This window comes from Brassica napus, chromosome C4, assembly GCF_020379485.1.
Source record: "Brassica napus cultivar Da-Ae chromosome C4, Da-Ae, whole genome shotgun sequence".
In the NCBI taxonomy this organism is placed as follows: Eukaryota; Viridiplantae; Streptophyta; class Magnoliopsida; order Brassicales; family Brassicaceae; genus Brassica; species Brassica napus.
Genome location: NC_063447.1, coordinates 35348787 through 35420875, shown reverse-complemented (window position 1 = coordinate 35420875; position 72089 = coordinate 35348787). Strand labels below are relative to the sequence as shown.

The window sequence follows — 72089 nt, the reverse complement described above, 5'->3', positions numbered from 1 at the left end:
CATCTGTGCGACTATAGAACCTTCCACCCTACTTAAATTTTTCACCATCTTCTTCAAATGGAACATATACCGCTCATACAGATACATCCATCTATGCTGCACAGGACCACCAAGTTCCAATTCTCTTGCCAGGTGAATAACAAGATGCTCCATAACATCAAAAAATGAGGGAGGAAATATCTTCTCAAGGTTGCACTGAATCACGGCTATGTTAGTCTTCAAATTTTCAATACCTTCAAGAGTCACTGATCTCGTGCATAAATCGCGGAAGAAACCACTTATCCCTGCAATTGCTTCATGAACATTTCGTGGTAATAGTTCCTTGAAGGCAAACGGAAGGAGGCGCTGCATCATTGGAAATGCTTCCACGCTTTTGCATCTGAAAGATGTCTGATCTCACCATCTGTTGAGTGCTCCGCATGCCATCTCATTGGTTGCGCTGTGCGTTCAGACAGATACAACCTCTGCAACCTTTCCGTCAAAGACAAATACCACATCCTTTTATATGGCACTGGAACTCTTCCACTCGTATCTTTATAACGAGGCTTTCCACAAAATTTGCATGTAACCCGCTGTTCATCCGCCCTCCAATAAATCATGCAGTTGTCGCTGCATACATCTATTACCTGATACGATAAACCAAGACCAGCTACAAGTTTCTGAACCTCGTAGTATGAACTAGGATCTACATTATCCTCGGGTAGAATACCTTTTACAAAATCAGCAATCGCATCCACACAGTCTTCAGCCAAATTATAATCTGTTTTAATGCCCATCAATCTTGTAGCAGATGATAAAGCTGAATGACCATCTCTGCAACCTTCGTACAATGGTTGCTTTCCAGCATCCAACATATCATAAAATCTCCTAGCTTGTGCATTGGGTAAATCTTCCCCTCTAAAATGATCATTTACCATCTGCTCAGTACCTACACCATAATCTACATCCGTTCTAATTGGTTCTTCTAATCTAACCGCTGGTTGAGGTTCGCTAGTACTACCATGTTCATAATCAGTTTCCCCATGATGATACCAAATTTTGTAACTTCGTATAAACCCACTCAAATATAGATGAGTCCAAACATCCCACTCTTTAATAACCTTTCTATTTTTACAAATAGAGCAAGGACATCTTAACATACCTGTTTTTGCTTCCGGTTGTCGGTGAACTAACCCCATGAATTCAGTTATACCTCGTTGGTATTCTTCCGTAAGCAATCTCGTGTCTGGATCCAAATGAGGTCGATCGATCCAAGAACGGAAATAATTTGAAGAAGACATGTTTTTTATGAATCAAATTCGTGTGTAAAGAGAGTAAGAGGGAGGATGAAGATATGGAGTGAATGAAGAGGAAGAGGGGTGCTAGTATTTATAGTTGAAATCCTGCCGACAGACCGAGGAAATTTCGACGGAATTCCGACGGAAACGGCTAGTTCGTCGGAATTTCGTCGGAATTTTTAAAATCCCCCAACGGCTCTCTAACGGCTATAATATATCCTCGGAATTCATCGGTTTTTTCCGAGGAATACGTTTTTCCTCGATATTCCATAAGAATATTCCGACGGATTTGTATTTCCTTGGAATTCCGTCGGTATATTTCAAGGAAATTCCTCGGGATATTCCGAGGATTTCATTTTCCGTCGGAATGTCCGTCAGAATACCGCTGTTTTCTTGTACTGCAAGAAGATCTCTACATTACTACTTTTACTCACCAAACATACATTCCTCAAAAAACTTTATTTTTATGTTACCCTCCAAACTTTTTTTATCTTGAAAAAACGACGTAGCATCAAATCAGACAGGTACAAACCAAGTTCCATGTAGTGTATAGATTATAAACGACGAATCAAGATTTTACAAGAATGCAATACCAGAAATACGGCGAGAGAACGGTTGAGATGAGTCTTCTTCATCGTTGTGAACAGCCCCGTCTTAAAAAAATTAATAACCTTAGGCGAAATATAAAATAAAGACTCTTTTATAAGTTTTTCTTCAATCTTTATTTATTGTATTTTCTTAAATTAAAGCAAAAAAGATTGTGGTATAAAAAAAACAATAATAAATGGGTTTTTGTTAATGAAAAATTGGAATGGTGCAGAATAATTTTTTTTTTGTTCTTATTGTATTTAGGTTTAATTAATCATGGACTTTTTATTATAATTTCATCAACTACTTAATATTTAACAAACAAAAATAGACCTTTTTAATTAGTAAAATAATACTAAAATTTTGTTTGGATCTATGGACCCATGGCCAGTGGCGGACCCATAAATTTATTTTAGTGGAGACAGATTTATATAGTTTTAAAAAATAAATAAAAAATGGGAGTAAAATGGGGGTTGAACCTTTGGTTTTGGGGTGTACACAACAACCATTTCTGTTAAAGATACTTTAATAAACCTTACACAATTTTATTTATTTGACAATCTTAAGGGTGTCATGTGATCTCTATTGGGCTTTACTAGGTCCGTCCCTGCCCATGGCAATTGCTTATGTTGCCATGGTTTAGAGCCGGCACTGGTTGTGAAGAGCAGCAGTGGTGTGGCAGAAGAGGCAGCGAGCAAGACGTTGGGATCAACCTTCTTCTCTGCTGATCTCTTCTTCTTTATCGTTTTTGATAGGTCCCATGATGGGAAAGAGCCCCCACAAAAAACGAAACTTGTTCAAACAGATTGAAGTTAGGAAACTGTCAGAGAGTTTAAAGTGTTCATTACTAGTTTCGTGTGTTTGGTTTCCTGGTTGCGCTTAAATGATATTTTTTTCTTATAAAATTCCATTGTTTTTGTTTCAGTCTTGATTGTTTAAACTAGTTTTTAGTTTTAATTTTTGGTTTTTAGATTTTAGATTTTGGTTCTTGATTTTTAATTTTTGTTTTGGTTTTCAGCTTTTGGTTTTAGGTTTTAGTTTTTAGATTTTGGTTTTTGGTTTTACTGTAGTTTTTGTTTAAGAAAAAATAATTGATACTTTCTTATAAAAAATAAAACAAAAATAGCAATAACATATTTAGAAGTTACCATTAAAATATATAAAATATATAGTGATTTTGATTTAAAATAAAAAATACATTAACATGTTTTAAAATTACTTCATTTTAAGTATTATATTAAAATATTAAATAAAATATCTTTTTTTTTGTCATCAAATACAGACTCATACTGACTCTGTGAACCACTCCGGTAGATTTTGATCCATGTGAACGACAAACGATGGTTGTTTCCTGGCACTGCGTGCTAGGCTATTCGCTCTTGAATTTTGCCTCCTTGGTACATAGATAATCTCCGAACGTGTGAAAACCTCTTTCAGGGACTTAATATCTTCCAAATAACTTGCAAATGAGGGTCATTCTTCTGGTTCTGAAACCATCTTCACCAACTGAGAACAATCCGTTGCAAATGTAACATGAAACTGGCGTAAATTTTTCATACATTCCATTGCCCAAAGTAGTGCTTCTATCTCCGCATGTAGAGGGGATAGACAAGCTCGGACATTCCTTGCTCCTAACAACCCATCAAAGCCTTCTAAAGTACTTAGCCAACCTTGCCCAGAGAAAACTTCATTCTCCTTCCAAGAACCATCTGTAAAACACCATCTCCCCGGAATTGATGGGAGAGTCGTAACCTCAGCATGGGACCCTATCCTGGTCTCGGTCAATACAAGTGCATCAGCCCAAAGTGTTGACTCTGTTTCTGCCAATTTGAGCGTGTCTCTTGGATCCATGTCCATATTACTGAACATTTTATTGTTCCTTCCTTTCCAAATATACCAAAGTATCCATGCAAATTGATGGTCCTCCATCGGTGGAGAGACTCTCCAGAAGAGATGATCCATATTTGTAAAAAGGGAGCTCGTTGGGAACATAGTTGGATTTGATGGTATCTTGGAGAGAGCCCAAACCTGAAGTGCAGGAGGACATTCAAAAAACACATGATTGATCGATTCCTCTTCCGCTCCGCAACGTGAACAGCAGGTGTCACCTTGTATTCCTCTCGCTTTCAGATTCTTCTTGACTGCTATACAACCTGTAACCAATTTCCATAGGAAATGTTTTAACTTTGGAGGGCACCGTATTTCCCAGCAGAAAGCCTTCAAAACATCAACCGTGGGTCCAAACATTAAAGGTGGTCTTTCCCTGTCTGGATAAACCCGTTCAATCTGATATCCTGATTTAACTGTATACTTCCCATTGTTTGTGAAATGTCATCCATCCCTGTCCACCATATGGGTTTTACTCAGTGGTATACTTTCTATAATTTTTACATCATGGGGATCCATCATAGCCCTGAGTGCATGTGAATTCCATGTCCGCGAAGTAGAGTCGAATTCCATGTCCGCGAAGTAGAGTCAATAAGAGAATCCACTGTGAGGTTTGGATCGAAAATATGTTGATTTTTATTTGCTGGTCTCGGGCGAGTGGTTGGGAGCCATGGATCGTTCCATACAGATATAGATGATCCTGATCCCACCCTTTTGATTAGTCCTTTCCTTACCAGAGATCTAGCAGAAACTATACTCCGCCAACCATATGACGGAGAATAAGAGCGAATCGGGTCCAGGGGTGATGCATTCTTGTAATACCGTCCCTTAAAAACCCGGGAAAATAATGTATTTGGCTTCTCGATCAAGCGCCACAATTGTTTACCAAGCATTGTTGTATTAAAATCTGTAATATCCTTAAAACCTAAACCCCCAGCTTCCTTATCAGGACACACTTTATCCCATGATTTCCAGTGCATACCTCTTGTCCTTCCCCCTGGGCTCCACCAGAATTGTGCGACCGCGGTCGTCAGTTTTTTAGTTGTTGCCTTAGGTAGACGGTAAACAGACATCACATAGTTTGGTAATGCCGTTACCATAGATTTATCACTTCCTTTCCTCCCTTTGTGAAGAACTTAAAAGTCCAACCATTAACCCTATTATTTAGCCGGTCCTGCACAAAGCTAAAAACATGTATCTTGGATCCTCCCAAATTTTCTGGAAGACCTAGATAAGATCCCATACCTCCAAGATTCTGAATTCCCAATATATCTCTTAAGTCTTGTCTAGTTGATTCCTCAATATTGTGCCCGGTACACAGGATAAATAAATAAGATGATAAAGGATCCCCTTGTCGTAAACCCCTATGTGGAACGATAAGGCCACGTGGCTGTCCATTAAGTAGGACCCGATATTGAACCGATGATATACACTCCATCATTAATGTAATCCAATGAAAATCAAAACCCATCTTCTGTAGGAGAGCCTTTATAAAATCCCATTCCACTCTATCATAAGCTTTACTCATGTCTGTTTTAATTGCCATATATTTTCCTTTGCACGCCTTATTTGTCCGTAATCCATGAAACATTTCCTGAGCAATAAGAATATTATCAGAGATTAACCTTCCTGGCACAAAAGCTGACTGAGTTTCTGAAATAAGAGAAGGTAGACATATCTTCAATCTCTAACACAGAACCTTCGAAATAATTTTATACCCAACATTACACAGACTAATCGGCCTCAGTTCTGTCATCCTTGTAGGCCTCTCCGTTTTTGGAATCATACAAATATTAGTAATATTTAACCTCGGATCCAATGTTCCAGTAACCAAAAAATTATTCAGCATGTCCACCAAGTCCTTCTTAATAATATGCCAGGAGTGTTGAAAGAAAAGAGCTGTCATACCATCCGGTCCTGGTGCCTTCTCTAGATGCATCATAAAAAGGGCTTCTCTGACCTCATCCTCTGATGCTACTCTTAACAGACGTTGGTTCATCTGAGGAGTAATACCCGGTGATACCTCTGATAAAATATCTATAAATTATAAAATATTAAAATTTTGAAACTATTTATAAATTTTCTTGTACACATTATTTTATTTTTAATACTTAAATTGCTATTTTTATTCTTAAATTTAATACAATATATTTAATTAATAAAAAAATATGTTTTTATAATTTTAGTTATTTTAATGTCTTTAATATTTATTCAATATTTTTAAGTATAGAAATAAATAACTAAATGTTTACAATTAATTTATATTATATATAAATATCTAAATTCATTTTACAGATATGAAAAACAAATAATTATTTTACATTATTTTTTGAATAATATTTTAGGTACAAAAACTTGTATAACAATTTTATCTATACTAAAATATTATTTATTTAAAAATAAATTAATTAAAATGTAACTTTTTCTACAAAAAGAAACCAAATTCGTTTTTTACTAAAACCCACAAATTTTGATTTTTGGTTTTTCTTCATAAATTAGTTAAAACTTTGAAAATCTAGTTTTTCTAAATTTTAGGGAATCAATTTGTTTAAATACTTGATTGGCAAATTAAATGGTTTCAACAAAAAAAAATTAAAAGCTAAAACTTGGTTGGAGAAAAAATAATTTTTGAGAAAACAAAAACCACAAACAATCACCACTTAAACATTATGTTAGTTACACACTGGCATCTACAATAAGAGGTTGTTGTATTCAAACAAAGAGTTAGAAGCCTTATAAGAATTATTATGATTTTTCATTTCTCAGAATGATGATATACAATATATGGCAGCAGTTTTCATAAAAAGTTAAGATATATAAGAACATGCAGAAAGGTAGTAAAAAATAATAGGTTTGATCTATTTAGTTTTATTTGTATTTTTTTTGTAAAAATAATTTTTTCTTTGATAAGCCCTATCGGCAGATCCGGCCGACACCGGGATGAACACACTTAGTGCTACAGAGTGGATTAACCCGAAAGCGTACTACACTGCCTAGCCCGAATTTGGAATATCTTCCGACTAATGCCAAAGGGTGAATGATCATCTGTTACGGCCAACAATGTAAACCACTTGGGCCGAAACCCGAGCCCAGACTGACCAAATACTGATAATTTAGTTCCCAGAAGGAATCAAACCCATAACTGATGTGGGTACACACCAAGCCTCAAGAGATTGCCACTAGGCTACAACCACTTCATTAAAAATACAAATATCCTTGTGCATAATAGAATAGATATGCTCTATTATAATTAAAAAAATAGATTTCTGAAACACTCAGACCATAACACACAGATTTGTAAATATCCAGTTCCGTCATCAAAGTTGTTGCTACTATTTTTTTTCCCGGTAGAGTGTTAGGTTTTTGTTGTGGTTCATTTCTTCAAAGCTGCATGACTGCATCATAACATTATTTATTAATCTACAGAAATAAAATAGAGATTTTCAAAGAAAAACATAAGAAAGAGAATCAAAGAAGAACTAAAATACCACTTGTTTTCAGATTGAATTTTTATTGGGTTTATCCCCTATGGTGAACATGTAGGTGTTTATCAACCAATATGATTTAGTTATTTCAGATTCAATATTTTTTTTAAAGAAATAAAATATTAAGAATTTGTTAAGTTATATTATGTTTTTAAAATAAATAAAAATTAGTCATAATTACCAATTTATTATTTTTTAAATATTATTAACGCTGTCAATAAAACACTAAACCCTAAAACCTAAACTCTAAACACTTGGGTAAACTCTAAACCCTTGGGTAAACTCTAAACCCTTGGGTAAACTCTAAACCCTTGGATAAATTCTAAACCCTAAATCATAAACATTAAAAGCTAAATCTTAAAAACTCTAAATCCTAAAACCCTTGGATTTAGGGTTTAGTATTTTTAAAATATAGTTTTTAAGTTTATGATTTAAAATTTCGGATATACCCAAGGATTTAGGTTTTACCCGAGGGTTTAGAATTTAAGGTTTAGGGTTTAGTGTTTTGATGATGGTATTAATGCTATTAAAAATTTTCTTTTTTGGTAATTACTAATATTTTTTTATTTAAAAATATAATACAACTTGACAAACTATTATTTTGTTTATTTTTTTAAAAGATATTGAATCTTAAATAACTAAACCCTAGACGGTGAACCCAAACAAAACTCTTTCAGAGAAGAAATGATGTGTGGATTTGAGTAAGAACATAGAATGAGATCGCAGAAATATAAATTATGGAATGAAGGTAGTTATAAGAGATTGACGTGAGTGGTGATCATGGAGGTGTGGGCAATAACTATTGGAAAGAATTTAGTGAATTGGATTGGGATTAAGAATCGTGTTTTACTCTTCATCTTTCTCCCTTTTTTTTCATTTTTGGTTTTATTATTTTGCACAAAAAAAATTAATCTTGAAAATATGAAATAGGATCAAGGTGTCAAAATTTGATTGGCAGAATAACTTGGGTTTTAGTGTATAAAAGATATGGCATACTTTTTTTTTATGGTTGCCACTTGTTTTGTAAAAAGTACTTGATTATGGCCGGCATATCATTTTTTGATGAAATTTTAAATTTATTGAGCAATCAAAAAATTAACATTTACAAAAGAATGAGATTTAACCTTTTCCTATGGTAAAACAGAAAGGATCCAATGTGTAAAGTTTCATATAGACTGTTAACAGCCATTCACTTCAAACCACCTCCTCACGAGACTTCCAAGCTTGTGATCAGCTCCATATTTGAGAGAAGAGATCTTGTTCCTCGCCGTTTTATCAGTAAATTTAATCACCTGATCCACCTACTGGGGTCCCTTTTGATGTCTTCTTGCGTTACGCTCTCTCCAAATATGATATACACTCGTTTGAAAAAAAAACCGAAGAAGAATTCGGTCCACTTGGTTTCTCATCCCTCCCTGCAGCATGCTCAAAGTATCATGCCAATCTGGAATTGATTCATGATCCAATTAACCTGCTAGCAAGTCTATCCCAAACTGTATAAGAATATGGATATGCAAAGAATAGATGGTCCCGAGTCTCATCCTTTTCCCCGCAGAGCACACACTCTTGTTCAATTCCTAAACTCTCATTATGTCTCCTGTTAAAAGCTTGTTTTGTACCGCCAGCCATGTTATGAAAGCAAACCAGAGAACCCCTTGTGGTAACCAGATACTACTGCTCGAGCTCACTTCTCCATGATTGTCTCTAATCTGGGACCAAGTCTTATATATATACATGACAAGTTTTAGTTCTAATATTTATTTTATACAAATTTCAAATTATTAAATTAGATACATTATAAATTATATAGCTTCAAAATTCATAATGGCCATCAATGTATTAAATGTATGTTTTTTGTTTCATATTTATGGGATGTTGATTTTGGATTAAAATCATTTTATGGTAATAATCAAATTAGAAAACTTGAATTTGTAATAAAACACTTATTATACTTGTGAATTGTAAAGAACTCCGGTGACACTGAAATCATTATAAACAGTAACAATTCATAAAACATCAATAACAAAAGTGAATAAACATCATATATTATCAAAAAAATTAGATTTTAAAAACCGTGAGAAAAAGAGAATAAATTGAAAAAAAATACCTTGGTATTTTCTTAGATACTTATATTATGTTTATTATTTGTCAATTATTTTTATGTTATTTAATATTTTATCCTATTTTTCATGCTTCGATATTTTTAAATTATTTTAGGTTAATTTTCATTTTGTTGTTTATATATTACTTACTATTTTTGTTTAAAATGTATTATTTTGAATATTTGTTATTTTCTGGATTAAAAACTAGTTTGATGTTTGTTATAAACACAAATTTGTTTATTTAGGAATATGATTTTTTTATATTTAAAATATATAAAATATTTAGCATAAGTATTGAATTTATAGTTTAGGACATATATTTCAATGATGCTTTAACTTTAATATTACATTTAATATTGAAATAATCTATTTTTAGATCAATGTTTCTAATAAGAATTAGAGAACCTGACTATAATATTAACCATTAAAATCATAAATTAAATATTAGATAAACCTAATTATAATATTAATGTTGTAATAATCTGAATTTGGATCAATATTAACAATACGAATCAGAAAATATGGCTATAATATTACACTTCAAGAAAATGTGGTCATAACGACCACAAATTACGACTACAATAGTGTCGTCGTAATGTAACATCATGTTTATGTCGTCGTTACGACGAAATATGATGTCGTCGTAAAGTAGCCGTAAATTTGATACCAAATGTTTTCGTCGTAACGACGACCAAGTCGTAAAATTGCTACGAAAAGTCTTCGTCGTAAATTAGTCATAATTATACGACTAGATTACGACAACCTTTGGTTTCGTCGTAAACACGTCGGTAAATTACGTCTATTTTACATCTAATATTTTCCATCTAATTAACGACCTTATTACGAGGAATGCAGTTGTAAATTAGTAGTAAAGTTTATGGTGACATAAATTGGTCGTAACATTCCCACCTACCAAAATCAAAATTTTCTTATAAATATGCTCTCCTCGCTCTCATTCTCAAATGCACAAAAAACAAAACAAAAAAGTTAAAAATGTCTCGAGATATCTATGATCTTCGGAGTTGGATGTATGCACACAAAGATTCTGCGGGAAGAGTGACTAGCGAATTTCTCAACGGAGCAAAGACATTCATGTACCAGCCCGGAAATACATCTCTCACGCAAGAAACGGGTAAAATGTTATGTCATGTCGTATATGCAAGAATACCAAGTTTGCTCAAAGTGAAACAGTTTGGAAACATATAGTAAATAGAGGATTTACTCCACATTACTACATATGGTTTCACCATGGAGAGGGTGATAGTAGGAATGAAGCTAGTAGTAGTAATCGGTTTGAAAATGTTGGTAATAGAGATGAACAGAGTCATTTGCATTCTGAAATCCCTCTGGAGGATCAGATGGTAGATCATGATATGATGCATGATATGGTTACAGAAGCATTTCGTGAAACTACATCAATAATAGAGGAAGTAGAAATGTAGAAGAGCCTAACTTGGAGGCAAAAAGATTTTATGAAATACTAGCTGCAGCTAATCAGCCAATTTACGAAGGTTGTAGAGAAGGTCTTTCTAAATTATCATTGGCAGCTAGGATGATGAATATCAAAACTGATCATAACTTACCTGAAGTTTGTATGGATGTGTGGGCTGAGTTGTTTAAAGAGTATTTGCCAGAAGATAATTTGTGTGATGAATCTTATTATGAGATTCGGAAACTTGTTCATAGTCTTGGCTTACCTTCGGAGATGATAGATGTGTGTATAGACAACTGTATGATCTACTGGAGGAAAGATGCTGTTGCAGGCTGGGAAGCTGGGTCGATGAGATGGATGGGCGATGGGTCGATCTTATCGGTAAGGATGAAGGCCGGATGGAAAGATGGTGAAGATGGCCGACTTTCTGTTCCTTTTAATCCAATCTAACCTGGAAACAATGAAGAACAATGAGTTTATGAATAATTAAAATAAGAATAGAAACTGAAAAGATAAAGGGATGGAATGGTTTATGGATAGATGTTTGATGATGGAGGATGGATAGATGATGTTGGATAGATGATGATTGACTCTCTCAATCCGTGGGTGCTGATTGACTCTCTCAATCTGTGTCTCAAGGCTCCTGTATCACACAAAGAACCTATGAACCACAAGCTCAATAGCTTTCTAATGTATCTCACACTTAGAAACTAAAGAACAGATTTTTATGCAAAGAAATTCTTTGATAAAAGATAAACTGAATATTATTTCTTAAGAATTGAAAGGTGACTTACAATGAAGACTAGACAGAGCTTATATAGGCTTGTGCCTTAACTTAGCTAGAAAACTAAAACAAAGAAAGAAGCAAACAAATAAGGAAAACCGATAAAACTAGCCGTTGGAAGATATCTTGGATCCAAAAGCTTTCTTCAAGGGATTTGACTCTGGTTTTGTATCTGGACGGTCTGAGGGTGTAGGTAAGCTTCTTGGGAAAATCTTGAATGCTGAAGACTTGGCCAAAATCTTTGTAGTCTTGGCTTGAAAAGAGCTGTTGGAAATTGATGGGAAATAATTCCAAAAATAGCTCCAAAGATGGCAAGTATGGTCTTGCTTGAATCCGTGTGTTCTGGTGAGTGCTGGTGCATCTTAAGACTCTCAGACAAGTAAGGAATGCTTCCAAAACGCTGCAGCTTTGATGGCTTGGTCGTTGGTCACTTATTCTCCAAAGTGGGAATGCATCCAATTTAGGAAAGTTCCCAAACAATAAGATCCTCCTGATCATGTGGACTCTGGTGCATGGTAAGAACTCTTCAACTACTCCTGAATCACTGGATATACTTCTCAGATGCTTAGAAACCTCTCCTGGTCGCCATTGTTTGGTTTCACTAAGATTGAACCGGGTGAGACTCCAAATTAGGCAATTGCAGAACTGGTTTGACCGGTTTAGGGAATTTGACCATAACTCCATATTTCCGTGGAATTTTCTCCTCATTCTTGGCTTGTTGGAAATATAATAGATCTACCTTGAAGTCCATGTTTTGGTTTGGGTCGGAACGCTTCTTGGTTGGGCTTGAAACAACTTCTAAACTCGGATGCTCGCAGATGGACGGGCTGGAGAACCTCCAGTTTGTAAAATTCATATCTTCCTGGTCCGAGTAGGTTTGAAGATGCTTCCAATTTTTCTTAACTCTTTGTTGAGTTTATAATGCATTAAAATTGGTTTCATAGCAAAATTCTTCATGGTTGGTAAGATACGCCGTTTTTACTGAACGCATATCCTGGTTAGTCTCTTGTTTAGCTGATTGGTGCAACTGGTTGGCTCTTGGTTCAGGTACTGATTTGATGGCCGCATCTTACCCTCTCCCTTGAAAAATTTTTGACCTCGAAACTGGATAATCTGCACCAAGATAGAGCAAGTTAGGTTTCATCCTCTTTTGAGATTCTAGGACCTTACCTTTGTATTTGATCAGTTTGATCTTTGATGGCACATCTGGTGGTTCTCCTTTGGGTAGGAACGACAAAAATACTCCTCTGTTTTGGTCTGGCACTCTGATGGGTGGTGCTTGATCTCCTGGGTCGTATGGAATCAAGGTGTGGCTGTGGACAATTTCTTGTTTTCTCTTGGCATATAAACACCTTGTGCTCTCCTTGTGTGGATCATACATATGATCTTTAGTCTCTGTTCCTGAAACAAATTCAACACTTTTGGTAGGAAACAAGGGAATTATATCTGGGTTTGAAAATTTATAAATAGGAAAAGTAAAGTTTAGATTTACCCAAATTGTTTCAGCAAGTTGAAGTATGATTTGCTCTTTGACAGCTTGTGTACTCTTGCTGTTTCTTGTAACTTCTTCAACGTTTTGTGGACAAGTCAGGTGCTGTCCCTGGTTCTCCTTAAACTTCTCATCATTGTCTGGTCGTCCATCAACTTGTCTCATTCCTGGATCAAAATCTGTTGGCAAAGACAAGTGCATAATTACAGAATTTGAAAGCTCTAAAGGAACAAGAATATCACTTCCTTTGGTTGGTTTTTCTTTAATGGACTCATCATGCCCCTTAGTACCTGTATAAAAACCTTTTGACATAGACAAGTGCATTATACAAGCATTGGAAACCAACAAATCAGATTGAATTAAACTATCACTTATTTTTGATATTTCAGTTTGCTCTCCTAGTGATGTTTCTTTCAAGGTTTTCTTAAATGGACAAACAGCAGCAAAGTGCCCACGTTTATGGCATCTATAGCAAGTTGGGTTCTTGGGTTTCATAAGGTCAGAAGACTTACCTTGGTTTGATGTGTTCTCCTCCTTGGGTTCTAGAGTCTCCTTGAGCCTTTGACACATCTCTTGTAACTTTTGCAGTTCAGGTAAGGGTGTAGTGATTGGCTGTGGCTGGACCTTGTTTAATTGAGCCGACCTCTTAAACCCTGCTTGGTGTGTAAGTACACTAGATGATATCTCCTTGGGTTCATGGTCGTGAGCCTTCTTTGGTTTAGGAACAGTATGCGGTTTTGGTGTAGACATTACTTTCCTCCTTGTTGCTTGACAATGGAACTTTGATGTGGCATCTACTTTGTCTTGATACTTCTCTCCAAACTCTTTATACATCCTGACTTTAAGGTCTCTCCAATCTACCACGGGCTGGTTGTAGATGCTTGGACTGCTCTCCTTTAGCCACCATTTGTAAGCATTCCCCGTGAAGGCTTGGACAGCTTGTGATAGCTTCTTTTCTTTGGGAATGTTGTTGGACCGCAGCCACTTCTCCATGTTAATTTCCCAACTCAAATACACCTCAGGGTTCTTGCTGGAACCTGAAAACACTAAAGTGTTGGATGTATAAGCAGAATCTTTGCTTACTCCCTTCTTTTGGCCGGTTGGTGTTTGTTGAGCTCTCTTTGTGCTGGTGGGTTTAGGTTGAGCTGATACACTATATGGGGCACGTCCATAGCCTACTTCCTTCTCTGCTCTCTTTGTAAGGTTGTAATCCTCATACAACTCGTCCTCCTTTTCCCCACCATAATCTGTCCATGGACTGCTTGGTCTTGACCAAGAGTATTTGATTGGTGTGTCTTGTTCATTCCATTTACTAATGGACCTGGAGAAACTTTGCTCAAGAGACTCTGGTTCATCTCCAACCTCCTCATGATGGCGTGCATAACTGATTTCAGAATCAGTTTCATAACAAGACTGGAGTTCTTGGTCTTCTCCATCATCACTTAAGTCATCCGGTTCTTCTCCCCAATCTATTTCTGAGGTATTGATCTCACTTAGATCATCTTCTTCATACTCCATAGCCTTAGAATTGATGTACCTTGCAAGATAAATATATCAAACTAGTGGTTTAGATAGCTGATAGAGCAAATGAACAAAATAAGTAATGAAACTTATGCAAAACCGATAAATATGCAAATAATAGACCAAGTGAACTAAACTAAGTTGAATATTTTTTTTTTTTGAATGCAGGCTCGTGATAAATCAAATATCAAATATGGAGTAATAATAAAACAAAAGTTATGATAAATATGGAAGCAAGAAATAACACTGATTTTTTTTTTTTTGAAGGAAATGCAAACAACCTAAAATGGAAACAACTCTTTGAAATGAATGCAAACAAAAACCTAAATGGATTTTTTTTTTTTTAATGCACAAAGATATGCACGAAATACACTAAAATGAGATAAAATTATGCAAGCAAATATGAACAATAATGATAAGAAGCAAATGCAATGAAAATATATTTTTTTTTGACTTTTCTTAAAATGGAAGGTGCAGAAACAAAATATGCAAATATGGTATGTAAAATTCGAAAATAATTGAAATATGATTCTTATAAAAAAAAAAATTTGAATGCAAGAATGATATGCATGAACTAAGGCAGACTGATATGAAATATGCAATAAAAAATGACAAATGCAATTTTTTTATTATTTTTTTAAGTTTCTTGGTTTGGAATGCAAAAAAAACCGAAAAGGGAAACAATTCTATAAAACTAATGCAAATAAGACTAAATGGTATTTTTTTTATTTAAATGCACAATATAACTACTATATGGTATGCAAGAAATGGGTATGAAACAAATATGAGATTCTCTTTTCTGTCCTTTTAATTTTAAGGATGCAACATAAATGAGAAAAATTCAAAATGACAGATTTTATGGTATGCAAAATTAAATATGGAAAGGGGAGATGGGGGAAATGAATGCAAACAACTAGACTAATATGTCAAAGGAATTTCGTGGATCAAACTAACTAAACTCTTTCTCTTTTTCATTTTATTTTCTCAAGAACACAAAATGCAGAAATTCAAACTTGAAGCAAATTAACAATTTTTATGGCTTTTTGGTTTTACAAGTGAAAACTAGCAAGGAATGAAACAAGAAAAGGGATAGATATGGATTGATATCACCTGATATAGGAGCGTTAAGCTCTGATACCAAATGTTGCAGGCTGGGAAGTTGGGTCAATGAGATGGATGGGCGATGGGTCGATCTTATCGGTAAGGATGAAGACCGGATGGAAAGATGGTGAAGATGGCCGACTTTCTGTTCCTTTTAATCCAATCTAACCTGGAAACAATAAAGAACAATGAGTTTATGAATAATTAAAATAAGAATAGAAACTGAAAAGATAAAGAGATGGAATGGTTTATGGATAGATGTTTGATGATGGAGGATGGGTAGATGATGTTGGATAGATGATGATTGACTCTTTCAATCCGTGGGTGCTGATTGACTCTCTCAATCGGTGTCTCAAGGCTCCTGTATCACACAAATAACCTATGAACCACGAGCTCAATAGCTTTCTAATGTATCTCACACTTAGAAACTAAAGAACAGATTTTTATGCAAAGAAATTCTTTGATAAAAGATAAACTGAATATTATTTCTTAAGAATTGAAAGGTTACTTACAATGAAGACTAGACAGAGCTTATATAGGCTCGTGCCTTAACTTAGCTAGAAAACTAAAACAAAAAAAGAAGCAAACAAATAAGGAAAACCGATAAAACTAGCCGTTGGAAGATATCTTGGATCCAAAAGCTTTCTTCAAGGGATTTGATTCTAGTTTTTTATCTGGATGGTTTGAGGGGGTAGGTAAGCTTCTTGGGAACATCTTGAATGCTGAAGACTTGGCCGAAATCTTTGTAGTCTTGGCTTGAAAAGAGCTGTTGGGAATTGATGGGAAATAATTCCAAAAATAGCTCCAAAGATGGCAAGTCTGGTCTTGCTTCCGTGTGTTCTGGTGAGTGCTGGTGCATCTTAAGACTCTTAGACAAGTAAGTAATGATTCCAAAACGCTGCAGCTTTGATGGCTTGGTCGTTGGTCACTTATTCTCCAAAGTGGGAATGCATCCAATTTAGGAAAGTTCCCAAACAATAAGATCCTCCTGATCATGTGGACTCTGGTGCATGGTAAGAACTCTTCAACTACTCCTGAATCACTGGATATACTTCTCAGATGCTTAGAAACCTCTCCTGGTCGCCATTGTTTGGTTTGACTAAGATTGAACCAGTGAGACGCCAAATTAGGCAATTGAAGAACTGGTTTGACCGGTTTAGGGAATTGGGCCATAACTCCATATTTCCGTGGACTTTTCTCCTCATTCTTGGCTTGTTGGAAATCTAATAGATCCATCTTGAATTCCATGCATTGGTTTGGGTCGGAACGCTTCTTGGTTGGGCTTGAAACAACTTCTAAACTCGGATGCTCGCTGATGGACGGGCTGGAGAACCTCTGGTTTGTAAAATTCATATCTCTCTGGTCCGAGTAGCTTTCAAGATGCTTCCAATTTTTCTTAACTCCTTGTTGAGTGTATAATGCATGAAAATTGGTTTCATGGCAAAATTCTTTATGGTTTGTAATATACGCCGTTTTTACTGAAAACATATCCTGGTTAGTCTCTTGTTTAGCTGATTGGTGCAACTGGTTGGCTCTTGGTTCAGGTACTGATTTGATGGCCGCATCAGATGCATAATTTTTGGAGTGTAAATTTTGCAAGAAGCCACGATATAAACCAGAAGGACGTGGGCGGAATAGGGTACCGTACCAGCGGATGTGGTACTTACCTATTACGGATAGACTGAAGAGATTATATCAATCTGAAAAGACTGCATCAGCGATGAGATGGCATGCCAAACATACTCAAAAGGAAGGCGATATCAATCACCCGTCAGATGCAAAAGCGTGGAAACACTTGAATTCGGTTCACAAATATTTTGCAAGCAACATTCGCAATGTTTATCTTGGATTATGCACAGATAGATTTAGTCATTTTGGAATGTCTGGAAGACAATACTCGCTTTGGCCAGTCATCCTGACGCCATACAACCTTCCACCAGAGATGTGTATGGAAAGAGAATTTCTTTTCATGAGTATATTGATACATGGGCCTAAGCATCCGAAGCGGTCTCTCGATGTTTTTCCTACAACCTCTGATAGAAGAATTGAAAGAATTGTGGTCAACTGGGGCACAGACATATGATTGTTCAACGAAAACAAATTTTGCAATGCGAGCAGTTCCTCTGTGGACAATCAGTGACTTTCTTGCATATGGGATGTTATCAGGTTGGACTACGCATGGGAGACTAGCTTGTCCTATTGTATGGGAAGCACAGGTGCATATCAGCTGAAGCATGGTAGGAAGACGTCTTGGTTTGATTGTCATCGTAGATTTCTTTCCATTAACCATCCGTACCGACGAAACAAGACATTGTTCAGGTCAAAAGTGGTTGTACGGGACACTTCCCCACCTTATTTATCTGGAGAGTAAATCGAGAAAGATATTGATTACTATGGTGCAGAGAAAACAGTCAGCAAAGGAGGTAATTGACATACTACTGCAAATATGGCTGATGGTTTCGGGACACAGCATAATTGGCACAAAAAGAGTATATTTTGGGAACTTCCATACTAGAAGGATCTGCTTCTACGATACAAAAAGTGTATATTTTGGGAACTTCCATACTAGAAGGATCTGCTTCTACGATACAATCTTGATGTGATGCATATAGAGAAGAACTTCTTTGACAACATCATCAATACATTATTGAACGTCCCCGGGAAGACAAAAGATAACAAGAACTCAATGTTGGATTTGCATGCATTATGTTCTAGGAATGAGCTGCATATTAAAGACGATGGAAAAATTCCAGTTCCCATTTTTCAGATTGTCAGTAGAAGCTAAAGCGGCGTTGTTCAAGTGGGTGACCTCAGATGTGAAGTTTTCAGATCGATACGTATCAAATCTATCAAGATGTGTTGAACAGGGGCATAAATTTTCAGGGATGAAGAGTCATGACTATCATGTGTTTATGCAACGACTTCTACCATTTGCATTTGCGGAGTTACTTCCAAAAAATGTTCACGAAGCATTTGCAGGTAACAAACGAGTTACTTCTTAATTAATGTAGAAAACATAAATACATAATTTATCTTATTAATTATGTTTGCACATGTTATTTGCAGGTATTGGAGCTTTTTTAGAGATCTAAGCTCACGTACCTTAACTGAAGATGTCATTAGACAACTTGATGAGAATATCCCGATCTTAATGTGCAATATGGAGAAAAATTTTCCTCCATCATTTTTTGATGTCATGGAACATCTAGTTGTCCACCTCCCGTATGAGGCATTGCCATGAAACATTTGAAAGGGAAAGCAAAAAATCTTGCAAGGGTGGAAGGTTCAATTGTTGCTGGGAGTTTGAATGAGGAAACATCTCACTTCACCTCGTACTACTTTGGGTCACAATTCCGTACACAAAAAAGGGGCTCTAACAAGATATGATGATGGTGGTGTTATGCCGAGATATATTGTTGAATATGTTCCAGACATATTCTGTCAGATTGGAAGTCTAGGTGGGAAACTAAAAGAAGTTTGGTGGTCGAGTACAGAAGACGCTCACAGCGCCCACACATATATACTCCTTAACTGCGAGGAGATGCAGTTATTCGAAAGGTACAAATTAAAATTGTTTTCACCCTATATTTATACTTATTGTAATATTATACTATTAATTAATAATGATCAATTGTTAAAACATCAATTTTGTGGTTCAAGTTAAAGAAGCTATACCCGGAATATCAACTAATAATCTCAATAAACGAAAAGACCAACACTTTGTGAAGTGGTTAAAAACGCAGGTATAAATCACATTAATTATAAATATAATTAATAAGTTAATATGTTAGTTATATTATGACATATTAATGATGTAAATTACATGTTGATTATGATGATCAATATTATGGTCTGTGGGTTCATGAATTGATACAAGGTCTCGTCGCTAAGGTCACCACATCACCTATGTACTTCACACGAGGTTACACTTTTCACACCTATGAGTATGGAAGTCGTCGAGCAACGGTTAACTATGGAATATGTGTGAAAGGTGAAACAGATTTCTATGGGGTCTTGCAAGAGATCATCGAAGTGGAATTCTCTAGTTTAGTGAAAATGAAATGTGTCCTCTTCAAATGTGATTGGTTTGACCCCACTGAGAATAGAGGTATTCGGTATAGCAAGTTTGGAGTTGTGGATATCATTGCTACACGGAGGTACAACAAATTTGAACCCTACGTATTGGCATCTCAAGCAGACCAAGTATGTTTTATTTCATATCTGAGGATCGGACAATCTGGAATATCTTGGTTAGCCACTATAAAAGTTACACCTCGGGGCCGAGTATTGAGTGATGAACAACCGCCTTTACAAGAAGATGCCGTAAATGTAGTGGACATACCAGAACAAGCTAAAGATTAAATATTACTTGTTGATCCGCAAAACCGGGGATATGAAGATCTGCCCTACGAAGTAGCGGATGAAGCCATCGAAGATGAATTTGAAGGAAGTGATGATCCGGATGACGGTTCTGATGACGAGTGAACTTGAAGTTATGTAATTTTGTTGTTTGTGGTTTTCATTTTCTTGTTTAAGTATGAACTTATTGTAACTTGAAGTTATGAAATTTGAATTTGTTGTTTGTCGTTTTCATTATTTTGTTAAAGTATGAACTTAATGTCAAAAAAAAAACGTTTGGATAAGTTATGACATTTTGTTGTTTGGGGTTTAGAGTATAACTTATGATGTTTGGTGTTTCGGTTTTAGGGTATAACCAAGTGGGGTCTCTATTTTTCCGTAAACAATAAAGTCGTCATAAACATGAAGTAAATAACGACGAATTAAAGACGCCGCTTATTTTACGACAAAGTCACGACGAATGCCTTTACGAGATATTATTACCATTCGTCGTAACTTGGTAGTGATTTTACGACGACTAAGACACGAGCAAAATATATTTGTACTTATGTCGTCGTAAAATTACTTCGACTTTAGGACGAATGCTTAGATTCAAGCCTATAAATATGAACTTCACTCCCTCATTTCAAAATGCACAAGTTCAATCTTTCATTCTTAAAACAGATTCTAAATCTCTTCGAGAGATCTATCAGAAGCCCGAGGATTCCTCCCAAGAAACAAATATAAAATATTTAGTTTCTTCGGGGGGATCCTTAGGCTCTGATAACTCTCTCGAAGATAATTTAAAGTCTTCCTAAAAAACCGGTCGTTGTAACCAAGTTGTTAACTATGGTTGTACCAAGTTGTTAACTATGGTTGTGCCAATTTTGTCTTTAATTCATCGTAAGCTAAACGTGGTCGTCTTTAATTCATCGTAATTCTTCATGTGGGCGTCTTTAATTCGTCGTAAATGCAAAGTAGACGTCGTCTTTAATTTGTCGTAAATTTTCTGTCGTCGTAAGTGAGATCTAAATTATGACGAAGTTACGACCCACTAAAGACGAAACTTAAATCCTTATATAAACCCGGGGCGTCGAAGCTATTTCGATGCTCACTCCTCTCTTTCTAACAACGACTTCGCCTCTCCATAAGGTAATGTTTTTTTATATAGTTTTTAGGTGGTTAATTTAGAAAGGAATTAGATTAAGCTTGGAATTAGTTTAGGATTGAATTAGATTTAGTTTGGAATTAGTTTTAGAATATTTTTAATAACTTATTTAAATAATATTAATTTCTAAGTGTAATGTTTTTTTTAACAGATCGACGATATGGTTTACGGTAGAAAGAGACTTAGGAACCTAGCAGCTGCGACTCACGCCACGTATGGGGAAACATTTCTTAATCAGACGGACCCATCAGCTTCTAGATCCGGCACTACATCTGCACAGGAGCATGTCCCTGAGAGCCAATCTTAGGGAAGATCATCCGCACATGAGTATGCGCCTCCTGTGCAGTATGAGCTTCCACCATACCAGCCTCGGTATGAGGCGGATTACCAGCCTCGGTATGAGGCGGATTACCAGCCTCGGTATGAGGCGGATTACCAGCCTCGGTATGAGGCGGATTACCAGCCTCGGTATGAGGCTGATTTCCAGCCTCAGTATGACCAGCCACAGCAGCGTCCTCCACAGCAGTCTGCACCACAGCAGCCTCCACCTCCTCCACCTGCCCCAGCTCCCGAAGCTCCTCCGGCTCCTCCAGCTCTCCATCCGGATTTGATGGTGCCACCGAATGCTCCATATGCTCGATATACGGTGGAAGACCTCCTCCAGATGTTGGGACGAGAAGGTCTTCCCATCATCGACCTAAATCGACCTCCTAACACTTTATGGTAATTTTAAATATATTTTAAATTATTAAAAATGTAATTATTTTTAATTATATATATATATATCAGTCTCATAAATTCTTGTAATTAAATTTTTTAGGTTTAACACGGACAATTGTCTTGGACGGAGCGTTTCGGGAATCATCAAGGCAAACTTCCGGGAAGCGCATCCGAACTGAACTCTTACACCGGACCACGTACGGAGGACGTGGTTCATGTACTTTGTGGTAATTAAAATTTTAATTCTAATTAAATTTTTCAATATTTAATTAAGTATATTTATTTTTTAATTTATTTAATTATTTTTAATTTAAACTTTTTTTGTAGCAACAATATAATTGGTCTATTGCTGTTAATGAGACGGTGAAGGAAGCATTCAACGAGAAGGCGATGGCTCGCCTAAAAATAATGTTGCGGATTGGAAGGAGAAGTGGAGGGTTTTAGGGGATAGGTCGCAACCCCTCTACATCAGCGATGACGTTTGAAAGGGCTTAAAGGCTTATTGGAATTTGCGCAAGTCTGTTCGGAAGTCTCTCAAGTGCTCTGCGTCTAGGATGACTCGTGATGCTCAGGGAAATTTGCCCATACCCCATACTTCCGGACAGATCCCACACGCCGGGAAAGCCCTTCACATTTTAAGTCTTCTATCTTTCTTCAATTTAAAATAATAATTAACTAAATGTTTTTTGAATGCGTGAAATTAATTATTTTAATTTTTTTTGTGGACGGCTCAAGAAGGAGCACCACCATCTCTTTCCCGACTTTACAAGACGACACACCAGCATTCTGATGGGACGTTTGTGCATCCTGAAGCAGAAATGATCTACAACGATGTCGAGACTCGAATACAGGATATCCAGACACAACTGTCCCAACAAAATCCCGAAGCAGAACCAGTTCAGTTGTCTACCGTCGAACAAGACAAAAATTTTGAACATGTAGAATTTTTAATCTTTTAAATATATTTTATATACATTTTAATTTTTTCAGTTTTATATATGCACTAATATTCGTTTCATTAATTGAAGATTGTCCCGAAAAAAAGGGGACGGATGGTCGGGATCGGTACGGTTAACGATGTTCTGAGGTCAAGAGCTGGAATATGCGGCGAGAATGCAGGATGATTCGCAGCTCTGGACAGATTTGACAGCTGCCAACCGAGTCATTTCGGAGCTCCGGACAGACAACCAGGCCAACAGAACCCACATTAGGTCCATCACGGGGATGTTCGATGTTCTTGCAGAGACAAACCCGGCTCTTGCAGCGATGTGGCAAAATGTACGTCCGACCATTAATCCCGATCCCACTCCGGAAGAGCAGGCAGATTTGGAGCAACGGTCCGTTCACCACAGTGCCGAGCTCTTTTACGACATCAACCTTAATAATTAGATTTTCTTTCGGTTATGTATTAATGTTTTCTATTTTTGATATTATAACATTTTGGATGTTTTATGATATATTATATTGTTCTTTAAAATTTTCCAAATTTAAAAATATTTTAAAATTTCATCTCAATTTTTTAATATTTTAAATTTTAAATTAATATTACAAATAAATATATTTTATATTATGTTATATTATATTATAACATACGACGTAATCTGGTCGTAAATATTACGACCAATTAACATCGAAATGCGATGTAATATAGTCGTAAATATTACGACCTTTTAACGACAGTTGTCGATGTTTATTCATCGTAATATTTACGACGACATAACGTCAAACTGTTACGTCTAATACACGACTTCTGTAAAGGACATAAAGTTACGTCTCCTTTACGACGAATTGTTATTGTTTTATGTCTATATTACGACGACATGTGTTAGTCGTTAGGATTACGTCTCCTTTACGACGAGCCGCTAACAACGATTTCGTATTCGTAGTTAGTTCGTCGTAATCTATGTATTACGACGACTTAACAACTGATTTTGTAGTCGTTAAGGCCGTGTTTTTTTGTAGTGTTAGCCATTAAAATCATAAACTAAATATAAGATAAACCTAATTATGATATTAGCAGAAAAATTGGTTAATATCTATTGTTAATTAATTGATTTATTTAATAACCTCAAATACCATGATAAATATATATACTTAAATAATATTTTAAATAATAGTATCAATAGAATTTGTCAATATCTGCTTATTAATTAATTATCTTAAATATTATGATAAATAGATATATATATTAAAATAACTTTTTATGATATTAATTAATTAGACTGATTTATCATAAAATTATGGAGAAGATGGCAAATAAGCGAAATCATTTTTCAAATAATTGTGTAGATAGATTTAGTTTCTTGGTGATGATTTAGTGTTATTTACAAAATAAATGTAATGGAATTATTTTAAAATTAAATATTGTGGGTGATTTTATCAGTGTAGTTTGGAGAGTCTTAGAGCATGATTAACCTGGGGTTCTTATGATGAGCTAGGTTCTTATCGAAAGTTAAGAAACAGTTTCTTAACTTCCGCTAAGAACTCCACTCTAAGAACCCCGGGTTAATCATGATCTTAGTTGAGTCTGTGTATGCTGTTGACAAAAAAAAATATATTGTGGGTGATTGGTTGGGGTGTAGATACCTACTTTAAATTTAACGTTTATTTACAGCCTTTAAAACTACCAATCATGCTTTAAATCAATTTCTAAAGCTACAACAAAAAAAATAAAAAATATTTGTAAAACCCCTAATTTCCAAAACAATATTTTATAGACTGTAGAAAAAATGTACTGCTAAAGCAGATACATCTACATCAAAACTTAAACAGCCAAATTTTTACATTACAAAATTTAAAGCTAAATCCCAACCAATCACCCCCATTAACTGAAACAATTTACTAGTAATTAAATACCTAATTAAATTTTGTTACAAATGAGAGAATAAAGAAAAATAAGATAACCATATATTACCTTTCCATAACCATAAATAATCAACCAAAACCAATACAAAAGAAAAAGCTCAATTTTAGCCGATGATTACTAATTAGTAACAAAAATCAAGTTCTTGTGTTTAAAAAATAGATTTATTCTAACAGTTCGTGGAAACACATTAACTCTATATAAGCAAATACAGTAGATAAACACTTATCATTGTTTCTTAAAGATATTTATTAATAACACAAAATTCTTATTTCAATATACCCTAAACAAAATAAGAAGATGACTTGCATTGCTTCTGCGTTTAAGGTTTTGTGTTTGTCTCTTTTGTTCGTCGCCGCCGTTGCAAGTCGTCCGACCAATAGGCCAAAGGTTTTTAACGTCCAACGTTATGGTGCCAAAGCTAACGGAAAAACTGATAACGCCAAGGTATGTACATTCTCTATATACTAAAGCACGAGTCACTCAACCAATCCTATTATGACACAAGTAAAATGGTTTTTTTTAATTCAATAAAAGTTAATTAATTATCAACATAATAATTAAAATTTAAATCCATTACAAAATCAAATAACTGTATAAAATAACTATCTCTATAAAGAATTCTTCCACGTTCCCTATTTTCATGGCATGATTTCAAACTAATTATCCTCAGAAAAAATCAAATAATTGACTCTATTTCTTTTTCTATCTTCTCCGAATCTCTCTGTTTTCATCCTTTTTTGTAATCTTTCTCTTAATCTCCAATTGTTTCTTTTTTTTTGGTTGAGTATAGCATCAAGACTCGACATAGCTTTATGCTTTCTTTTTTCAGTCAAAGTTATCTTTCTCTACTTCTCAGAGTAATACTACTATTATTTTTGTATGATTGTGTTTGGTTTAGTCGTTAAAAAAAGGTTTGATTCTGTTTGAAGTGTTTCTTATGGATTATTTAAAAGAAGAGGAATGAGCAACAACACTGCACAAATATATCTAAAAATCAGACTACGGAATACTACAGGTAAATATTTAACACATCTCTTTTTGTTTACATGGAAAGTTCTAATCTTATTGTTAACTTTTTTAATGTTATCAAGTTGGATGAACTTTTCATTTTATCATGGATATATGACAAAGTAAAACTAACTAACCTTGCCATTGATAAACGTGAAGATGGCATATTGTGATGTTGTGTGTGACGAGATTAAGGTAATATGGTAAATAGAGGTAGTTTAGTTTATTATTGCTGTTAGTTTTTCTAGATTTACTATCCACAATTTCTAGAATTATTTTCCCGTACGTAGTACGGGCTCAAACACTAGTAACCAATATATATAGAAACACACAAAAATAAACATTTTATCGATTTTGTTTTGTTTAACTTATCCAAAATTAGGCGTTCACAAACATATGGAAAAGTGCATGCACAAGGAAAGGTGGTAATAGTAAAATCTATGTACCGAAAGGAACGTTTTATCTTGGTGGTGTAGAGTTCGTAGGGCCATGCGCGAATCAGATTGAATTCGTTATCGATGGAACTTTATTGGCTCCTTCAAACCCTAGGGACATTAAGAAGGACACATGGATCCACTTCAGGTACATTAACAATCTTATTATCTCTAAATCTTTTGTCAAAAAAAAAAAACAATCTTATTATCTCCGGTGCCGGTACACTCGACGGCCAAGGGAAAGAGTCTTGGCCACTAAATGACTGCCACAAAAACCCCAGTTGTCCTAAGCTAGCTATGGTATACCACTTCTTAATCCTTTTACATGCTTTATTATATGTTTTTACAATTAAAATTATGCAATTCAATTATTTTCTATTACCCTATAAATTTATAGATTTAATTATCTAGATACAAAACGTTACTAAAACGAGTATATATCGTTTTGAAGGAGGCAACATCCACATAATGTGTATATATATTATATTCTAGCCAGCTAGTGTCTTACTAGTTACTAAACTTGATTATTCTCACAGACCATGGGATTTGCATTCGTGAACAACTCAAGAATCAATGGGATAACGTCACTCAACAGCAAAATGGGACACTTCAATTTCTTCTCTGTCCATCACTTCAACATCACTGACGTCACTATAACAGCTCCCGGCGACAGCCCAAACACCGATGGGCTAAAGTTCGGGTTCTGTAGCAACATTAACATCACGAAGACACACATTGGTACAGGAGACGACTGTATAGCCATCCTTTCCGGAACCACCAACATGGATATCTCTAATGTCAATTGTGGTCCCGGACATGGGATCAGTGTCGGAAGCTTAGGGAAGAACAAAGAAGAGAAGGACGTTAATGCATGGCTTAACCGTAAGAGACATAGTATTTAACGGCACTAGCGATGGTATTCGGATCAAAGACTTGGGAATCTTCAGCTTCGAAGATTTTGGTTTCTAAATTTGTGTACGAGAATATTCAAATGATTAACGTTGGAAAGCCTATCAACATCGACCAGAAGTATTGTCCTCACCCACCTTGTGAAAAGAAGGTGAACTCTCTATGCAAGATACAAACTTATATAATTCATTTCTCTTATTACAACACAAGAAAAAAAAAAGTTGTGTTTTCATTAATTTTTTCAGGGAGAATCACATGTTCAAATCCAAGACCTTAAATTAAAGAATATATATGGAACATCGACGAACAAAGTGGCTGTGAATCTTCAATGTAGCAAGAGCTTTCCGTGCAAGAAGGTTGAGCTAATTGACATTAACCTAGAGCATAAGGGAGTCGAGGGTGGTTCTTCCAGTGCGGTATGTGAGAATGTTGACGGCTCTGCACATGGCAAGATGGTTCCTCAACATTGTCTGAACTGATTCAACGACCCATGGGAACAATGACCGTGTGTTGTATCATTTTATATTTTCTTATGTTTTTGTATAATTTCTAATTTCTGTGTATTTGCTTCTTTCTAGTGTTACAAAAAAAAAAGTGTATTTGCTTCTTCTTATTTCTTTTTCTGCAAGTTTATGAAAGTTTTTGATTGGTGTAATGAAGAACTGAATACACTTTTGTGTTTTTTTTTCTGTTAGTGGTTTATTTTTTTGTTTCATAGGACAAAAAAGAGTACCATCTTATTTTATTAATCATACGTAATTAACAAATATGTAAAACTAGGTGTTTTGCCTACACTTGCGGACTTAATAATTCTATAAAAATTTGTAAATAGATATATTATCAATTCAGAAATCATTAGAATAAATATTTTAATGATTTTGAAATATTTAATAATTAACTAAATATTAATAAAATTATATACAATAAAGTTTTTTATTACGTAAAATAAATTTGAAATCATTTATATATATATATATATATATAAACTATATACATGGATTTATATTTATTTTTAAAATATTCAAAAGATTGTGATGTAAAATATTTTTTGGATAACATAATATATAATCTTTTTAGATAATGATGATTATCAAATTCATGAAATTTATTTTAAATTTATGTGTAATTATATATAACAAATCTAATTATTTATTAGAGGTAATAAAGATTTTAAACGCTCTAAATTTTAACATGAGAGAGAAAATTCAAGTCGCAAATGATATTATAGGTATTTTTGAATTCTTTGCCAACATTTTTTCAAAAATTATTTTGATTGTCTTAAAAGATATATGATTCATTCTATATATATATATGTATATTAGAATAGAGTCGGTTTAGTATTACTAACCAAATATTATATTATATAATATTTTAATATTAATAAAATAAATATAATATAAATTTAACTGTGATATTTTCGTTAGAATTTTTAATTACTTGGAAGATAATGATAAATTATCAGCTAAATCATTCAAAATTATTTATTAAAATTAGTAATTAAAACATAAAATATGAGTAAGCCTAAAATCATGGAGAGCATGGCAAATCAGCAAATTCACTTGTCAAATAATAGTATAGACTATAAGAGCAACCCATCTAAAGTCCTCATGAAATATCCTAAAAACAATCAAATCAGATATATTATATATTGTTAGGTATTTTAAAATTCAGAACATCAATCCACTAGTTTTTCAAATAAGATTGCTCTAAAAATATCTTCATTACAAAGTGAGGATGTAGCAGAAGGTGAATATCTTCAAAACTATATAGTAACAAAAATGTATTTTTAAACTTACAAATAGAGTAAATAAATATGACTTGAGTGCTTTAATTGGACCTTCTTTTTTTTTGTTTGGGGTGCTCTAATTGGAGTTTTCTAATTGATGTTTGTCATTTATAAATACAAATTAATTTATTTAGGAATATGATTATTTATATTTAAAATATATAAAATAATTATCATAATTATTCAATTTATAGTCTACGACACATATTTTAATTATGCTTTAACTTTAATATTAAATTTAATATTGAAATAATCTGTTTCTAATAAGAATCAGAGAAGCTGCCTATAATATTAACGATAAAAATCATAAATTAAATATAATATAAACCTAGTTATATTATTACTGTTGTAATAATCTGAATTTGAATCAATATTTCCGATAAGAATCAGAAAACATGGCTATACTAGTAGCTTCGTTAATATCTATTGTTAATTTATTTATTTAATTAATAACCCCAAATACCATGATATATATACTTAAATAATATTTTAGATAATAGTATATATAGATTGGTAGAATTTGTCAATATCTGTTTATTAATTAATTATCTTAAATATTGTGATAGATAAATATATATTATAATAACTTTTTATAATATAAATGAATTGGACTAATGATTAATCCTAAAATTATAGAGAATATGACAAATAAACGAAATCACTTCTCAAATAATAATATAGATACGTAGAATATGCAAATAAGTGAAATCACTTATCAAATAATAGTATAGATAGCAAATTAAAAGCTTTGGACCAAACTTTATACTAAATCTAAAAATACAAATAAAAATTTATTTATATCCTGGGTTAATTAAAATTAGTCTAACATGATTTTTTTTGCTAAATAAGATGATGACAAAATTATTTCAAAAATGTTCTCTTTTTGATCTTACGATTCTTACCAATGCCAACTAACTGCAGACACTGAGCTTCCGTCACTAGTTCCATTTGTTGCAACAACGGATACCGGGTCAGCAACATATGTCTCGTCCATGTAAGAACCGCCATTGTTGTCAGTATCTCCTGATATCTTTTGAAAATTATAGTTTGTTTCCTGAATCGGTCGTGCCTCAACAGTCTGGTGATCCACCTTTGCGTTTGTGTGACCAGTGTTTTGAAGCTTCTTGAGACAGGCCTTGGCAAGATGACCCTTTTCTCTACACTCGTAACAGGTCCTCCTTTTGGTCTCACCAAAGCTAACCTCAGAAGCTAATCTTCCACTATGAGCTTCATTTGTAGCAGTGTATGTCTCATTCATGCAATAAGAACCACCATTGTTCTTTTGAAGGTCATAGCTTAGCATAGCAGTACTTGTGTTAACAGTCTCTTGATCCACCTTAGCGTTTGCCTGATCATGAGAATCTTTAAGCTTCTTGCCACAAGCTGTGGCAAGATGACCCTTTTCTCTACACACGTAACAAGTCCTCCTTTTGATCTTACCAGGTGTACGATTAGTACTATTACAGAAAATCTGATCCAGCTTAAGCGCCGACATGGCCACAGACAGAATATCATTGAAATACACATGCGCGCACCCTTTGAATTCCCCTGTTTCTTTGTTTTTGCCTAACAGCACCGAGTTTATTACGCAGCCAGAGAAGAGTTCATGTATGTCACGCTCTGTTGTGTCCCATGCTAAGTTCCCAATGCATACCCTGTTATAACCCTCCACTATTTCTGGAACGAAGCCAGAATATGTTCTCCTTCTGCGAATATTCTTCTTCAGCTTCTTGTTTGATGGCACCACCATGTTCTCTTATTCCTCAAAGTGAACGAAATCTCTCCATAAACCCAAATCGAATGATTTTTATACGACTTAGATATGGGCTCTGTTAGGCTTTAGGTTAATGGGCTCTGTTGGGATTTAGATATGAGATTATATGTTGTTGACTTGGCTCTATCCTTGTTTATTGATTCAACTATTTTTACCACCGATATATTTTCGGGAGAATTGGAAATAAGAGACGTTTGACTTTTGTATGTCCCAATAAAACTTTTGATCTTTTTTGTTATTTTGAACATGTTTACACTTATGTAATGAAAAAATAGTAAATTAAATTTTTTAAAAATTAAAAAATATGAAAACTATTAGAAACATTAGTATGACTATTTATATGTTTAATTTTCTTTTAAAAAATAATGGAAACATATTTTATTTTATGTCATAACTGAGCACAAAATACTTGTTTTGGTCATCTAATTAGTCTAGAAATCAGATACTAAATATTATACACAGATTTATCTTTGGTATATAACACAAACAAAACTTTTTTGTATATTCTATTTTTGGTATAATTTGTTCGGTTTTATTCTGACAAGACACTACAAGAAAACATATTTTTTACGAGGGCGGTATTCGTTGTAAATTCGTCGTAATAGGGGTTTTACGATGAATTAACATCGATACGCGTTTCGTTGTTAAACGCTCGTCGTAACGGAGGTTTCGTCGTAAAGTCCTAGTTACGTTTACGAGGAAGTCAATTCCTCGTAAAGCGTAAGGAAACTATTCGTCGTAATGCCCTCGTAAATGGCGATGTAAATACCTCATAATAGTTCGTTGTAAAAGCCACGTAAGGCTTCCACGTAAAGTCGATGTAAACTTTACGAGGACTTTACAACGACTCCATGTAAATTCCTCGTAAATGTTACGAGGACTTAACGTAGAATTTTACAACGAATTTACATCTCCATATTTAAAATATTAATTAATTATAATAATTATATAAATTTTATAAAACAATAATTTTAAAATTTAAAATATTTGAAATAAAATTAAATATGAAACCAAATAATTTTTTTTAAAAAACTATAAATTCATTAATTAAATAGAATTTAAATTTTTTATACAAAACAAAAGAAATTAAAAAAGGAAACTAAAGGCCAACATCATCGTCATCGAAGTAGTTGGCTGAGGGGTTCGGGTCTGTAGACGTTCCTGCTTCGGGATCCGGCTGGCTCATCCCGAGAGCTGCTCGTCTCTCCGCCAAAGCTCTCTGCAAAGTTGGATTTCCCATCGCCATCACATCCAGCAAACCCTCGAGAGAGTCCAAACGCTGCTGCTGGGTATCCATGCGAGCCTGCATCCGGTCGTTGTCCTGGTCCCGTCTCGAATAGTATGACGAAGTCGCCCTTGCAACTTCGTTAACGGAACCTATTCCGACCGTCCTTCCCTTCTTTCTAGGAGCCACCTATATGTATATATATAAAAACGTATTTAGAGTTAATAATAAAATAAAGAAAAAACTCTCCGAGATGTGTGAGAGTCCGGAACTGTCCCGGAAGAAGACGATGGACCGCTAGAGGAAGATCCATCGCCAAACAAATCCGCATACGTAGGTGCAGGAGCTGCTGGTCTCGGTCTAGGAGCCATCTAGAAAATTTAAAAAAATTAAATTAATATATATCCTAAACGAATTGTTTAAAATAATTTTCTAAACTAATCATCTAAACTAATCCCGTTAACTAATCACCTAAACTAATTCCCTAAACTAATCACCTAAACTAACCACCTAAACTATAAAAAATAAAAAAAAGATAGAGAGAGAAAGTTACCTTAGAGGGGGAGAGGAGTTAGGGAGGAAGATACGAGCAGTGCTCGTCTGAAAGACTTCTCCCATATATATAAAAACGGTTTCCTCGTAATTTCGTCGTAATGTTACGAGGAAGTTACCAGACCCATGTTTTCGTTTACGACGAAGTTACCAGGCCCGTGTTTTGGTTTACGACGAAGTTACCAGGCCCGTGTTTTTTCATTTACGACAAAGTTACCAGGCCCGTGTTTTTTCATTTACGACGAAGTTACTCGGAAATAGTATTTTATGTTACGACGAATTTACATGGAAATAATATTTTATGTTACGACGAAGTTACCAGGTCCGTGTTTTTATTTACAACGAATTTACGAGGAAAGTATGAAACCCCGAAAATCAAATCCCTAAACCCCAAAGTTATCATCTTTACCATTATCACTCATTCATACTTTCATCCTCTTTATCCAACTAAAACCCTTAACTTCAACAAAATAAAATTTTTTACCTTAAGAAATAGATATTATACAAGACAACTTATAGTACACATACATTAAGTATCTCACTTAAGCAATAAAAAACAACATTGGGTACAATATTTTGTAAACATAAAAACAACATTTGTTACATATATTACATCATTCTGAATCGTTTGAGTTCTCATCAACATCTGAACAGTCATCGTCGTCACTACAATCGAACTCGTCTTCACGTGCTTCATCTGTAGCATCTTCGGGAAGATCTTCATATTGATGGTTATTTGGGTCGATCAGAAGATTTTCATCAAGTTGTTGATCAGGAACCTCAACTTCATTAATATCATCTTCTTCTTGCAATGGTGGTTCTTCTCCAGCAACAATTCGTCCACGAGGTGTAATTTTGATAGTAGCCAACCAATTAATCCCAGAACTTCGAAGGCGAGGGTATGGAAGAAAGCTAACTTGTTCAGCCTGGGAAGCTAGGATGAAAGGCTCGAATTTGTTGTATCTTCTCCCAGAGTTGACATCCACAACACCAATTGGTGTTGAGATATGGAGGAGGACTATCTCTGACAACTGTTGTCCGGTTTCCTCCACGCGGCACCGTTTCCAGAGCTCCATAATAATCAATTTCTGCTAGGATCTGTTGTCCGGTGAGATATGGAGGAGGACTATCTCTGACAACTTTTTTTGTATCTAAACAATGTCTTGTTTCTTCGGTACGGATGGGAGATGGGAAGAAATCGACGATGACAATCAAACCAACAACTCTTTCTACCATTCTTCAGTTGAAAAGCATCTGTCGATCCACGACAAATTGGACAAGATAATCTTCCATGAGTTGTCCACCCAGACAATATCCCATAAGCAGGAAAGTCACTAATCGTCCAACTCCGTATCTCGTAGATATTGCATCCATCAGCCATTTTTTTTAGTTGTGTTTTTCAGTTTTTCTTTTTTCTTAGATTTGTTGGTGTGTTTTTAGCATTGAGAAATGACATATATATAGAAGATTTTCGAGTTTGGTAGGTAAAGGTTTAACAAGTATTTTACAACGCAATGTATTACTACGGATTTACAACTTTTTTACAAGGATTTTACATCCACTTTACAAGGAATTTAGTTAGGTATAAAGCACACTTAATACACGTTTCGACCAAGTATAACGGTAACCCGATTCGTTGTAAAATACTTGTTAAATTACAACGCCATTACGAGGAAATATAAGGAAATAGGATTCCTCGTAAAGTCCTTGTAACATTACAACGTCTTTACGAGGAAAGATAAGGAAACAGGATTCGTCGTAAAGTCCTTGTTACATTACAAAGCGTTTACGTGGAATTTAATTTTCCACGTAAAAGCGTTGTAACTTTACAACGACTTTACGACGAAACAGTTTCGTTGTAATATTACATCCGCTTTACGACGAAACTGCTTTTCGTCGTAACGTCGACGTAATCTACTTGTAAATTTATGAGGAATTATGTTCGTTGTAAAACTTCGTTGTAAAGCCAGTGTTTTCTTGTAGTGAGATGTCGTTAGTCTACATGAAGCTAGATTATAGATTATAGATTATAGAAATAACTCTACGATTTACCTTATCTTGTTTGTGTGTCATAACTTGTTTTGCATGTTACCTAATGCTACGGCTACGGAAGAATAGGTTTTCCATCCACTATGTAGTGTTCTAGTCAACATAAGATACATATTATAGCAGAATCACAAAAATATGGAAACTTTCATATTTTGGTTAACATCTTTCCAAAATCTTACACAAAATCTACCATAAATTTCACATATTCTCTCCCACATTTTAATTTGAATAAAAAAAATTCGAGAAAATGATAAAAAAAAAAAGTGCAGAACCATCATTTGAAATTGCCACCATCTACAACTTTCCAAAGCATTTAACCACTGGGACACAAAGATTCTTGGTATCTCTAAATCTGATTTTGTATATAACTATTGTCTACAATATGTTTGTGTTTCTTTTTAAGATTGTTGATTTGAGTGATATCAAGATTGTCCATGGAACTTTTGGTTCGTGGTATAAAAACCAAGTTAATTGAAAAAGTTTGAAGCTTCTGAACAATTTGAAGCATGTGTGGGCTATAAAATATAAAGCAAATGAAACTTACTGAACACTTGCCAGCTTACATGACACTCACAAAACATACATAACATCTCAAACAGATTCATAAAAATCGATACTTTCATAGATCCAACACCCAGTTCCACAAGCTACATATCTTAAACCTCAAACATAACTTAAAACAACAAGCAGAAAAGGAACCAACATTGCCTAAACAAAGCCTTTCAAAGCTCAAATACTCTTCAATATCAGCCTGATGAAGCACAACGATCCCATTGGGATCCAACTTCCGACAATCCTGCGTACTCTTCGCCGCAATCCCAAACCCTAACGGAACGTCCGACATAGAACACAACAACTCCATCTCCAGGCACAATACTATCAGTTATCCTCCCTAACCCTCCTTTCAACACATGGTTACCGTACAAAACCGACATCTCCGACGTGAGTTTCAGCCACACCTTGTGCTTCATGTTCGCCCCCAAGAGGTTGAGCGACATGATCTGTTAAGTTTCTTTACCCTAAAGGCGTCGACTTTCCTTAGGAGAAAACTCAACAAACACGTGAACAGAAGACAAGAACAGAGGAAACAGAGTGGTTGTTCGAAACAGAGAAAGAGAGGGTTGAAGAGACAAAGTAAAGACTTAAGAAAGGGAGCACACACAAGACTTTATCCAGTTCACTCCCGTTAACGAGGGTAGCTACGTCTGGCCGAGTCTTTAACTCGGAATCCACTAGATTCAGATAGTGTTTACAAGAGGAGCTACAAGTGACCCATCTCAATGCCCTTCACTAGCACTCAAGATTCACTCTGTCAACTCCTAAAGCTAGAGAAAACTAAACACAAAGCTTAGACCTTTACAAGTTTTCTCTCTTCACACTATCTCTGTATCTTTTTTTCTCTCTTTGTCACTCTCAGTACAACAAGACCTTCTATTTATATAAAAGTCTTGAACCTTGTGTGTTTAACCTAACGCAAACGCTTCTTTTAAACTTGAACGCTGTCTTGCATCATCAAGTTACGCTTGCCACAACATTCCAAATGTGCTTTTGAACTCTTGGGGACACAAAGGACAACGGTACGAACATGAAGAGGCGGTGTAGCCGTTTCCCAAGAAGTGGTCCCAAAAGCATGTCTAACTCGGGTTTGACATACACCATCCGTAGTTAGAGCTTGAGTTAAGTCTGAGCACACTTTGTAGTTTCATGTTGCTTGGTCATCAAGGTTTCATCTTCACAAATCTCCACCTGAAATCGTGATGACAGAACCAAACTTCCACACACACTTTGACAGAGAGAGAAACAATACCTTTGAATCTAGTTGCAGGATTCCAAGACTCGGATCCCCCTGAGTTTTACTACTCAGGCCTGACATGTAGCAAGTTCAAAGCGGTTTGAAACTTGCTAACTGCCAGGGTCTTCGTGAAGATATCAGTTGGGTTCTTCTCAGTTGAAATCTTCACAACATCAATGTCACCACTTGCAATGATCTCCCGTATGTAGTGACACTTGACATCAATGTGCTTCGTTCGTTCATGATGCACATTGTTCTTGGAGAGTGCAATAGCACTTTGAGAATCACAGAAAATCTCCACACTTTTTCTGATTATAGCCAAACTCCTTCAGTAAACCTTTAAGCCATACGACTTCCTTCACAGCTTCAGTCAACGACATATATTCAGACTCTGTCGTAGACAACGCAACAACTCGCTGCAATCCTGACTTCCAGCTTATAGTGTTTCCTCCAAGAGTGAACACCATACCAGTGATTGATCTTCTTCTATCAGGGTCTGCAGCAAAATCAGCATCGCAGTAACCAGTGACCTTGAACTCAGAACTTCTTTTGAACAACATCTTCGTAGCCAGAGTACCCTTTATGTATCTCATGACCCACTTTACTCCATTCCAGTGATCTTTGATAGGATTGCTCATGTAACGGCTGACGATCCCTACTGGATAGGCAAGATCAGGACGAGTTCCTATCATTGCATACATGATGCTGCCAACAGCGTTTGAATAAGGAACTGACTTCATAAACTCTTCATCTTGTGCTATCTGCTCTTCAGTTGCAGCACTCAGCTTCAGATGAGCTCCCAGAGGCGTTGAGACAGGCTTAGCTTCTAGCATTCCATAGGTGTCTAAGATCTTGTTCAGGTAGCTTTCCTGAGACAACCATAGTTCACCAGCAGCTCTGTCTCTAACAATCTCCATACCCAGTATCCTCTTAGCAGCTCCCAAGTCTTTCATTTCAAACTTCTGACTAAGCTCCTTCTTTAGATGTTGAATAGCTTCTAGATCCTTGGCTGCTACTAACATATCATCTACATAGATGAGAAGATACATCTTTGAGCCGTCTGCTAGCTCCTTGATGTAGGCACAACTGTCATACTCGCTTCTAACAAATCCAATCTCTGTAATGTAATCATCAAACTTCTCATTCCATTGTCTTGGTGCTTGTTTAAGACCATACAGAGACTTGTTGAGTAGACACACTTCATCCTCTTGAAACATTGATTCAAAACCTTCTGGTGGAGCCATGTAAATTTTCTCCTTTAGCTCACCATGTAGAAAGGCGGTTTTGACATCAAGTTGCTCTAGTTCCATATCTTCTTGAGCAACCATTGACAACATGATCCTTATAGATACATGTTTGACAACAGGAACAAAGATCTCGTGGTAGTCGATTCCTTCTCTTTGAGCATAGCCCTTGGCCACTAATCTGGCTTTGAATCTAGACTGCTCCACTCCTGGTATTCCAAGTTTATACTTGTAAATCCAACGGCTCCCAATGACTCTCTGATTCTCAGGCCTCTTTACCACTGTCCAGGTATGATTCTTGGCTTGAGAACTCATTTCATCATCCATGGCAGCTTTCCAATCTTCCCAATTTACACTCCTGATAGCTTCTCTGTAGTCTTCAGGCTCTACTTCTCCACCATCTTCAGTAGTATATAAAGCCTCAGCAAAGTAATCCTCATCATCGAAACGCCTAGGAGGTCTTATGTCTCTCCTGTCTCGATCTCTTGCTAGATGATAGCTCAGAGGCGTTTGGCTTGTAGCATCATGACTGCTACCACTTGTGTTGATAGAAGATGATGGAGATGCAGGCGCAGATCTAGCACTTGGACTTGATAGTTGATCATTGGTACCTCCTCCACCTGAGGTGATACTATCTTCTGCTTCCAAGTCTAGATCGAGGTATGAGCCTGGAGAAGATTCTTCTTCTTCACAAGAGTCAGGTTGTTTTGTCATCACATCTTTGTAAGATGCATTCTCTTGAAACAAAATGTTTCTGCTCACTGCACATTTTTTTTCATCGAGTAACCAGACCTTGTACCCTTTTACGCCTAGAGGATATCCAACAAGGACACCTTTCTTAGCTCTTGGATTGAGCTTACCATCATCAGTGTGCACAAATGCAACACATCCAAACCTTCTCAGATAGCTGTAAGCTGGAGTTCTTCCAAACCACTTCTTATCAGGTATATCAAAGTTCAGAGCTGAAGAGGGTGTTTTGTTGATGAGAATAGCTGCTGTCTGAGTTGCCTCTGCCCAAAATCTCTTTGGGAGACCAGAGTCACTAAGTATGCTTCTCACTTTCTCCATGAGTGTTCTGTTCATGCGCTCTGCAACTCCATTTTGTTGTGGAGTGTAAGCGCATGTTCTGTGACGTTGAATGCCCTTAGCTTCACAGAACTCATTAAACTGTCTGTTGCAGAATTCTAGACCGTTGTCTGTTCTCAACGTCTTTAGCCTCTTCTCACTTTGATTTTCCACCAGACTGAGCCACTCTACAAACTTCTCAAAGGCTTCATCTTTCGTTTTCAGAAAGTAAACCCATACCTTTCGGGTATAATCATCTACAAAGGAGATGAAGTAATGGTTCCTGCCCAGAGACTGTGGTACTGAAGGTGCTCCCCATAAGTCAGAGTGGACATACTCAAGCTTCTCTCTAGTATCATGCTGAGCCAAGTTGAAACCCACTCTTTTAGCTCGCCCATAGATACAGTCTTCACACGGTTCCATGTTAGATACCTTCTTTCTGTCCAGAAAACCCTTCTTGAGCAAGATATCCATGTTCTTCATGCTCATGTGCCCCAGCCTTCTGTGCCACAGAACTGTATCATCTTGTCTTGCAATGAGAGCTGAATTCGTTACAGGTCTCCACTGTAACAGATACAAAGTATCATATCTTCTTCCAGTGAGAAATATCTGATCGCCAGCTTTGACGCTAAGGATACCATTCTCTGATTCAAACTTGTAGCCTGCTTTCTCCAAAGTTCCCAAAGATAGAAGATTTCTATCCATGTCAGGAATGTACCTGACGTTCGTCAAGAGAACACTCAGACCAGCTTCATTCTTGACTCTCACGGTACCCACTCCTCTTACTCTTGAGATAGTTTGGTTTCCCATCCTCACTGAACCTCCAGCATCTTCATTTAAATCTTCAAACCATTCTCTCTTGTGAGTCATGTGGTAGCTACAGCCAGTGTCCATTACCCACTCATCTTCAAGATGTACATCAGTTGAAGACAGCGCTTCTGACACATAGAGGCCTGTAGCTTCTGCAAGGTTTCCATCACCACCAGATGACTCTCCTCTTCCATGGTTATAGTCTTTTGGTCGAGTTTGGCCTTTGCTCTTGTTAGGACAAGACGACTTGAAGTGCCCATCTTCACCACAGTTCCAGCATCCTTTCTTGAATCTAGACTTAGATCTAGTCCTTGAGGACTTGTTGTTTCTCTCTCGACCTTCAGACCTTCCTCTTGAGTCGCCTTTACCCTTTGCAAACAGACCTTCAGCTTGGCCTTTAATACTTTTCTTGTTAGATCCAAACTCAAGTTCCTTTGAGTAGATAGCAGCAATCACTTCATCTAACGTCAGTATGGATCTTCCAGTGCCATACTTTAGAGTATCTCTTAACTGGTCAAAGGGTTTTGGCAGAGACATGAGGAGCAAGATAGCTTGGTCCTCATCAGAGATTGCAACATTTGTGTTTTCCAGATCTGTTATAATATGAAGAAACTCATCAATGTTACCTTCTATGGACAGATTCTCAGACATCTTGAATCCATAGAGCTTCTGTTTAAGATAGATTCGGTTAGGAAGAGCTTTTGACATGTACAGCTTGTCAAGAGCGCTTATCATCGCAGCTGCAGTCTGCTCCTTCTTGATCTTCCTGAGAACTCTATCTGTTACGCTTAAGACGATGGTGCTTCTAGCCTTTCTTCTTTTCTCATCTAAAGCTTCCATCTTTTCAGCACTTTCCTTTGCTTCTTCCTCTGTCTGCTTAGATCCAGCAGGTTGAACCTCCACAGCTTCGGTTTCCTTGAGAGCAACACTCAGACCCAGAATATCCAGATGAGCCATGAGTTTCTCTTTCCACATCGTATAGTCACCACGACCGTCAAACTTCTCAACTTCTATTCGAGCCGAAGTCATCGTTCAATGTTGTAAGACCTCTACAGATCCGCAAACACTGAGCCTGAGCTCTGATACCACTCTGTTAAGTTTACTTACTCCGTTAGGTGGAAGCTCCCGGCGTGAGTGTACTTCCCGATGCAGGTTCCGAGTGAGACCAGGTTCGAACACAAAATTTTGGTGTCACATTAAAAAAAAACAAAAGTTTAGTATTTGCCAACACGTAAGCCACATGTCACAACACTTTGCAAGCGTATTATTTATATGAGACATAAAGTATTTACTTACTCTAGAAGATGTTCTTTTCTAAAGATTAAAATGTTATTCATAGAGAGAAAACTTCTTTACCATGTGGAATCCTCGAGTATTGCCAATCAAAAGCTGCGGAAGAACAGGCCTGTCCGACAAAACCCCTAGCGGAAGAACAAGACCGTAGGACGAAACCCGAAGAAGAAGAACAAATCTCTGATTCGTTGATTCGTGTATGAGAACGAAGAGGAGGAAGAGTAAAACGAGATTAGAGACGAAAAATGGATGAAAACTGACGAAGGAACAAGGATTTTGCATAACCCCAAATTGCCATTGACATGGGTTGAGAAGCTACGGTGGAGAAGACGTGTAAAGTGAAAAAAATAGGGTAAAACCACTTAAGAGTTGTAGCTCTCGTGGGTTTTTTCTTTACTTTTGTTTTTTACTTTTTCATTTTTAATATTAAATCAATTAGAAAATATTTTCTATTACAATTTGTAATTAAGATAAATTGGTTAGTTTAAGGGTATTATGGTATTAACATTAATCTAAATCTTATTTTCCTAAATAATCGTCAGTAAGTCTTATTTGGACCAGTGTTTTTAAAACCGGACCGGAAGCAGAACCAGAAATATTTTGGGTCACGGTTCAATATGGTTCGACCGGGTCAAACCTGGTTCAATAATATGGTTTAATATTTTTTTAGTATGTAAATATAAAAGTAATATTAGTAAACATGATGCATAGTTAAAATATAAATCAATTTTGAACATAAAATATTATAAATATAAATTAGTTTCTTGTTTATATGGATGGTTTATAGATTTTCGATAGTTTTAGTGGTTTTTATTGGTTTAATAACTTTGAAATATAATCCGGCTATGTGGCCGGTTCATGGTCGAACCAATTACTAGACCAACCCGACTATATAACCGGTTCACGGTCGAACTCGGTCCAACCATCGGGTCGGTCCGGTTTTAAAAACACTGATTTGGACAAACCTAAGTTTAAAGTATCTCCTTTTTTCAATTTTTTTCTTTTTTTTATATCGGTGTTAAAATATAAGTATTACATTAATTACGAAAATCCTACTATATATTAAAACGAAAGTCATTTAACCAACTTTTGTTTATTTATCGTTCATAGGTGCAGTTTCAAAAGATTATCTTAATCTTACTATAATTTTCTATTTTTATTTATTTTAATCAAAAAGTAATCCAAAAATTAACAATTGCAATTGCCAAACACCCAAAACAAAATAATTTATAGTAAATAATTATAAAACATTGGAAAGTGTATACAACCTTTCATCAATTAACTTTAACAATCATGTATGAAAATCTTTTTAAAACAATTTATAGAAACCAACACAACGACTTAATATTTGTATATAAAACATTTTAATATTTATTAACTTTTCAGAAAACTCTTTCATAAATAATACAGAATTTATAAGTTAAAATAAAATAATTGTGGCTTATAAATGCTTATAATACATTTTACAAGGGTTTATAAATAAATTTTTTTCCCTCTAAATTTCCATATATAATTAAAATTGCCAAGCAGGCTTACAGCTCAAGTGATCACACGATCACGAAACCAGCTGGAGCACATACTGATTCCCAGCGTACTTTTGCCCCCCTAGCGTTATCCAGAGTACCCTTCCACAAGAAAGCATTACACATTTGCTCCGGCTTCTTGAGGCATTGGTTTGGTTTATAAATAACTTTAAGGGTCTACAAATCTATCTACAAAAAGAAGAGCTACTCTCTTCCCTGGTATTACCACGTTAGTAAATAGTCTCACCAGAAGCCTGTGATATAACAAACTAAGTTCCACATTGGAGAATTAGACAAAGAGAATCTAATATATAAAGAGTTGTCCAACTCTAATAGTACGAGGCCTTTTGGGAAGGAAACCAAAAGTAAATCCATGCGGACTTGCTTAAGGCCCAAAGTGGACAATATCGTACTAATAATCGGACAATATAGAGTTGGACACGAGATTTCACAATCCCAACAATTGGTATCAGAGATGTCCAACTCTATTAGTACGAGACCTTTTGGAAAGGATACAAAAAGTAAAACCATGCAGGCTTGCCTAAGGCCCAAAGTGGACAATATCGTACTAATCGGACAATATAGAGTTGGACATGGGCTCACACAATCCCAAAGTGGACAATATCGTACTAATCGGACAATATAGAGTTGGACATGGGCTCACACAATTCCAACAAAGCCGACATCTGTCCTCCTTTTCGAAACTTCGCGTTTCATTAATATGATATATTGTGGGCTTTTCGCTTTTTATTTACCGTAGAGGCCCATATCTTCTTCTTGAACTGGACGCTGATTCTAAGGTTTGTCATCATCTTCCGTCTCCGACACTGAACTCGCGTCTCTGCAAAAACACAGTCTCTTTCTCAACTCTTTACCTCCCAAATCTGTTCATATCCATCTATTTGTTTGGCTTCATTCAACGTATTCTTCTTTAATTTGACAATAAATATTTTTTTTTCATTAAAACGAGTAGCAATATCTGACTCTTCGTCTCCTTTCACAGACAATCAAAACCGTAACATCGCCTCAAATTCTATAAATTGGAGATGGTTGAGAGTAGGATGAATCTTCATAGACCCTCTCAGTTAATCTTTTATCTTAAACATTGAAACCTGCCTCGAATTTGTCTTTGTCTGATGCTGTTGTTGTTGTTGTCGAAGCACCCATCCGCCACTCAATATTTGACGTTCTCCGACTAGGTAGATCTTCTCAATTCATTGTTTCTAGGCTAAGAAGAACGGTGATGGGAATCACTTTACTTCTCATTGATTAGAAGGTATTATCTGTCATCTTACGCTAAGAAGCATCATATATTTCAGACAAAAAGATAAAAATAGCACTAAATGAATTTTTGTTCCCAAACTAGCACTCAAGGTCAAAAGTCACAAAAATAGCACTTAATGTTTTATCAAAAGTCACAAACTTAGGGTTTAGAGTTAAAGGGTGAGGTTTATGATTTAGGGTTTAGGGTTTAGGGTTTAGAGTTTAGATTTTAGGGTTTAGGGTTTAGGGTTTAGAAATGAGGTTTTGGGGATAAGATTTCAAATTTTGAAAAATAAAAAAATTAAAATTTTCAAAGGATAAACTTAGAAAGGTGCTATTTTGGTCATTTTAGTTTTTGAGTGTTATTTTTGTGATATAAACTTAGAAATGTGTTATTTTGGAGATTTGCCCTATATTCAATCTCTATTTCATTTTTTGGAAAGCCCTATTATTTAACTTTTATAAGATATAACTTTTATGTAGGATTTGGTGGTATGATTCGGTGATCAAAGGAATCAGTATTCGTAACATCTTCTTCAGCTTAGGAGGTGCAGTTGGAAAGTATTTCCCCTGTATCGATTCCAAGTCAGGGATCAAAAATAAAGAATTTTTCTCGAATTGGAGATCTCAACAAAATCATCTCCAACTCTAACGAGCAGGTTACATTTAGGCTTCCTACATAGTTTAAAATTTGTTTGTCTTCGAAATAGAATTATTAAATCTATTGTCTCGGTGAAGACACATGAAGCTAATTTTATTTGAAAGGCTCGGCTTAAACCGCAGCCGCTATGGCTGCAGCTTCTATGGTTTTCAGAGAAGTTGATTCTGAGTACCCGCTTTTGCTGCTGGCAATAGCTAAGAGTGTGATGCAGTTTACCATTCAGTACAGAGGAAATTGCAGTGATTCTCCTTCTTCATCTCTCTGTCCTTTATACTGCTCCTACTCTGGTTACAAGGTCTAAACTCACATGTCTCATCTCTTTCCCAAAGACAAATCATTGCAACTAAAACACTTTTAGTGCTACATCAGTTCCTCATTTGAATTTATGATGACATGACGAGCTTATGTGGGGTGGGCATGGCTGCTGAAAGCAACCAATGATTTGTATTACAAAAACATGGGTGCTGGCGCATATGTTCTTCTTTCACAGGTGTGTTTAGTTTTGATTTAGACTAACTGTGGAAGTTTCGTTCTCTCACAGGCCCAAAGTCAACTTTTTAAAATTCTTTATCAAAAGTGGTTTGAACCCGAGGCACTTTGGTTGCTAAAATAAGTTTATTGAACATAGCATCTCCCTATTTGACTCACCAATTAATTACAAAAAAAATCACGTTTTGGCAGCGAGCATTACTTAACAAAGACATCAACTTTGAACTATGCAAGATCCTCCCAGACGCAAGATCCTCCCAGACGCTCCCTCTAAGTCTACCCATTACACTCAAGGTGAACATATGATCATGAATACGAATCGTTATAACTTTCTAATATGTTTTTTATTAAAAATTACAACAGGAGGCTTGATGTACAAGTTACCTCAGAGCAACCCACAATATAACCGCCATAACATTCTTGCTCACAACCTACACCAAGTACATGAAAGCCACACAACACACATTCGACTGCGGAAACTCCGCAACCATCGTCCCCAACGCCTTGATAAGGGTATCGAAGAAACAAGTGGATTACATACTCGGCGCTAACCCAATAAAGATGTCGTAAATGGTTGGGTTCAGGCCGAGTTTCAACACCAGTGAAACTCCATTAGTTGAAGGGAAAGTTGGCCAAGCATCCGCTACCACTTCTTCCAGCAACACGGCTGCAGCTGGTGGTGGCAAAGAAAGTTGAAGCAAACGCCCCTCTGAGTGAGGTTTTAAGCTGTGAAGCCGGTCAACCCAACATACTTTCATCATTTTACAATTTTCTAAATTGTTATGCTTTACCTATTTTGGACCTTGCAATGCTTTCCCTATTTTCATGTTTTGTTTTTTTCAACCAATTACGGCATTACCTCTCATGAGGAGAATAGTTTCTAAGATTTAATATAAAATAGTCAGGGTTGACTTAATCTTTCTATTCAGGTTAACAAAATGCATAGCTGCATGTTTACATAGTAAAATATATAGCTCACGTATATTTTTCATTAACATTCGCTCTTTACACGTAAAGTGTTGAAAGTATATTTTCAATGAAACTATATATTACCGACTTAGCGATTTTTAAAATTTATCTAAAGCTACAGATCCTATACATCCAATTAATCACTCTAAACATACACTTTTACCATTTTCCACAAAATAAGAAAACAAAAATAAGTTGAGAGTCTTGGGACATACAATTACAGAACCTCGATTTGAAGTTGCGAGACATAGAAACCTATACTTAAGTGATTCACCCAAAAAACAATCTACTCTATCGATATTAGATTCCTAATAATATAATTGGAGAAATGTCTATATAGATTAACATAAATGTCTCTCTTCTCTCTCAACAAGATTAAAACAATAAGAACGATCTCCTGTACAAAACACACTTATAGTCTCTTAACTTTCTGAAAGACAACAATCATTATCGTACACATCTTTTTGCAAATGCAAACCAAAAATACAGCCCACAAAAAATAATAATCTAAATCACAAGTAAAGTATATCCCGCCCGTAGGGCGGGCCGGCCCTAGTAATTTATAAAGGATAAAAAACTGTGCAAATATTATCTTAGAATCTTTCGTGAGTAATAATAACATTCAATATTTTGAAATTCTAGAAATACTACTATAGTTATGTGAAAGTAGTTGTTATAAAACTTCCAAAATATAAAAATGAATAGGTTCAGTTTCCATAATTAATCTCTATTTTTTATTTAAACATATATTATAATGTAGATGAAAACTTTATTTCAAACATTGAAGATGATACGAAATGCATCAATGTTTCTGATTATATATTTAATAGAATGTGCTCATTTTTAGTGTATGATTTATATTTTCACATTTTTTTGTATATGAATGTAGAGAAGCAATGTAATGATGTAAAATGAATAATATTTAGTCTTTTTTTGTATTTTTAACATCAATTAAAAGTATTAAGGACATCAAAATTTTAGTTTTTATATTAAAATAGATAATTGTGGCTTATAAGTGCCTAAAAGACATTTGACAAGGGTTTGCAAATAATTTTAGAGTGAATTGGCTTAAAACCCAAAAAGAATAACGAAATTAGCAAACTACCTATGATGAAACAAGTTTTGTGTCTATCAACGAAGGAACCATGGTATGAAATTTAGGGTATTGACTTAATTATAAAAATAGTTGTTTATACAAGATGTAATTTCACATAATTTTAAGAGTCTATAAATAATTTTTAAATGATAAAAACGCAAATAATATCTTCGAATGTTTCATGAGTAATAATAATAACATTCAATATTTTAAAATCATAAAATACCAAATAGTTATTTGAAATATAACATATAAACTTCATTATTTTAATTTTGGAAAATGAATATATGACTAAATTTGTTATGGTTGTCAAAATAAAATTTAATAAAATATTATAATTAATTGTATTTATATTTTTTAAAATATTAAATATAAATAAATTAAAAAAATAAATATATTTTACTTTCATAAAATATAAGAAAACTAATTTTATAAAATATTACATCTGCGAAATCGTTGCAAACACCTAGTAACGAATTACTTAATGAGAGCCTTTAGTTTAGTATTATACACTAGAGTTCATCTCAAAAATAAATAAGAAATTAAGTATTTTAAATATTAATTCAGATATTTTAGATAAATTATTTATTGAGGTCCTTTTATTTTTGTATTTATTTTTTTCTTTTATTAATGCCATTTTTAAAAGGTTCAGAAAGTTTCGAAGTGGATAGACCAAGGGGAGAACCGATCCCCATAACCACTACCACATATACAAGAAAACAAAACACAAGACTATCAATCAATCTCCACTCTTTCTCCGCATGTCGTCAATGGCTTCTCTGAAGCTTTCACCTTCGTCACCAATCTCTATCCCTAAGGTTCTTCTCTACTCTTTCGTGCTTCTTCTTCATATTGCCAACCAAGTGGATTATCTATATCTAACAATAACATTAGTGTCTGTTATTACAGAGCAGCGGAATTATCGGTAGGAGAGGAGTTTCATTTCTTGTTCGGGCTGAGCAATCTCCGACTTCCTCTTCTGATCTTCAGGGTCTGTGTTTTCTTTACATTTCTTGTTTTAAATGTGATTGAAGAAAAGAAAAAAGTTTACATAGTTTTTGTATTCTTTCTTTATTATTCAAGATAAATGTCAGAGGAGACGTGTGGTGGTAACGTTAGGTGTTGTTGCTCCTTGGATCTCATTGCTTAGTAAAGCTCCAGCATCATGTAAGTTAGTTTCTTGTTTCTAATCCTATCTTAGCTTCTTTCACACACCTCCTCTTAGCTTAAAATTATTCTAAGAGGATTGATTATGGTTCAGTTGCTGCAGAGAGCAAGAAAGGATTCATGACTGTCTCCGACAATAAGGATGCATATGCGTTTGTATATCCCTTTGGGTGGCAGGTTATACTCTTTTCTCATCGATTTTAAGAATCTGACATTTGCAAAGAATGACCAACAATGTTGTGTTTGGTGTCAGGAAGTTGTGATTGAGGGTCAAGACAAGGTATACAAAGATGTAATTGAGCCTTTAGAAAGCGTTAGTGTCAATCTGATCCCTACTAGCAAACAAACTATCAAAGATTTCGGCCCACCGAAGGAGGTAAGTTATATATATTCAGAGCCGGTCCTGGGCATAAAGAGTTAATATATATAAACTAAAAGACTTCAAGATAGTTAAATACAAAATTTTATTAAATTCTTTACTAGATTGTCTATATGTGACATGGATATATTTTTATGAATTGTTCTGGGATGTAGAGTATATTATTTTCTCAAAAGAAATGGAGAAATGATTTGAACCTTGGTGTGGTCACAGATTGCTGAGACACTGGTAAAGAAAGTTTTGGCACCTCCAAATCAGAAGACTACACTTATTGATGCAGCAGAGGTGTCTGCTCACTTTCTTTTATCTACTTTTTCACTATACATTTGAGTGGAAGCATATTGGCGAGTGTGGTTCTGATTGTTTGGTTTTGTTTGAGTTGTTGCAGCAAGAAGTTGATGGGAAGACTTATTATCAGTTTGAGTTCACTGCTCAGGCTAGAAACTACACTCGCCATGCGTTGGGTGTAATCACAGTTTTCAATGGTATATTTCATCTGCCTAACCATGACTCTAAAACATACACACCCTTTGAAAGTTTGTATACAATGCAACGGGTGGTAAATGGTGTTTTGTTTGCTGTGCAGGAAAATTCTACACATTGACGACTGGGGCTAATGAGAGGAGGTGGGAGAAGATGAAAGATAGGCTTCATACTGTGGTAGATTCCTTCAAGATCACTGTTTGAACAAATATCAACTTTGGTTTGGTCACTTTATGTTTTCAAAAGGCAATTTTCTTGTATTTTTTGTTCATTCTTCTTCTTTTCTCTCTTTCCCTTAACACTATTCGTCTCCAGTAAGAGAGATTCAATACTCTGACTTCTCGACATTGTCTCCCATTATATATCTGATTGTCTGAGGGGAATGATATTCACTTGTGGTTGCACCATTCTATCCACCACCTGAATCTTCACATTTTCACCAATGGCTTACTCTTCTAGCCTATTACAAAAAGAGCAAGTTACACTGATTTTACTTAGATTTGTTGTCTTCTGTGTTATGTAACAACTCATTCCTAACATCTTCTTTATGCTAATAGGAGTTATAAATACGGTAAGGAGCGAGAGATTATTTGTGTATATGAACCTGAAACTCTTCTACTCAAAAGATCAGTACCCTATAAAAACCGACTTGAATAGCCAGGCCTTGATAAGAATTGATGCCAATCTAACTTGAAAAATATGAATGCTACGAGAATGACTTTCATTTGTTATTTTTATACGTTTTATTTATGATTTAGTAGTAAAAGATTATATTTTTAAACTTTGATATTTAACTCATATAGAAATTTAAATGTTAAATTTGAAATCTAAAAATATTTAATTATAATTATTTTGTATCTATATTTAGTTACTTACGAGTGTACGGATTTTTGAATTGATCGATCCAAAATTTTTAGATAATTGTTTTAGGCTATATAGATTTTGGTTCGGTTTTAGTTGATTCTTTCGCTTATGTGTCAGTTTAATTTTTAAATACGCTGTATATTAAATTATTTTTAGAGATTCAGATTTTTGATTTTTTTTAATGAAACTTGGGATTTAGATTTTTGATTTTGTAAGTCAAAATTTATCAAATCAATTTTTTGTTCTATAGAATAATAGATTATTACCGAAAATAATTCAACGCGTTCAGTAAAAAAATCTCATTAAGATTTAGAAACTCTTTAACAATTTATGTTTGAATTGAAAAAGAGAAAAAAAAAAAAAGAAAAGAAAAATAGAGTTGAATAGTTGATAACCAGCTCACCAGAAAATATCTAAAACATTCCCAGTCGCCGTGACCGTTAGCAAACCTGCTACAATTCTTCTTCTTCATCATCTCTATCAGCAGATCCGCTAACCCTAGAAGAGAATCAAAATCTAGGGTTCCCATAACAGAGTAGAGGTTGGTTACTCCTCACTCCCCCCAAGATGATGATCTCTAGAGGCTTATTCGGATGGTCTCCGCCTCATATGCAACCACTAACCCCAGTCTCCGAGGTCTCCGAGCCTCCCGAGTCTCCCTCTCCCTATCCCGACCCAAGCGAGACCGGCGGAACTGCTACGGCGGCGCAGGCGGAGGACGACGAGGAGTTGGAGGAGGAGCCCGATGAGGTCGAGCCACCTCCCGCTGCTGTTCCTTTCTCTCAGCTCTTCGCTTGCGCCGATAGTTTCGATTGGGTGCTTATGATCCTCGGCTCGGTGGCTGCCGCTGCTCACGGCTCCGCGCTTATTGTGTACTTGCACTACTTCGCGAAGATCGTCGAGGTCCTTGCGTTCTCCGGTGAGAGATCTGAGGATCAGTATGATCGACTCGTCGAGGTTAGTTGGAAGCTTATTCAGTGCTGTAGATTGCTGTAAGGTTGCAATGTTTTATAGAGGATAACGCCGTCGTTTTAGAAAAATCATTTCGGTTATGAACGATTTGCCGCTTAAGCGCAGCCTGGACCGATTTTTAGAGCACTGGAAGGTTGAGTGAGCTGGAAGAGAGTGTTTTGGCTCATTTCTTGATTAAGAGCTATAGTTTCTAATTAAGTGTTCCTCTCTAAGCTACTTGTGCCTCATTGTGCAGCTTTCTTTGACTATTGTGTACATCGCTGCGGGTGTTTTCGTTTCTGGTTGGATTGGTAAGTCGATCTTTGTTAAACATATGAATCTTTTCCACAGATGCAGTGATGAGGTTAACTAGATGTTACTTATTTATTATAGAGGTGTCGTGCTGGATACTGACTGGAGAGAGGCAGACTGCTGTGATCAGGTCCAAGTATGTCCAAGTACTGTTGAATCAGGATATGAGTTTCTTTGATACGTATGGTAACAATGGGGATATTGTGAGCCAAGTGCTGAGCGACGTTTTGCTCATTCAGTCAGCTTTAAGCGAAAAAGTATGTCCAGCTCTAACGTGTTTGACTCTTTTTTTGTTCTCTCTGTGAGTAATACTTCTTTGCTATTTCTTCTTTTCTGATGCTGGACTATGCAGGTAGGGAATTATATTCATAACATGGCTACGTTTATCAGTGGACTTGTCATTGGATTTGTCAACTGCTGGGAAATTGCACTCATTACACTAGCCACTGGTCCTTTCATCGTTGCTGCAGGAGGTATATCGAATATATTTCTTCACAGACTTGCTGAGAACATACAAGATGCGTATGCTGAAGCTGCCGGCATTGCTGAACAGGTATTACGATTGATAGGTTTTATTGGGAAATTATTGAATTAGCATCAATATTTTCTCTTCATCGCTATTCAAAACTTGATGTTTGTTGGTGGCAATTTGATCGCTGAACTCTCGAACATTGGAAACTGGAAGCTAAAAACAAAAAAAACTTGAAATTTATCAATTTTCTTATCGACCTATGTGGCGTGTTGGCGTTGAACTTTCGTTTCTTGCATATTTAACGCACAGTTATGCTTGCAGAGTTCAACAACTTTTTTTATTTCTTTTGCTATTATTTGACCAATCTTCTTGTGTTAGGTTCATATGATGGTAGTTAGAATCGAAGAGGGTTAGTAGCACTATACTTAGACACGAATATCTAGATTACCTCACTAGATTCCATGAGGTTTACTGCAACCAACACTCAGTTGGTTTTCTACCAGTTTATTTCAAAATATTGACCAAGATATAGCCTTGTATTTGTTATGCTAGGAGGTACGTTTATTTCTGATTATGTATGGACTGGATATTGCGTCACTGGGATGCGTAGCAGTAACTTACAGATCCCACTTTCTAGTGCTCCCTTCGAAGATAGTTCACTGCCTCGGTTATAGTTTGGTGTGGATATTCTAACTCTTGGAAGGATTTATCTTAAATGTGCAGGCGATCTCGTACATTAGGACTTTATATGCCTTTACAAACGAAACTCTTGCAAAGTATTCTTATGCAACCTCCCTTCAAGCAACACTGAGATTCGGTATAATGATTAGTCTAGTGCAAGGCCTTGGACTTGGATTCACTTATGGGCTTGCTATATGCTCGTGTGCGCTGCAACTTTGGATTGGACGATTCTTTGTTACCAGTGGAAGAGCAAATGGTGGAGAAATTATAGCAGCTCTATTTGCCGTTATTCTAAGTGGCCTGTAAGCTTTATTCTTCTGAAGTTGTCTTTATGAGCGTATATATATAACTTGTCTTGACTATGCATACTCTGTTGGGTAGGGGTTTGAATCAAGCTGCTACGAACTTCTATTCGTTTGATCAAGGAAGGATTGCTGCTTATAGACTGTTTGAGATGATAACTCCGTCATCCTCTGTGGCTAATCAAGAGGGAGCTGTGCCGGCCTCTGTTCAAGGAAATATTGAGTTCCGGAATGTGTATTTCAGCTATTTGTCACGACCAGAAATTCCAATCTTGAGTGGATTTTACCTCACTGTTCCTGCTAAAAAAGCAGTTGCACTTGCTGGTAGAAATGGTTCTGGAAAAAGCAGTATCATTCCTCTAATGGAACGCTTTTATGATCCGACATTAGGTATTATGACTTGTTAAGATGCACCACTCACCTCTGCATGGAGACAATCATGAGCTGACGACATTTTGTGGTTTTCACTTATGCAGGAGAAGTTCTTCTTGATGGAGAAAATATTAAAAATCTAAAACTGGAGTGGCTGAGAAGCCAAATAGGCCTGGTTACACAGGAGCCTGCTCTGCTAAGCTTGAGCATAAGAGAGAATATTGCATATGGTCGTGATGCTACTCTTGATAAGATAGAGGAGGCAGCTAAAATTGCGCATGCACACACGTTTATCAGCTCACTTGAAAAAGGATATGAAACTCAGGTAGAAATTTTTTTCTTTTTTTAAAGTTTGTGATGAAATCCTGTTTTGTCAGTTGGTAACTTGGTATTCAACTTTAAAGTGGGAAATGCCTGGTTTGACTTCTAGGTAGGGAGAGCCGGTTTAGCAATGACAGAGGAGCAGAAAATAAAACTTTCCATCGCTAGAGCTGTGCTTTTAAATCCAACAATTCTTCTGCTTGATGAAGTAACTGAAGGACTAGATTTCGAAGCTGAAAGAATTGTTCAAGAAGCTCTTGATCTTCTGATGTTGGGACGGTCAACCATAATAATAGCCCGACGGCTAAGTTTGATTAAAAATGCTGACTATATTGCCGTGATGGAGGAGGGTCAGCTAGTTGAAATGGGTACACACGATGAATTGATAAATCTTGGTGGGTTGTATGCTGAGCTTCTGAAGTGTGAAGAAGCAACAAAGCTACCGCGAAGGTATGATAGCTTAGAACATAACCAGTTACTCGTGTGTTGAAATTTCTAGTGGCAAAATATATGTTTGGGAATCTGTTTTCTGCTGTTATGATCTCTAGGGGGTGTATTTTTGTTAATTATATTTGTTTAAGGAACTTGTATGTTCATCCAGGATGCCAGTTAGGAACTACAAGGAGTCTTCAGTATTTCAGATTGAGAGGGACTCTTCAGCTGGCTGCGTCCAAGAGCCATCACCACCCAAAATGATCAAGTCTCCATCTCTTCAAAGAGGTAATGGCGTGTTCCGTCCCCAGGATCTGTGTTTTTACACTGAAGAATCACCTAATGATCATAACCCTGCTGCACCTGAGAAAATGGGGGAACATGGCTTGCCTCTGGACGATACTGATAAAGAGCCAACAATGAAAAGGCAAGATAGTTTCGAGATGAGGTTACCAGAACTTCCTAAAATCGACGTCCACTGTCCACAGCAAAAATCAAACGGCTCAGATCCAGAGTCCCCTGTTTCACCCCTTTTGACTTCAGATCCCAAAAACGAGCGTTCCCATTCTCAGACGTTTAGCCGTCCTCCTAGTTCTTCTGATGACACTAAAGCAAATGGTAAGGATGCTCAACACAAGGAGTCACCTTCGTTTTGGAGGTTGGCACAGCTTAGTTTCCCAGAGTGGCTTTATGCTCTATTAGGGAGTGTGGGTGCTGCCGTCTTTGGTTCCTTCAGTCCTCTTCTGGCTTATGTCATGGCGTTGGTAGTCACGGAATATTATAAGAGCAAAGGAGGCCACCTGCGCGAGCAGGTTGACAAATGGTGTTTGATCCTTGCCGGCATGGGGATAGTGACAGTTGTTGCCAATTTCTTGCAGCATTTCTACTTTGGTATAATGGGGGAGAAAACGACTGAGAGAGTTCGGAGGATGATGTTCTCAGGTACTGAAATTTTTTGATCATTATAGTGAACTTCACCACATTTTAACTACTTTTACTTGCCTCGCATTATTAATTTCCCTGATTTACAGCAATGCTGCGTAACGAAGTTGGATGGTTCGATCATGAAGACAACAGTCCTGATACGTTATCCATGCGTTTAGCAAATGATGCTACTTTTGTCCGAGCTGCCTTCAGCAACAGGCTTTCGATATTCATTCAAGATAGTTTTGCTGTTATTGTTGCTTTTCTTATTGGATTGCTGCTTGGTTGGCGTTTGGCCCTTGTTGCATTAGCAACTCTGCCAATACTCTCTCTTTCTGCCATTGCTCAGGTTTGCATCGTTTCTTCTAGATGATTGCTTGACATTTAAATTCTTATTTTATAGTTTAGTAAACCTGCGGTCATTATTTCCTCTTTCACATGTGTTTCTTTGTAATACTTTTCCAGTTCAGGTAGCGATTTAGCTCCGAAATGCTTGTTTATTCAGCTGACATTGCATATTAATTACCTTAAAACGAATTTGCAGAAACTGTGGCTTTCTGGATTCTCAAAAGGCATCCAGGAGATGCATAGAAAGGCATCATTAGTTCTCGAGGATGCTGTACGAAATATCTACACTGTTGTTGCCTTCTGTGCTGGTAACAAGGTGATGGAACTCTACAGGATGCAACTCCAGAGGATACTCAGACAAAGCTTTTTACACGGGATGGCTATCGGTTTTGCGTTTGGTTTCTCACAGTTCCTTCTCTTCGCCTGCAACGCCCTCCTCCTATGGTGCACTGCGCTATCTGTTAAACGCGGGTACATGAAGTTACCCACAGCTATAACGGAATACATGGTCTTCTCTTTCGCTACATTTGCCCTTGTGGAGCCATTTGGATTAGCACCTTACATCCTCAAGCGACGCAAGTCTCTCATATCAGTATTTGAAATCATCGATCGAGTCCCGACGATTGAACCAGATGACAACTCTGCTCTCAAGCCGCCTAATGTCTACGGAAGCATTGAACTGAAAAACATCGACTTCTGCTACCCGTCTCGACCCGAAGTGTTGGTGTTGAGCAACTTCAGTCTCAAAGTCAGTGGGGGGCAAACTTTAGCTGTGGTTGGCGTCTCAGGTTCTGGTAAAAGCACAATAATCTCACTCGTGGAGAGATACTACGACCCAGTTGCTGGTCAAGTCCTACTAGACGGGCGCGACTTAAAGCTATATAACTTGAGATGGTTGAGAAGTCACATGGGTCTGGTCCAGCAAGAGCCCATAATCTTTTCCACAACCATCAGAGACAACATCATATACGCAAGGCATAATGCGAGCGAAGCTGAGATGAAGGAAGCAGCGAGGATAGCAAACGCTCACCATTTCATCAGCAGCTTACCTCACGGTTACGACACACATGTGGGGATGAGAGGTGTGGAACTTACCCCAGGACAGAAACAGCGAATAGCGATAGCACGTGTGGTGCTGAAGAACGCTCCCATCATCTTGATAGATGAAGCAAGCTCGTCTATCGAGTCTGAGTCAAGCCGGGTCGTTCAAGAAGCTCTTGACACGTTGATAATGGGGAATAAAACGACTATTCTGATAGCGCATAGAGCTGCTATGATGAGACATGTTGATAACATTGTGGTTCTCAATGGAGGGAGAATAGTGGAGGAAGGTACGCATGATGCGTTAGCAGCTAAGAATGGATTATACGTCCGTCTAATGCAACCACACTTCGGCAAAGGTCTACGCCAACATCGACTAATATAGCAAATAGGGCTTGTAGGTGTAGATTTTCCACGGTGATGAAGCTTCTTTCTCCAAGGTATATCGAGTGTGTATGCTAGATTGTTTTGGGAAGACAATGTATGTAAAGAAAATGTGTAAATGTATTCACTTATTAGTATTACACACCAACACAAAAGTTTCTTCTCAAAGAGAAGAAAAAATAGGCAAGCCAGGTATTGTAGCTCCGGAGTCGAGAATGTATGTGTTCCCTGAGACATAACGGGAAGAGTCATGAATGAGATAGCGAACCAGCGAGGTAAGTCCCGGATCCACGGTCTGTTGCACCTTTAACGGGATAGTCCTCTCGGTCACGTTCTTAAGCCACTCTTTTTGCATAAGACCTTGCGTGATCTCTGACTTGAGAAGCCCTGGTGCGATCGAGTTCACTCTGATGTTGTATACACCTAACTCAATAGCCATCATCCTCGTCATGGTATCAACACCACCTTTGGAACAAGCATAGGCGACTCCACCGGGTAACAAACCTCGGTGGAGACCGGCGATGGAGGAGACGTTTATTACTGAGCCGCCGCCTTTTGCGTCACGCATTAGACTGCAGACGTATTTGGATACTAACCAAGGTCCGGTTAAGTTGGTTCTGAACACTGTGTTCCACTCATCTTCAGTCAGATCTAAACTCGTCTTGACATTGCCTCTGATTCCAGCGTTGTTGATCAACACATCTATCTTTCCGTAGATGTCCCAAGCTTGTTTGACAGCTTTTTGAATGGTGGCTGCGTCTGATGAAACGTCTAGCTCGAGCGGTGCGGCTAATTGGATCCCGGTTGAGCTTAAGCTGTTGATTTCGGAGCAGAGAGATTCGAGACGGTGGACGCGACGAGCTGCTGCGATAATCTTACAGCCAGCTTTGCCCAGATCGAGACAGACCTCACTTCCTATACCAGAAGAAGCTCCGGTCAGAAGAACCACTTTGCCGTTTAGCTCACACCATGGCTCTAGTTGTTTCAACACCTGCTTCTCTCCCATTAAAAAGGAAACAAACAAATTTCTAATTAAAAAAGGCAGTAATTATATGATGGGATTTTATCATCAAGTTATAATTGGGATATGTATTCAAAACCTTATCTTATAAATCTGCATTAAAAAGGAAAGAGTGTGAAGGGAGTAACGAGAGAGAGAAGACAATAGATCTCACCGTGGTTTGATGATTGCTCATATTACTTTCTCTGGTGTGTGTTCAGCGAAGAAGGAGAAGCCCATAACACATATATAAAGCACTTCTTCTCCGTTTTAAATTAAAACGACAATTTTAGTTATTTAACGTGGCTATCAAGATCTGTAACTGATTTTGTGTACTTACCAAACTAGTTAGGTTTTCTGAATCTATTATTCTCACTCTTTTTTGGAAACAAGTTAAAATAATCACGAGTACCACATGGATGACGACATAATAATTACATTATTTGATAGTAGTATTGAGTGAGGGATCAAACTGAGAAATTGCATCCAATAACATCTTTTTTTTTTTTTTTTTGGGCAACTGCATCCAATAACATCTAAAACACTTTAATTAACCAAATATAAAGAAACTATGGCTATGATATAATAATATAATATATTATCAACCAATTAGACGAAATTTCTCTTTTCCATTTTATCATCCCCACTCGCGATTGATATGATTATAGTAGAAAAATTTTCAGATCAAAATTCAGTTTGTGGAATGTAAATGAACTTCGGCAGAATAAAAACGCACCGTGGTGGTGATCTATTTAACGAGCGGCGATTAAAATTAGGGAAATTTACTCAAACATTACATATTTTATGACAATCGACTAGAACCATACAATTTTTTTTATTATTATTGCCATTTTTTTATACCAAATGTGCCCTTTTTGTATGTTACGAGAAAAAACGTATTTACAAGAATGTCATTACTTTTTAGTGCTACATAAGCAAAAATCCGGTGCCACGTAGGAATTTGGTTCCGTGTTTTCAGTAAGTCAGCCGTAAAGCGCTATATACGTCGTTACGGCTGAATTATTGCAATGTTGCTGGCTGAATTAAACAACGCGGCTGACTTAAGAGAAAACGGTCGGCTGATTTACAGAAATCTGGCTGGTTTATGGGATAACGACTGACTTACGTACACGCGTTACGACTGACTTATACATCAGCGGTTTGATTTCTGGAAAAATCAGCTGAGTTATAGTTAAGAAATGGCTGAGTTATGTTTCCACGGCTGAGTTAATGAACATCGACTGGCTGAGTTATTGAATTTACGACTGACTTATGGGATGTTGTTACGGCTGAGTTATATATAATCAGCCATAATTGGATGGATTAACGTAAACACAGCTTATTTACGGCTGACTTATTAGCGAAAGATTAATTACTAGAATAGCATTCGTTTGACGGCTGATTTATTTGACGATACGGCTGACTTATGATTTTGCATCCTAATTACCGCTGATTTATTAGCAAAAGATTAATTACTGAAATAGTATTCACGTTTCGGCTGACTTACATTGTACATGAGGGCTGATTTATTTAGGCTGAGTTATATATTCGTTTGGTGGCTGACTAACCGATTTTCCATGTCATCCGCCATATCATCAACTCGGATTTGCCATGTCATCACTAGTCTAATGTTACAACAGTAAAATAAAGGTCTACGTTATCTTTATTTTTCATCTTTTTTATCTATCTTCTTCATCTTATTCTTCATCTTATTCTTCATCTTTCTCTGAGATCTTATGGATCTGGTAATTATTGTTTCCGCAACTAGGTCTATAAACATAGATTTAAAAAAAATGAAAATCTGAGACAGATCTACTGCAGTCGTCGTCGTTTCCGATGATGATCGGTTAAAGAGAAGCTTCCTCTCCTCCAGTGTCATGTATGGCGGTCCGACATCCTGCAAGAATGCTCTCTCTCTCATTGGATTCGTCGTCTTGCAGAAGAAGAAAAACTCAAAAAGAGAGATGAAGAAGCTAAGTCCTGTAAATTGTAAGAAAAGGAGAGAGTTGAACAAAAAATTAAGAAAATGAGAGAAGACGAAGAAGATGATGAATTTGAAAGCTGATTTTATATTTTGATGATTCAGATGGTGCGTCATCTGAATATGATAACTTTAGTTCATACAGTGAGTCTCCAACACATACGTTATGGCTGAATTATGCATATGTTACGGCTGAGTTATGCATACGTGACGGCTGAGTTTATAATTTTTTATAACTTTATAGTTCTATATTTTAGGGTTTGAAGTTCAAATTTACGAAAAGATTAAAGTTTTAATATTGTGTTCAAAAGATAAACTTTATAACTTTATAACTTTATAGTTCTATTGTTTAGGGTTTGAAGGTCAAATTTAAGAAAAGATTAAAGTTTTATTGTGTTCAGAGTTGAATGAATTATTTTGTTCCTGTCCAAAATATGAAATATCGCGAAACAAATTACACTCGATGGCTGAGTTATATGAACGTTACGGCTTGCTTATACTATTCAGATACGTTACGACTGAGTTATGCATACTTTACGTCTGAGTTATGCATACGTTACGGCTGAGTTATAATCAAATTACAGCTGACTTATGCATACGTTACGGCTGAGTTTATAATTTTTATAACCTTATAGTTCTATAGTTTAGGGATTCAGGTTCAAATTAAGAAAAAATTAAAGTTTTAGTATTGTGTTCAGAGTTGAATGAATGAGTTTGTTTCCACCCAAAATACGAAAGTCCGCGAAACAAATTACACTCGACGGCTGAATTATAGGAACATTACGGCTGGCTTATACCATTCAAGAGACAAATCAGTCGCATAAACAACATAGATCTAAAAACTCAAAAATCTGAGACAGATCTATAGCAGTGGTTGTCGTCTTCGATCATGGTCGGTTAGAGAAGAAGCTTCTCTCTTCCAGTGTCATGTATGGTGATTTGACATCCTGCTGCTTCCTCTCTCATCGGATTCGTCGTTTTGTAGAAGAAGAAAAAGTTAAAGAGAGAGAGATGATGAGGCTAAGTTCTGTCAATTGTAAGAAAATGAAGGCTATAGTTTAGTGATTGTAAGAGAACATATATAAGTGAACATATATCAACTGAATTTGAGTTTTAGGGTATATTTGTATAATTGATTGTAAGAGAACATATATAAGTGAACATATATCAACTGAATTTGAGTTTAGGGTATATTTGTATAAGTGATTGTAAGAGAACATATATCTCAAGATCAAATTAAAGTCTCAACTTGAAAATTCAAGATACACATTCAGTTGATTTATATTCACATGATATTGATAAGATGATCTTCAATATAACTTTTTAAAGTACTTGAATTCAGTTTTTCGATTTTATGATATGTTTGGGATATGGCTGAGTTATCTAAATGACACAGCTGAGTTATATAAATGATACAGCTGAGTTATCTAACGATACTGCTGAGTTATATAAACGATACGACGATTTGGGATAAGACGATTTCAGAGTTGAAGGAATGATTTTGTTCCCGCCCAAAATATGAAACGTCGCGAAAAAAAATTACAGTTGACGACTGACTTATAGGGCTGACTTATAGAAACGTTACGGTTGACTTATACCATTCGGATACATTACGGTTGAATTATGCATTTTTTACAGCTGAGTTATGCATACGTTACGGCTGAGTATGGGTGCCAAAAAGGTTGGGCCACCCATGGGCTAACTCATTCCAAACAAACATGGGTGGGTGATGGTCATACCCAAATAATTAATGGTCCAATCGGGTTAAAGATCAACTTTACCCATGGGCTAACAGGTCCAAACCAAATGGGTGTTGGGTTGGCCCAAAAACTTAATTTCTAGGGTTTAGACAATTTGGGAAAAAATCAATCAGATTTCCTCTTCCCCGATTCTCCTCTTCTGTCCCGCGATTATCCTCTTCTATCCCCAGATTTCTCTTCTTCATTCTCAGATGGCTTAGCTTACGTCTGCTGTTCTTGTGTTCATCAACAAAGTAAGTGTGACAAATCCATATGATTATCTTCTCCTTACGTCTTCTCCTCTTCTCTTCCTCGAGTCATTCCTTTGTTTTTGATTTAAAATAAGTTTTAAACTAAATTTCATTTTTGACTGAAGGTTCTCTTCCCTGTAAAGGCGTCATCTGCTTATAAGGAGATTCTCCATTTCTCTACAATTTCAGGTATGATTCGATTGTAGCTCTGATCTCACGATTTCTCTACGTTCTGTGTTGTGGGTTTTGTATCTCGTTCTGTTTAGCTTTGATCTCAAGTATTTACTCTTGCTCTGATGATGATGATGAATCGTTTAGATTGCCCTACCTACATATGTATCGTTTTTATTTTATTCTGTGTGTGATCATTTTAAGTTTTGGTAAAACATAAGAAGCAATGCTATGAGCCTATGATAACTGTGGGTTTTGTGTGTTCATGTAGGTGATGAGTCTGTTGGTTTTGTGTGTTCATGTAGGTGATGAGTCTGTTGGTTTTGTGTGTGCATGTAGGTGATGAGTCTGTTGGTTTTGTATCTCGTTCTGTTTAGCTTCGATCTCAGTTTATCTCTTCATGCTCTCTACGTTCTATGTTGTGGGTTTTGTGGGTTTTGTATCTCGTGAAACTAAAGAAATGTACCTCTCATGCTCTCTACATTCTGTGTTGCGGGTTTTATGGGTTTTGTATCTCGTTCTGTTTAGCTTCGATCTCGGTTTATCTCTTCATTTCATCTCAAGTTTTTACTCTTGCTCTGATGATGATGATGAATATTTTTTTTGTTTCAGAAAATGGAAGCTATAGACTTGAATGATGATGGTCAGAATGGTGTGATGGATGAAGATATAGAGGATCATGAAGTTATAGAGATCTCAGAGGCTAACGAAGGCACAAAACGAAGATCACTCCGTAGAGTCTCTAGGTGCTGGAGAAAGTTCACTATAATTGGAGGAAAGCTGTCTGATGGTACAACTAAGATCAGATGCAACCTTTGTAAAAGTTTTTACTTCTTGAATCTTCATCAAAATGGAACCTCAACTTTGACTCGTCATATGAAGGTATGTCCAAAATCTGTTGGTACACCTAGAAGTAGTTCTAGGAAGGTGGATATGATGGTGTTTCGTGAGATGATAGCAATGGCGATTATAGAGCATGATCTTCCTTATAAGTTTGTAGAGTATAAGAGGATTAGAATGGCTTTTACTTATGCTAATTCCACGATTGAGTATTGGAGTAGAAATACAACAGCTTCTGATGTGTTGAAGATTTATGAAAGTGAAAAGCAGAAATTTAGGAAAATCTTAAATGATTTTCCTAGTAGAGTTTGTTTAACAACAGATCTCTGGAGAGCTATCACGATTGAAGGCTATCTCTACTTGACTGCACACTACATCGATGAAGATTGGAATCTGCAAGCGAAGATACTATCTTTCATTGCTTTCCCCCCCCCCACCTCATTCTGGAATATCAATAGCTATGAAACTGATTGAGCTTTTGAAGGAGTGGGGACTGGAAAAGACAATATTATGTCTCACAGTGGACAACGCTTCTTCAAATGATACCATGCAAAGCATCATGAAGAGACAACTGCACAAAGATCTTGTCTGTAATGGATAATTTTTCCATGTTAGATGCTCAGCACACATCTTGAATCTGATCGTCCAAGACGGCTTAGCCGTGATTGGAGGAGCTTTGCAGAAAATCAGGGAGAGTGTCAAGTTCGTTTGAGGATCAGAAAGCAGGGAAAGAATGTTTCAAAATTGTGTTAAAATAGTGGGAGTTGAGGGTGATGAAGGTCTAGTTTTAGATGTAAGCACACGCTGGAATTCTACTTTCCTTATGCTTTCTAGGGCTATCAAGTTTAAAGCTGCACTAGGTAACTTGGCGGATGTGGAAGCGAGTTATGTGAGCTTACCCTCTTATTCTGAGTGGAGGAGAGCAGAAGTGATATGCGAGTTGTTGAAGCCATTTTCTGAGATTACAAATTTGATTTCTGGTTCCTCATACCCAACATCAAATTTGTATTTCAATGAAATTTGGAAGATTGAGTGTTGGTTGAGAGCTCATACGAATTCTTCTGATCATGTTATTTGTGAAATGGTGAAGTGTATGAAGCTCAAGTTTGAGAAATACTTGGAAGAGTACAGTGATATCCTTGCAGTTGCTGCAGTTTTGGATCCAAGACTGAAATTTGAGCTTACAAGAAAAATCAGAGAATTAGTGGTGCTGCTGCAACAACTTCACAAGGAGAAATACACGATGTTCCAGCCGGTTATGGTGTAAGTTATGTTATGTAGTTATTTCTCAGAACTGTTATGATTTTCTGATATTATATAAGTGTGTTTAACCTGTTCTTCAGGGATTCTATGCCTTCTTTTCTCAGAAAGCTGTTGGCAGTGGAAAGTCTGCTCTCGACATATATCTGGATGAGCGATTTCTTGACATGGCCGCTTACAAGAAACTGAATGTGTTACATTACTAGAGAGACAACTCAACTCGTTTCAAAGAGTTGGCAACAATGGCATGAGAGGTTCTGAGTATACCCATAACAACTGTTGCTTCAGAATCTTTGTTTAGCATAGGTAGTAGGGTCCTTAACAAGTACAGGAGCTGTCTTCTACCTACTAATGTGCAAGCCTTAGTATGTACAAGAAACTGGTTAAAAGGGTTTCCAGAAATTGGTTAGTGTTGCTTATAGCCTTATAATCTGTTCATATGATAAATTGCTTCAGAATCTTCATAAAATTATTATTTTTCTTAGGTGATGAGTCTGTTGAGAAGACAGAAGAGGAGAAAGAAGAAGAGGATAAAGAGGAGGAGAAAGAAGAAGAGAGTGGAGAGTCTAGAGACTTGACTGAGGTATTATCTTATACTTGTTACGTGATGTTTACTGCTCAATTATTGTGTGATCTTGTACTTTTCGTTCAGTCTTGCAAGTAACTCGTTCGAATTTGTGGGTTTAGTATTGAAATGTTCACAATGTTTGGAGAGTTTGTGGGTTCAGTCTTGCAAGTAACTCATTTAGTGTAGTAACTCGTCACGACTCATTTGCTCTCTAACTTTGTACGGCTGTTGTTTTTGTGTTGCTCTCTCATTTGCTCATTTAGTGTAGTAGTAACTTGTCATGTTTTGTTGCTCTCTCACTTTGTAGAACATGAGAGGTACATTGCTTTAGTTTCATTAGATTGCAAGTTTGATGTTATGTAGTTGATCAAAGTTTGGTGCTATGTAAAGATTGCTATCAGTTCTTTTGCTTGAGATGTTCATGTCTCTGCTCTTCCTTCTTGCAGGCTGAAGACAAGTAGACAAGCTGGAACTGGAACAAAGTAGATACAGAGAATTATCAATAAGTCTTTCAATTTATAATCTTTATAGTCACAATAGCTTTATAGTCACGAAAGTTTTGAATTATGGACATTCAGTTAAATAATGTTTTGAGACTATTTCAATTAAGATTCATATTTGAATATTTTTTATCTTTGAAAAAACATATTTGATTTTATTGTTGGATTTAAAGATTTTCTATAATGTTTATTTGCAATAAGTATATAAGTTTATAAATTGAGTTTACAAAAACTGATTATGAACTAAATTGATCTAATTGTTAAAAAAAAAACTTAAATGGGCGGTCTTGGGTTATTTCCAATTGGACATGTGCTAACTTAGGTTTGGGTGCTTTTGGGTTTGGATGTTACACGGGGTGGGTGTTTTGGGTCTAAAAAAATTTATGTCCAACTACACACCCATTTGGGTGTTGGGCCGCCCAGTTGACAGCCCTCCTCCTATGGTGCACTGCGCTATCTGTTAAACGCGGGTACATGAAGTTACCCACAGCTATAACGGAATACATGGTCTTCTCTTTCGCTACATTTGCCCTTGTGGAGCCATTTGGATTAGCACCTTACATCCTCAAGCGACGCAAGTCTCTCATATCAGTATTTGAAATCATAGATCGAGTCCCGACGATTGAACCAGATGACAACTCTGCTCTCAAGCCGCCTAATGTCTACGGAAGCATTGAACTGAAAAACATCGACTTCTGCTACCCGTCTCGACCCGAAGTGTTGGTGTTGAGCAACTTCAGTCTCAAAGTCAGTGGGGGGCAAACTTTAGCTGTGGTTGGCGTCTCAGGTTCTGGTAAAAGCACAATAATCTCACTCGTGGAGAGATACTACGACCCAGTTGCTGGTCAAGTCCTACTAGACGGGCGCGACTTAAAGCTATATAACTTGAGATGGTTGAGAAGTCACATGGGTCTGGTCCAGCAAGAGCCCATAATCTTTTCCACAACCATCAGAGACAACATCATATACGCAAGGCATAATGCGAGCGAAGCTGAGATGAAGGAAGCAGCGAGGATAGCAAATAGGGCTTACCTCACGGTTACGACACACATGTGGGGATGAGAGGTGTGGAACTTACCCCAGGACAGAATGCAACCACACTTCGGCAAAGGTCTACGCCAACATCGACTAATATAGCAAATAGGGCTTGTAGGTGTAGATTTTCCACGGTGATGAAGCTTCTTTCTCCAAGGTATATCGATTGTGTATGCTAGATTGTTTTTGGAAGACAATGTATGTAAAGAAAATGTGTAAATGTATTCACTTATTAGTATTACACACCAACACACAAGTTTCTTCTCAAAGAGAAGAAAAAATAGGCAAGCCAGGTATTGTAGCTCCGGAGTCGAGAATGTATGTGTTCCCTGAGACATAACGAGAAGAGTCATGAATGAGATAGCGAACCAGCGAGGTAAGTCCCGGATCCACGGTCTGTTGCACCTTTAACGGGATAGTCCTCTCGGTCACGTTCTTAAGCCACTCTTTTTGCATAAGACCTTGCGTGATCTCTGACTTGAGAAGCCCTGGTGCGATCGAGTTCACTCTGATGTTGTATACACCTAACTCAATAGCCATCATCCTCGTCATGGTATCAACACCACCTTTGGAACAAGCATAGACGACTCCACCGGGTAACAAACCTCAGTGGAGACCGGCGATGGAGGAGACGTTTATTACTGAGCCGCCGCCTTTTGCGTCACGCATTAGACTGCAGACGTATTTGGATACTAACCAAGGTCCGGTTAAGTTGGTTCTGAACACTGTGTTCCACTCATCTTCAGTCAGATCTAAACTCGTCTTGACATTGCCTCTGATTCCAGCGTTGTTGATCAACACATCTATCTTTCCGTAGATGTCCCAAGCTTGTTTGACAGCTTTTTGAATGGTAGCTGCGTCTGATGAAACGTCTAGCTCGAGCGGTGCGGCTAATTGGATCCCGGTTGAGCTTAAGCTGTTGATTTCGGAGCAGAGAGATTCGAGACGGTGGACGCGACGAGCTGCTGCGATAATCTTACAGCCAGCTTTGCCCAGATCGAGACAGACCTCACTTCCTATACCAGAAGAAGCTCCGGTCAGAAAAACCACTTTGAAGATGTAAGATGTCTGCCCTGAAGTAGTCGTTGACGTAGTTGCGGAAGCAGACGTCGGGTTAAGTGGTGAAGACCATGTGGAGTCAAGATGCTGAGCTGGAGTCGTGTAGACTTGGAGAGCAAGGGAGTATCTTGGAGATATGGAAAGAGGAATAAACTTGATGAGCAAGTTTATGACTTAAAGAAAGAGGAATAAGTGAATTCCAAGAAAAGGAAAGTTGCACTTATTGTTATGGAAGATGTCCATACATGTTGCCTTGGCGACTAGGGTTTTGGGAACATGGAGAATAACTATAAGATAGCTATGGGGTCGTCTGTATAGAGATAGAGACACAGAGGCTGATCTTATAGAAAGAGAGAGAAGCTCTTGGAAGTGTTCTGGGTCGTGCTGAAGCAGTGGCTGAAGTACTCGACGGAAGAGAGACACAAGCGGGTAGCTTATGAATCTTTCAGTAGCAGTTGTTAGGGTGTAACAGACTGTGTAAAGCTGATTATACAGAACTTGTAATAGAGTGTACAAGGCGATTTCTAATAAAGCTTAAGGGTTGCTTGTAGTTGTTTGTCTCTTGATTTATCTTCTGCATTACCTTATTGTGGTGTCATCTTTGCACTAACAAGTGGTATCAGAGCGGGTCACCTAAGTTACTGGTGTGATCCTGAAGGTGGAGATGGACACGATTATCTCTGTGCAGAAGGCGATCGTGTTGAATGCGGACCAGTATGGTCATTGGAAGGCTCGCATGAAGCAGATGATTCGAGGAATCAATGAAGATGCGTGGACAGCTGTGGAGATTGGTTGGGAGGAGCCTACCATAGTCACCGGAGGTGAGAAGAAGCCTAAGCCAAAAGATGATTGGTCAGAGGCAGAACACAATGCATCAAAATTTAATGCAAAGACGTTGTCGGTGATTTTTGGAGCTGTTGAAGCAGAGTAGTTTCAGCTGATTCAGGGGAGTACTTCGGCTAAAGAGGCGTGGGAGATCCTGCTGAATTCGTTTGAAGGAGATGAGAGTGTCAAGAGGACACGTCTAGATCATCTTGGGTCGCAGTTTGAGAATCTCAGGTGATCTGATAATGATTCTGTGGCGAGCTTCAGTGCCAAACTCAGTGCTATGGCGCATGAAGCATTTGTACTTGGGAAGAAGTACAAGGAGAAGAAGCTGGTAAAGAAGTTACTACACTGTCTTTCAACAAAGTTTGGAGCTCACAAGGCGGTTTTGCCGATGACTACAAACACGAATGAGCTCAAGTTTGACAAGCTTGTGGGTATGCTGAAGGCACAAGAGATGGAGACATACAATAATTCAGTCTCTACATCAAGCAGTGCGCCAAGGAGTGTGGCGCTTGTAGCTGACAAAGATACTGATACGTTTCAGAAGATTGAAGATGACATTGGTATGCTGGTAAGGAATTTTGGTAAGACGAATTCTTCTAGTGGGAGGAATCAGTATGGTCGCCAGGGAGGTGATTGTGGCAATGGCAGAAGGAGAGAAAGTCTCAGGTGCTATGAGTGTGGAGGCGTTGGTCACATAAGAGTTGACTATCCTGTAGCACAGCCAAGAGAACTTAAGTGTTCTGAGTGCGGAGGTGTTGGACACACACGGCGTGAATGTCCAAACTCAAAGAAGGGAAAAGGAGTTCCATTGCAGTCGTCTGATGATTCAGAGTCTGAAGAAGATGGAAAGATGATGAAGAATATGGTTGCATTTGGTGCACGCAAGGAGAAATCTAGTGAATCCTCGGATTCAGATGTCAGTACAGACTCTGAGGATTATCAAGTGATGCTCAAAAAGTGGTTGAATCTCAAGAATGAGAATCTGAGGTTGCAACACGATCTGGTGCAGAGCCGTGAGCAGTATGAAGATCTTGCTGAAGAACTTGCTGCTGTAAATGAGAATTATGAGTCTCTGGAGAAGGAGGTTAGCAAACTGAGGGAGGTTGCAATTGATGAACGTGAGAGAGCAATGAGGCTGGAACTTGATTTGGCTGAGAATCGCAAACAGATCAGGATGCTCAACAGTGGATCCAAAGAGTTGGTTAAGATACTCTCGATGGGTCAACCAGCCAAGGCGAATTGGGGACTGGGATATCGAGGAGCTGAGAGTACTAAGGAAGTACAACAGAAGGGGCTATCACATTTTGTGCATGGGAGCACATCAAAAAGTGGAGCCAAAGGAGCTTGTCAGGGAGTACGTCGGGACGTACGACAGGGAGTAAGGCAGGAAGTTCTACAGCGCGCAGCTGTGAGTAACAAGCCGAAAGTAGTACATCAGTGCAACAACACGAAGGTCAGACAGGAGGTTCTGAAGCATGGTTGTGCAGCTGGTACAAGGAATGACACTGATCGGTGCATCAGTAACTGTGTCAGGCCAAGCAAGAAGCAACATCGGATGTGCTGTTGGTTCTGTGGGAAGGTTAAACACAAGAAGGTGGAGTGTTTTGCTCGTGAAAAGAGCAGAAACATGGCCAAGAAGGTGAACAAGACGTTCACTAAGCCCAGGAGGGTTGAAGAGGTGTCCTTAGCCAAGAGTGGCTTACTTGATGAGATCAAGGATGAGACATCAGAAGATGGATGCGGCTCTGTTAGGAGTGATCTTCAGGAAGATCAAGAAGCATTAAGCGTGGAGTCAGGACACGGAGTTGTCTGTGACACAAAGGGGAAGGAGATCGAAGTGCGTCAGGAAGTGGTGCGAGATGATCTTCAGGGGTGTGAAATCACTCCAAGACAATAGTAACGAGTGCAGAGGGCACTCGGTGCGGATGGGGAAGGGCTCATGGTCAAGGAGACGACACATGAAGGTAGCCAGGTCCTCAACAGAAGTGGGTCGAGAGGTAGCTCGACAGGTGCGTCAGATCGTGATGCAGTACTTGTTATTCCGCTGCAGCAGGGGCTGTGTCACGATTATACATGAAGAAACAGACAGTAGGTCTGTAAAGCTTGACATCTAAGCATCTGTTTTAGCTTAGTATGCAATCAAGCAGGGGGAGAATGGTGATATTCTGGTACAGAGGATGCATATCTCATGGAGGAGAAAAGCATGGTGTGGTGCACATCTAGTGGGGGATAAAGGCACATTTGGTATGAAAGTTTCCAGGTGAGGAACGTGGTTGCTGAACCAGAAGAGTGTTGTGCTTGATCGGCACACAAAGCTAAAAGGGGGAGATTGAAGATGTAAGATGTCTGCCCTGAAGTAGTCGCTGACGTAGTTGCTGAAGCAGACGTCGGGTTAAGTGGTGAAGACCATGTGGAGTCAAGATGCTAAGCTGGAGTCGTGTAGACTTGGAGAGCAAAGGAGTATCTTGGAGATATGGAAAGAGGAATAAACTTGAGGAGCAAGTTTATGACTTAAAGAAAGAGGAATAAGTAAATTCCAAGAAAAGAAAAGTTGCACTTATTGTTATGGAAGATGTCCATACATGTTGCCTTGGAGACTAGGATTTCGGCAACATGGAGAATAACTATAAGATAGCTATGGAGTCATCTGTATAGAGATAGAGACACAGAGGCTGATCTTATAGAAAGAGAGAGAAGCTCTTGGAAGTGTTCTGGGTTGTGCTGAAGCAGTGGCTGAAGTACGCGACGGAAGAGAGACACAAGTGGGTAGCTTAGGAATCTTTCAGTAGCAGTTGTTAGGGTGTAACAGACTGTGTAAAGCTGATTAAGCAGAACTTGTAATAAAGTGTACAAGGCGATTTCTAATAAAGCTTAAGGGTTGCTTGTAGTTGTTTGTCTCTTGATTTATCTTCTGCATTACCTTATTGTGGTGTCATCTTTGCACTAACACACTTTGCCGTTTAGCTCACACCATGGCTCTAGTTGTTTCAACACCTGCTTCTCTCCCATTTAAAAGGAAACAAATAAATCCAAGCACAGTACTTCAGATTATAAAGACATAATAAACATATGAACTGACAAAATATTTGAAGATAAGAGATCTTATCAACTACGTATAGGGACGTGTAGTTCAAATTCTTATCTGATATCTTTTGCATGAAAAAGGGAAGAGTGAAGGAAATAAAATAGATCTCACAGTTGTTTGATGATTGCTCATTTTACTTGTTTAGTGTGTGTTCTGCAGAAGCCCCTAACACACTTGTTAAAGATATATAAAGAAGCCCTTCTCTGTAAACCAAAAAGACAACTTAACGTGGCTATCAAAATCTTTAACTGATTTTGAGTAATCACCAAACTAATTAGGTCTTCTGAATCTATAATGTTATACATCCGATTTCATGTTTTTTTTGTTCAATTATTAGATTCGATCCAAAACAGATTTGTTTCTCTTTCTTTTTTGGAAATAAGCTAAAATAATGAGCAAATTGGGTCAAAAACAAAAAAAAATAGCAAAATTAGAGATATGCCAAAAACAATAAGAGAATGTTGTGCGTGATGTCAAACACTACTGCTAAAAGACGAAACTGCTCTTATTACTGGATGAATAGAGTTCCAGACTCTAGGTGACTTACAACTATATGCCACAACAGAATTTACGTAGATTTGAAAAGATTATGAAAAGATTTGGATAAGATTTGTTAAACTTGGCTCGGTAAACGAAGAGGTACAGTGTGGTGTGAAAGTTCAATCTACAAGTTATGTGTCAAACTATTAGCCACTACTTTCCATATCGTTTTAGAAATATTTAATGCAACTTGCAAGTGGGCTTACCTTAGGATTAGCTTAGTACAACATATGTAAATTACAATGAGCTACTTCATAATAAGTATTTTAGTTTACTTATATAAAGTTAGTAGGTAAACTTATTATTTGACCGATATTTCTACGGGGTAGCGAAGCTTTCGTATTTCAGTTTCCCGCGTTAACTTTTTATTTGGCCGGTCTAAAAAAGATTAAATTGTAGTTTTCTGGGCTGGTTAATTGTAGTATATGTAAATAACCATATGTTTCAATGTACAATGGATCTTTATCTTAGTCTTCACGTTGGCGAGGCAAACATATTATTAACCCTTAAAATTAAAACTTGGACGTGTCTTAGTTTGGTCTTAGCATAGTACAATATATTCATAAATGCCTATCCAACAAGAGTAACATCTAGCAGCTTCTTCCACCACGAGCCAATTTGTATTGTCTCGAAAATATATATAAATGCCTCACTACAAGAAAACATCGTAATTCTGACGGACATTTTGACGGAAAATGAGATCCTCGGAATATTCCGACGAATTTCCGAGGAAATTCCGAGAAAACCCAAAATTTGGGTTTCCTCGGAATTTCCTCGGAATATACCGATGAAATACCGAGGAAGCCATATTCCTCGGAAAACACAGACGAATATCCGAGGATATATTATAGCCGTTAGAGAGTCGTTGGGGATTTTAAAAATTCCGAGGAAATTCCGAGGAAATAGCCGTTGCCGTCGGTATTCCGTCAGAATTTCCTCGGTACTGTCGGCAGCATTTCATCTATAAATACCCGCACCCCCCAACCTCTTCATTCACTCCATTTCTTCATCCTCTCACATACTATATTTACACACGAATTTGATTGAAAAAACATGTCTTCTTCAAATTATTATCGTTCTTGGATCGATCGACCCC

General features: G+C 36.9%; 4 protein-coding genes and 2 pseudogenes across 9 annotated transcripts; 3 read left to right on the top strand and 3 right to left on the bottom strand.

Moving 5' to 3' along the window:
- Window positions 1-24127: 24127 nt before the first annotated feature.
- LOC106379779 lies at window positions 24128-27902 on the top strand (annotated as a pseudogene).
- Window positions 27903-28348: 446 nt separating this feature from the next.
- LOC106363356 (phragmoplastin interacting protein 1-like) lies at window positions 28349-42435 on the bottom strand. Its single transcript, XM_048755377.1, has 2 exons — window positions 40763-42435; window positions 28349-32265 (listed from the first exon to the last, which is right to left on the bottom strand). The coding sequence occupies exon 2, from the start codon at window positions 30643-30645 to the stop codon at window positions 29794-29796; it is 852 nt and encodes a 283-aa protein (XP_048611334.1). The 5' UTR covers window positions 30646-32265; window positions 40763-42435; the 3' UTR covers window positions 28349-29793.
- A 4880-nt stretch (window positions 42436-47315) lies between these two features.
- On the top strand, window positions 47316-49136 carry LOC106367527 (psbP-like protein 1, chloroplastic). Of its 2 annotated transcripts, none has more exons than XM_048755378.1 (8): window positions 47316-47518; window positions 47610-47691; window positions 47784-47867; window positions 47962-48044; window positions 48121-48243; window positions 48460-48531; window positions 48635-48731; window positions 48833-49136. In XM_048755378.1, exons 1-8 carry the CDS (start codon window positions 47462-47464, stop codon window positions 48931-48933), a joined length of 699 nt encoding a protein of 232 aa, XP_048611335.1. In that variant the 5' UTR covers window positions 47316-47461; the 3' UTR covers window positions 48934-49136. The 2 variants fall into 2 exon arrangements, with proteins under 2 accessions (XP_048611335.1, XP_013662770.1); XM_013807316.3 differs by having other exon boundaries at window positions 47369-47518; window positions 47595-47691.
- Window positions 49137-49978: 842 nt separating this feature from the next.
- On the top strand, window positions 49979-65731 carry LOC106367525 (ABC transporter B family member 20). 4 transcript variants are annotated; one of them, XM_048755374.1, is made up of 12 exons: window positions 49979-50550; window positions 50801-50855; window positions 50938-51113; window positions 51209-51409; window positions 52052-52311; window positions 52391-52701; window positions 52788-53008; window positions 53114-53454; window positions 53606-54378; window positions 54468-54709; window positions 54905-55152; window positions 64887-65524. In XM_048755374.1, exons 1-12 carry the CDS (start codon window positions 50161-50163, stop codon window positions 65503-65505), a joined length of 3837 nt encoding a protein of 1278 aa, XP_048611331.1. In that variant the 5' UTR covers window positions 49979-50160; the 3' UTR covers window positions 65506-65524. The 4 variants fall into 4 exon arrangements, with proteins under 4 accessions (XP_048611331.1, XP_048611330.1, XP_048611329.1 ...); XM_048755373.1 differs by lacking the exon at window positions 64887-65524 and adding an exon at window positions 65540-65731 and having other exon boundaries at window positions 49983-50550; window positions 54905-56093; XM_048755372.1 differs by lacking the exon at window positions 64887-65524 and adding an exon at window positions 65603-65731 and having other exon boundaries at window positions 49984-50550; window positions 54905-56156.
- On the bottom strand, window positions 56236-57514 carry LOC106367526 (3-oxoacyl-[acyl-carrier-protein] reductase FabG-like). Of its 2 annotated transcripts, none has more exons than XM_048755375.1 (2): window positions 57309-57514; window positions 56236-57127 (listed from the first exon to the last, which is right to left on the bottom strand). In XM_048755375.1, exons 1-2 carry the CDS (start codon window positions 57327-57329, stop codon window positions 56297-56299), a joined length of 852 nt encoding a protein of 283 aa, XP_048611332.1. In that variant the 5' UTR covers window positions 57330-57514; the 3' UTR covers window positions 56236-56296. The 2 variants fall into 2 exon arrangements, with proteins under 2 accessions (XP_048611332.1, XP_048611333.1); XM_048755376.1 differs by having other exon boundaries at window positions 56236-57124; window positions 57309-57507.
- Window positions 65667-70600, bottom strand: LOC125585735 (annotated as a pseudogene).
- Between the last annotated feature and the right edge of the window lie 1489 nt (window positions 70601-72089).

Bases quoted from the DNA above. Each gene is read 5' to 3' on its own strand.
- LOC106363356 (XM_048755377.1), bottom strand. From the start codon at position 30,645: ATGGTGGTGCCATCAAACAAGAAGCTGAAGAAGAATATTCGCAGAAGG.
- LOC106367526 (XM_048755375.1), bottom strand. From the start codon at position 57,329: ATGAGCAATCATCAAACCACG. The intron at 57,128-57,308 runs GTGAGATCTATT...ATGGGAGAGAAG, and splicing joins TGAGCAATCATCAAACCACG to CAGGTGTTGAAACAACTAGA.
- LOC106367527 (XM_013807316.3), top strand. From the start codon at position 47,462: ATGTCGTCAATGGCTTCTCTGAAGCTTTCACCTTCGTCACCAATCTCT. The intron at 48,045-48,120 runs GTTATACTCTTT...GTTTGGTGTCAG, and splicing joins TATATCCCTTTGGGTGGCAG to GAAGTTGTGATTGAGGGTCA. The intron at 48,244-48,459 runs GTAAGTTATATA...GTGTGGTCACAG, and splicing joins ATTTCGGCCCACCGAAGGAG to ATTGCTGAGACACTGGTAAA.
- LOC106367525 (XM_048755373.1), top strand. From the start codon at position 50,161: ATGATGATCTCTAGAGGCTTATTCGGATGGTCTCCGCCTCATATGCAA. The intron at 52,702-52,787 runs GTATTATGACTT...TCACTTATGCAG, and splicing joins CTTTTATGATCCGACATTAG to GAGAAGTTCTTCTTGATGGA. The intron at 53,455-53,605 runs GTATGATAGCTT...ATGTTCATCCAG, and splicing joins GCAACAAAGCTACCGCGAAG to GATGCCAGTTAGGAACTACA.